Source organism: Physcomitrium patens, chromosome 4 (genome assembly GCF_059467195.1).
Source record: "Physcomitrium patens ecotype Gransden chromosome 4, ASM5946719v1, whole genome shotgun sequence".
Taxonomy (NCBI): domain Eukaryota; kingdom Viridiplantae; phylum Streptophyta; class Bryopsida; order Funariales; family Funariaceae; genus Physcomitrium; species Physcomitrium patens.
In genome coordinates, this window is record NC_143413.1 from 14,945,647 (window position 1) to 15,010,762 (window position 65,116).

Here is a 65,116-nt window from a genome sequence, read left to right on the forward strand (position 1 = left end):
ACGGCAGAAGCCCAAAACTCACTAGTTTCCGTACTCCCACCAATTTCATCATCTACTCTAGCACCATAACTTGCACTTTCTCGTACTATTGTTTCATGCTCTTTTAAGTAATCTTGAACCAATGCTCTCATTCCTCCCTTGCCAAAATTGGTTTGAAGAAGATCCTCCCTATCTTTCAATGCTATCTTCCCATCTTTCCAGCAAATAATTCCCTGCCGTATCATATTATTAAATTCATTGCAATCTTTTCTAGTGTGTGAAGCATCATCACACCAAATGCATCTTTGTACATATCCTTGTTTTGAAACATTCTTTGAATTATTTATAGAAGTATTCTCTTCAAGTCTTGCCAATTTGATTTGAAGATCTCGCATTCCTCGTATAATTTCTTCCATATCCATATCTGTTTTCTTTGACAAGGATGTCGAAGGTTGAACTGTAGGCATTGTCGGTGGTGTTGTACGTACTGGAGCTTTGGGTGCTTGTACTGTTTTCGGAATATTGCTCCTATCCTTCCTCCTTTCTTTTTTTGTAAGCAACCCCACCGCATCTTCAACGTTCTTCCACTTCGTTGTCAATCCTTCATCTTCTTCTTTGTCTTCAAGAAGGGGTTCTAATTTCTCTTGCAATTCTCCATCAGCAGCTTGAAGAAATAGATCAACTTTGTTCGGCTCCAATGTCAATTTTTCTACCTTCGATAATTGAGAGTACTGCCTCTCAAATTCCCTTAGTAGCTCTGTTGCTTGCAAATTCTTATTGGGCCGTTCAATCCATCCCAGAAACAGCTTCTTAGTAACGCGATCAGCATCTTCCAAGAAATATTCGTCTTTCAATGCATGTGAAAAATCCTCCCATGAATTCCCACAACGATCCATAATCGATGTAATGTGGTCTCTTATCTCCGGTATCGTGGCAAGTCCAAATAGTGCAACCATTTTCTTCTCAGAAACCCGATTTAATTCCATTTCACGAACATAACATCTTAAATACCTTGAAATATTCCTCCCATCAAATTGATCAATTTTATTGACCACAGCTTGCAATGCTTTGGTTGCCAAAGCTTCCTTTCGATCATTGCTTTGCTGTTGCTGCATTGACAATGAGAAGGCTTGAAACAAACTAGCAATAGACGGATCCATGTGCATACCTTGTCCTTTAGAAGACTCCCCACCAGAAACTTCTCCCAAAAATCCTTCAAAATTTTTATTTTTGTTTTCCATAAAAATAAAGATAAAATCAACCGAAATCCAATACCTTCTACCTTAAGCTTTCACGTCGGGTTCACCACTTATGTCGTATAACGTGCTTTCCTGCTCGAGAACGTGCCGGGCGTCTGGTTGTAGAAGGTAGTATGGAGATCCGCCAATAGTCAAGCAGTCTATCAGTTTTTACTACTGGAATATAAACGACTGCAAGAATACACCGTAAATCTTTACTGATGCCCTTCGACTGCTTGTCGAAGTCCTTTTTTTGCCCCAGCCGGTAGGTCTCTAGACATTACAGAGAACCCCGAACAACCCAAACTGTTAATCTTCAATACCCCTTTGTACTTACGATCTTGTATCCACTGACTATCCTGTTAGATTAACCCAATAAATTTCATTCACTCCGCATACTCAATCCTATAGACACCCCTTTCATCCTTCAATCACAGACGTAACTCGATTTTACAAAACAGTCAAGAGTATTCAAACCCACTTCATTTAAAAATCCCGATTCACCATTACAACACTGACTTCAGCAGCGATTGCCTCAGTCGTCCCAAAACTCTACAAAGAAGAAAAATCCAAATTCTATGTCTTTCCTTCCCCGACCCGAAGCATGAAGCTCCTCTCTCTAATTCCCTTGATCTTCCAAAAACCTCCAATGAAAAACCAAACTGGTAACCTTGCAAAAGCTTGAAAAACTCGCTCCCCCCGATTCCCCCCGAAAAAAAACCTTCCCACCTCAAAACTATATCCTCCCCTAACCTTATCCTCTGAATTTCTTCAATCTTCCGTCTTAGATCCGGAATTGGCTCCCACCTCAAGCTTGGATCCGAAATTGGCTCTCGCCGTCAAGCTTTCTCCTTCGTTTTTACCTTTAAGAAATCCATTTACCGAAAACAACGTTCCCTGAAACGGCACAGAGAACAGGATAGCCTGAAACAGAATCGAACCCCGTAATCGGGACCACATTGAGTCGCCCGACCAATTCAGGTCCTATATTGGGAAAGATGCCCGTAGTAACCTAGATTTCCCATAATTAGACCACATTGAGTCACCTGACCAATTCAGGTCTCATATTGGATAAGAGGACCCGGATTGGATTATCGAAATTGGATCCAATTGGCTCCTCGAACCCGTCGTGTGAATTGGTCCTTCTCTTCCTACTGACTACCGTTATTGGAATCGAATGGAGCATTTCAGTATGCCCCGGCTAACTGTAACGGAGTGACTGAACCTGACTACTCAGTATTTGTACTGAAGTTGGTCGATGCTCCCAATATTCGAGGTAACTGAATATTAATAAAATTCCCCTTTCTTTTTATTTTCACTGTATACTCGTGTTACAACACGACAATGGTACATAAGACTGCAGAATTAACAGTCTGTCCGGTTCTTGATATGTTCGGATACGTCGACAAGCTTGCAACCATGGTTTAATCCAATTTTGTCGATGCTTCTTTTTAAGATTACGTTCTTGCTCCTCTCTACGCAAGTTCCTTCCTTGCGCTCTTCCATGTCTTTCTCTCAACTAATTTATTTTCCTCAATGCAATGCTCTCGTTCTTATTAATCATAATCTTTCTTCAAACACTACTGAAATCGTCTTCCATTGCCCATTTTCTCACACGTTTGTAATTAATTCCTAACGCTCAAAGCTATTATCACTCCCCGGCAGCGGCGCCAAAATGTGATTTCTCATTTTACTTATTCTGGAAGAAACTTCCCAGAATAAACCCATATAGGGGAATTCGAACACGGGGAGTGACTAGTTGCTTGAGCGTTCACGTTAGGATCACACAATTAATTACCTCCAATGTATCGTCACTATTTCCATTGTCTAAGCACATAGGAAAACGATAATCTCTCCTTTCACCTTATCACTCTCTTCCTTGCAACAATTCAGTCATACCAATAACTGTTATTTCCACCAATATATCTTCACTCTTATAATCTCCAACTGTAATACCTCAACATCACAGCTTCAGCACACAATTACCCTCATTCCAATTACTGCAATTCTTCACACAGAACTACCATTCACATTACAATGTTTCACACAACCACAGATTCACTCTTTCTACTGAACTACATTCAGATTTCATCATTCAATCTCTCTTCTTCTCATTCAATAACATATAATTCCATTCACACTTTCATTCCATGATTCACTTCACAATATTCAGAAACTCTCAATACTCTTATTTCAAAGAACATAACAACAAAAGAAAAGAGGTAGCACCAAGCTTACCCCGGCTCACACTATCACAGTAATGGCGGTTTCTTCCTCTCTCTCATCTTCCTTATCCTACCACAAGATACCAACTGCTACATCTCTAATGAAAACTGCTTTTCCTAACTATTCATCCATTTTAACTACTGAACTACCTTTCTAACAGTCATCTATCCCTGTTTACACTATAAACTAAGTATCTACAAATCAGCAAATAACTACTTATTCTACAAGTATGAAATATTTAATTTTGGCAAGAGAAGAATTATCAAATTATGTTAAATGGAGGGCTTTGAGAACCAAGACTACAAAGACAATATGTAGATTTATATTAGAAGATATTTTTAGTAGATATGGTAGCATTGGGAGGATGAGAACTCATAGACGAGAATTGGATGTTGTTGAAGCAAGAAAATTTTTCAGTAGGTATGGAGTTCAATTGAAGCTGACTACTTCTTATAATCCTGAAGACAATGGAAAGAGTGAGAGAAGTCATCCTCCTATCATTTATGTATTGATTAAGGCATGTAAGGGTAAGTCAATTCAATGGCCTATATTGCTTCCATTTGTTTTATGGGCTGATAGAACTACTCACAATACTATCATTGATTTTATACTTATGGAGTTAATATTAGGACAAAAACCTATAATGCCAACTGAAGAAACCTATCCTACATAGATATTTTTATTTTAGAAAGATGATATAAATAGAGAAAGATTACTGGAGTTTCAAATCTAATAGTTGGGTAAGTTATCTGAAGACCTACAAATTACAGCTAAAAAGATAAAGGAAGCAAGATTGAAAAATAAAGAAAGATTTGATAAGTTCATAGGTTGAGGCATAAGTCTATAGAGATAGGAGACTGGATTCTAGTTTATGATAGCAACCTTCAGTATTAGCATAGTACTATAAAGAAATTTGCAAAAAAATGGTTTAGACCATATGAGGTGGTTACAGTCCATGATAATGCTATATATATCTTATGTGAGTTAGATGGAGCTATCATTAGGATTCCAATAGCATGGAAGAAGGTGAAGGCTTTCAAGAGAAGAGATGGATGGTTTCAAATAGAAGACCTTCAAGAAATCTTACTTCAATATTTGAACCAAGATGATGAAGAAGAAGATCCTATGAGTGATTCAAAGAAATCTCAAGGGCATGAAGAGGAGTAATACGTGGCACATACTGGAAGATGTACAGGTTTGGAGGGGATGGATGTCAAATTCTAATTGCTTATAGTATGTAAAAATTAATTAAGACATATAATATATTTATAAGTCTTGATATAGATAAGAGTGGTAAATAAATAAATTTGAAGAGAAATAATATAAGGAAATTTATTTGGAGATTTATCTATTTTGATTATAGTATTTATATTATGTAGGATTTAGATATTTAGTATAAAGCTTAAGAAAAGGTTGGAGTTTAAAGATGAAAGTCTAAACTATTAAGAAGCTTATTGGAAAAGATGAAAGCAAGGTATGATTGGATGAAGGCAAGGGGTGAAGACCTTCATCCCTATTGGTCAAATGTCATGCCCAATGGGCTTCAAGAAGGCTGCCCGAGGCCATATTAGAAATTAGGGTTTCACTTTCGGATTTATTTGAGCTTTGGAAGCTAGAATCAAAAATTTCAGGATTTTGGGTATAATTTGGGTGAAGAATTTGTGTGATTTTGAGTTTTTATGAAGGAGATATAGGTGTTCAAAGTTGAGGTGTCAAATTTGTACCTATTGTCACTTTTTGAAGCATAACATATGCATACAGAAAGCAATGAAAGATCGGCGACTAATGTTGAAGAGAACAATTTTTTGGCTATATTTTATATATACTATTTAATTAATTCTAAATATAGATGAAGGAGTTATAGGGCATTGAAGACAACACTTGTAATTCAAAGGTAGTAAGTAAGTCATTTTGTTGATAGTAATGGTTGGAGCCATATCTTGAGTTTTTAGATGAATTTTTTGCTCAAAAGTTTTATAAATGTGAATTATTAGGTTAAAAAGCTATAGATCAAAGTTTCATGGTATTTGAGTACTTATTTTGTGAGATATAAAGAAAATAGCACGCAGGTGTATATAAGCTCGGGTTTAAAGCTACTGTTAGGGTTTTGGTGATATCTCAAGATTCATAAGGAATTTGAGGTTGAATTTTTTTGTGGTAGTTTTTGAAAGTATACCAATACTTCATGTAAATTTAGGATTGTTTGGATAATCCGATCGTGAGATATGAGCTATTGAAGTTCAGAAAATATTTCTCATAAGGATATATATAAGGTTTTAAGATACTTTATCATACATTTGGATGTTTTCTATATACTTGGACTTATGTATTGATGTAATTGTCCTAAAAGAGAACATATATATATATATATATATATATATATTTATAAACTTGGTACTTTTATATCTTAAACTTGATTGAGTATTTAGTGGCAGCCAAAAGCCCAATGTTTTCTTGAATCAAACTCTCTCTACCTCGACATATTGATTTCATGAAGTTATTATTAATACAATAAAGAAAAAACAACAATCTATAGGAAACTCTATGACATCAAATGCATAAGGAACAAGAGTAATGGAAAGCAATAAAGATGAAGAAGATGAAATACAAAATTTTGGAGATGTCATACATATATGATTTGCAGAAAAGAAAGATGTCATTCAAGCTTCTAGCCATTATTCTAGAAGTCATTGGACAAGGGCTACTATGGAAACTTTGATAAAATTGGAAAATTTAAAAGAATCAGTTGTAGCATTGATTGATCATGGTTCTGAAATCAATCTGATGTCAAAAGAATTTTATAATAAGGAAAAATAGCCTAATGATACTGAACATGGGTAGATGATAAGAGCAGTAAAAGGAGATTTGTATAGAACATGTCCAAATATCAAGGTGACAATAGGAGATGTTATTCATGAACAGAATTTTTTTGTACAAGACATGTCGATATATCCTATTATATTCTGAAAACCATATATTATTGCCACAGAAATGGAAACAAAAGTAATGGATGATGATTCAGCTTATGCAAAAATAAGAAGCTAAGATGGGATGAAAGCAGTTTGATTTTTAACTGTTTGTACTAATCATGAGAGAAATTATAATTAGTTGAGATAAAAGCCATTATCAAATGAAAAATTTGAAGACCTTGAGGATTTTTACCGCACACCATTATAACGCAGGGTTGCAATGAATTAGAGAAAGAAATGCTCCTGCTTAGTTTAGAAGAAGAAATATTATCTACCAAACTTATTGGGATGACACAAGATTGTGTATTAACTTTTAAGACTATTTACAAGATAAAAATAATGGATAGATGTTATATTAAAAATATTGAGTGAAACTTGAAAAAAAATGGAGAATTGGTTGAAAATAAATTTATTTCAAGAGCATATGAAGAAGTAGATTTTACAAATACTATTGAAGAATTAAATTATCTATTACAATATAAGTTACAAATAAAGAATAGAGTTATTACTGTATGTTTTAAAGAATTTTATGATGAAATTTAAGGATTTATAGAAAATTTAAGTTGCCAAGAGATATGTGTTGAAATTAAGTATAAATCAGTAGCACATTTATCTAAATTAGTAGATTTATTCAATGAAAAGATTAAAATGGAAATTTTGGAACCATCTATAGCATCTTATTCTAATCAATGGTTTACAATGTCGAATAAAAATAGAACAATGAGATTTATACAAGATATGCAATCCATAAATAAAGTAATTATTAGAAATATGGATTCAAGTCCAATTGTGGATGAATTTGTAGAAGCATTTGCTGGAAGAGCTATCTATTCAATGGATGATCTTTATTCAAATTATGAACAATTTCAATTGAAAATACAAAGTAGAGATTTAACAACTATGAAGACACTATTAGGATTGGTTAGAATATGTACATTATCACAAGGGGCTACAAATTTTGTAGCACATATGATGAATGGGATGCATAAGGTATTAAGAGATTTTATTCCAAGAATAATAAAGGCTTTCTAAGATGATGTATCAATTAAGGGATGTGAAGAAGAAACAAAAGATAAAACTTTGGATTCAAAGAGATATAAGAAGTTTGTGAAAAATCATATTGAAGATTGTGAAAAGATTTTGAAAAGGTTAAAAGAAGTTCATTTAACCTTATCGGAGAAAAAATCAATGTTTGGAGTAAAAGAAGTTTTGGTAGTATGATACATATGTGATTCATATGGATGCAAGCTAAGTATAGAAAAGATTTATATTATTAAAAAGATGAAAGAATGTACAAATACAACGGAAGTGAAAAGATTTTTAGGAGCATGTATTTTCTATCATATATGGATACCTCACTTTACACATATAGCAGATCCATTGTATGAGTTGTTAAGAAAGAATCAAAAATTTCAATGGAAAGAAGAACAATGGACAGTCGTGAAAAAATTAAAAGAACTTCTTTCTTCATCTCCAACTTTGAAGAAAATAAATTATGAAGGTAGAAGGCCAATGGTATTAACAGTTGATATAAGTCCAATTGCAATAGGTTGGGCAGTTGGACAAGATGATGAACAAGGAAATAGATATGTAGTAAGGTTTGGAGCAAAGATATTGAATTTTAGACAAAAGGCATATGCGCAAATCAAAAGAGAATTATGGGGTGTAGTAATAGCTATGAAAAATAAAAAAGATTACTTGATTGGAGCATCAATAGTTATAGAAACAGATTATCTATCTTTATTAGCCATGATTATAAGTTATTCAACTCTTGATATTGCTATGTTGAGGTAGATAGCATATATCAAATCTATGAATTCAGAATTTAAACATATTGCAGGGAAAGAAAATTTAGTTGCAGATATGTTATCAAGAAGAAGGTATAATGATGAAGAAGAGATGATTGATTTGGAAGATGATGTGGATACAAAATTTTATACTAATGCATTATCAAAGGAAAAATGTATATGTTTGAATATACCATTAAAAATATATTTAAGAGATTTATATGAAAATGAAAAGAAAGATGTTAGAAAGTATTTGAGTACATTGAAGCGACAAAAAGGTTTGACAAATCAAGAATTTAAGAAAATCAATAAGAAAGCCTATGGATATTTTTACATGATGGATATTTATGAAAGCATCCAATAAAAAAAGAAGAAGTATCACAAAGGATGATATGTGGTTTAGAAGCTCAACAAAGGATTATTAAAGAATTTCATGAAAATTTATGGGCATGGCATCGAGGTATTTGGACAACATTTACTAAGTTAAGAGAAAAATATTGGTGGAAGGAAATCTACAAAGACGTAGCAAATTTTGTAGGATCTTGTGAAACTTGCCAAGTGTATTCAAATATTTGGCATCAAGATGGATTACATCCAACATATCCTTTGGCTTTAGCTTAGAAAATCAACATAGCACTACGAAGAAGTTTGCAAAGAGATGGTTTGGGCCTTATATTGTCAAAAGGGCATATAATAATAGAATATATTTATTATAAAAACTCCACGATAACTTCAAGGTTCTATTCTAGATCAAAGAGTGGCATTTGATAGCAAACTAGATAGGATTTCTATGAGAATTGGTTTTCAATGATTTGGATTTATTATGACTTTGTAAGAGCTTTGCAAAGTCAAGTTTGTTTTCAAATAACTTGGGTTTTGTGAAATAAAATAGGATTGACTTTTCTAGTAATTTCAAGAATTTTGTATTAGATCTACACGTGAAATTTTTTAATTCAATGGTCATAGTTGTGCTTAATATGTGTTGTGAATCTTAACTCGATTTAATAATTGAATTGAAGGTTATTGAGGTTTAAGTGGGTCAAGGTCTCAAAAAATAGAATTTTAGGTCTAGTGAGGGTTTTTAAGATTTCTTGCAATTTACAAGTTGGATTGGAGAGAAATTTATATGTAAGGATATTAGACTTGTTTTACTATGTATTAGAGAACTTTGAGATCAATAAAATAGTGAAAAAGAGAGATATTGGCTCTGGAAGATTGACATCAAGGTCAGAGAAGGAGGTTGACTAATATCCAAGCATGTTTTTGAAGCTATCGTCTATTTGGTATTTCCGATCTTTTTTAAAAAAAAAATTTGCTTTTTTTCAACTTAATTTTTAAAAAGCATGAAAATTTTGAATTAAGATCAATGGTTCATTCATTAATAATTTAGGTTTAAATTTGTTGTAGGAATTACTAGAATTTGATTTTGGATTTAGGATTTGGTGTAGGATTTGGTTAAGATTTGATTTAGGATTAGGATTTGGTTTAGGATTTATGATTTAGTTAAGATTTGATTTAAGATTAAGAATTGATTAGGATTTAGCTTATGATATAGGATTTGGTTTAGAATTAGTTAGGATTTGATTTAGGGTTAGGATTTGGTTTAGGATTTAGGATTTAGTTAGGATTTCATTTAGGATTAAGATTTGGTTAGGATTTGATTTAGAATTTAGGATTTGGTTAGGATTTGATTTAGGATCAAGATTTGATTAGGATTTGGTTCAGAGTTGGTTAGGATTTGATTTAGAGTTAGTTAAGATTTGATTTTAGATTTAAGGTTTAGTTTAGGATTTAGGATTTGGTTTAGGGTTTAAGGTTTAGTTAGGATTTAATCAAGATTTGATTTAGGATTTATAATTTTATTTGAGTTTCTTTAGGATTTAAGATTTAGTTAATTTTTGGTCTAAAGTTTGAATAAAATCCAGTAGGATTTCAACTAGGATTAAATTAAGATTGAATTGAGATGTATTTGAGATTAGTTTGTAATCATTCTAATATTTCTTTAAGATTTCTTATTGTTTCTTTATAATTCCTTTGAGGTTTCTCTGAATTTGATTAAAGTTTGTTTAATATTGTTAATATTCTATTAGAATTAAGATTTTGTTGTAGCAATTTCTATTCTACCTTCCACAGCCACGTGCCCAGAGCATTCTCAAGCAAGACTTCACGTGTTACAATAGTGGTATGGTGGTTCTTCTAATTAATGGAAGTCTTTATAATGCAATGGTGGCATTGGATTCACCTCGTGGAGTGAAGAAAACAAGATCAGCACCCTCTCCTTCAAAATACATGTGAAGCAATGAAATTTTTATTTTCAAGAATTTTACAAAAATTCCCAAGATCCTTGTAAATAAAAACTTCTATGAAAATTGCAATTGAATATGAATTGAAGCATGTGAGTAGTTGTCAAAGACAAGAACATGATAAAGACAAACAAATAAGTGAGACTTCTCTCAAAGAAAGATGATAAAATAGAAATAACTTGATATGTATATTAAGGAAGAAACTCGAATGGCTATTGCCAAAAGCCAAGAAAACTAGAGATCCTTGAAGCTAGACTAGAAGCAAAAAAAGAGTTGACAAGAGTGAAGAAGGCTTCACTCTTATTTCTATATATACTATCTTACTAGGGGCTACGTGACGAAATTCTATAAGACCTCCAATATGTATTGACTTTGTAGGACACATGCCTTGACTTACAAGGTAAGTTTTTCTACGTATGGGCCATATAGTTAGCTTGGTCTTTAAGCTAACAAAATGTGTGGCATATGGCCAATTTGTTGGCCACTTTGTCGTAGTATAAAAGCTTACAATATGTAAAAATTAGTTAAAATATATTATATGTTAATAAATCTAGATGTATGTTAAAATGGTTAATAGATTAATTTAAAGAGAGTGGATTTAAGAAACTTTATTTTGAGTTTATCTTTTTGATTATAGAATTTAAAAAAAAAAAAAAAAAAAAAAAAAAAAATCATAAGACCTAAATATTTAATATAAAGCCTTGAGAGGAAATTAGAGCCTAAAGAAGAAAATATTAACTAATATGAGGCTTATTCGAAGGGATGAAAGCAAGGCATGGTCGGATGAAGGCAAGGAATGGGAAACTTCATCCCTATTGATCGAATACCATGCCCAACGGGCTTTGAGGAGGCTGCCCACGACCTTAATAAGGATTTTGGTGACTACAAAGAGGGCATTTGGAGATTACAAGCTAAGGTTATAAAGTTTAGGATTTGGGGTACAAAATGTGTAGAAAAATTAGAGGATTTGAAGTTAGGATGAAGAAGTTATAGCCGTTTGAAGTTAAGGTGTTAATTTAAGATATACTGTTACTCTTTTGAGGATCTGAGGAGTTGTACAACAACTTTGGAAGATCGGAAGGGGCGAATGAAATGGAGATTTTAAGGCCTACATCTTTTATAAAAATATTATTGCTTTTGGAGTTCATGTGAAGGAGTTATAAGGAGTTGAAGGCGGTGCTTTCAAATCAAAGGCAGTAAGTGAGTAGTTTTATTCATAGTAATGGTTGGAACCATAACTTGAATTTTTGGACGAACTTTTGGCTCAAACTTTTTAGAGAATGTAAAATTTTGTGTTAAAAAGCTATATATATAAATTTAGTGTAATTTTAACTTATATTTTGTGAGATATGAAGAAAATTGTACGAGGGTGTATAAAGACAAGGGTTTGAAGTGACTGTTAGAGTTTTCAAGATATCTCAAGATTTGCAATGAATTTGTAGTTGAAATTTGTTGTAGAAGTTAATAAGAATATATGAGTACTTCATGTAAAATTTGATTTTTTTTGAACAGTCGGATTGGGAGATATGAGCTATTGAAGTTCGGAAAAATTTCCACATAAGGATATACAAGTTTTTAAAGGATTTATCATATTTTGGATGTTGTTGGTTACTTGAGGCTTGTGTATTTGGTGTAATTGCTCAAAAGGAAAATTTTATATATAAATTTAGGGCTTTTCTTATTTTGAAGCTTGATTGAACGATTAGTGATTGCCAAAAGCCTAGCATTTTCTTGAAGCAAATTCTTTCTACGCTGACAACGTTTCTAATCCCAAAAAGTCAATTAAAGACACCTATAAAGTCAAAGCATTATCTATAAAGCTTCTAAGAAGCTACCATACCAAATACTATAGAATTAACTTACTAATACCTACTTTTACTTACTTCTACCTATTTATACATATAATTACTGGCTTACATGCATATGTTTATGACAGTAGTCGATCTTAGCATAAAAAGGTGTTTAAAATATAATAGTGCAGTTAGATTCACCAAAAACTGCTTTCTTGACTACTTACAAGAGCCATCAATCTTGATAACGAGATTGGCTCTTGAATAAATGAGAGCCATAGATCTACATTAGGAATCTTAGAGATCAAGGGTGGAGATGTGGCCACCCTTCCATAATCCACCACTCAATTCTATAAGAGTGGCTTGGTCTTCCAAGCCCTCTCTCTCTCCTCTTTTAGCGAAGGGCAAAGCCATGCCAAATTTTGGCCCTAAACCTTGATCTTAAAAATAAATAAATAAATAAATAATTTTTAATCTCATTATAAACTTATGGTTGTGAATGCATGGATTTGTAGTAGTGAGTGATGGTCATTAGATTTTAAGACATAGGTCATTGTGGTAGATAGTCCCTCAGCCTCCCAAATATCCCAAGGGTTCAAGAGCCTTGTATTTTCCTCAATCAGTTGTTCAATTTTTTTAGTTTTGATGTGAATTCTTTTTTTGGTTGTAGCTTTTGTTGTTAGCTTTTCAGCAAGGTAAGGATTTCTTGATTTGGAATAAGGGCTGACTTTTGGTGGAATTTTGAGTGCGTGGAGGTCGGCTGCCTTGGCAGTTTAGATCAACCACCTTTAAAAAGGCATTTCTCAATGCCTCTTAATTGGATTATTATGAAATTTTGGAAGTAAATGCAACTTTAAGTTGAAATTCTAATGACATAAATTTCATCGAATTCGAAGAAAAATTGAAGTTTTGATTAATTTTCAAGTGGACAGAGGTTGCCTGCCATGGCAGTCTTAGTTAGTCAACTTGAAGGAGCATTTTTTGCGGCTTAGGTACTGGATTGAATTTAAATTTATTGGAGCACAAGCCCCTTCAAGTTATATTTTCGATAAAATAAAAATCATTCAATTTGGAATTAATCATGAATTTTTCAAATTTTGGAGTAGAAAAGAATTTGCTGCTCTCAATTCTTAGGCATTGTCAAGGTACCTTCGCTTTTATCTTTCTTTAGTCCCACTTTTACTTTTATCTTTATAGCAATTCATAACTTTCATATTTTAACTTTTAGATTTTAATTTTTTAACTTTTAATCTTTAAACTTCTTTCTTTTACTTTTAACTTCTTATTTTTGGCTTTATTTTTAACTTTTATTTTAACTTTTATTTTTAATTTTATTTTTACTTTTATTTTTAACTTACAACCTTTAAGATTTTTTTACTTTTATTATGAATTAATAATAATAATTTGATCAATTACTTTTACCAATAATTATTTAAGAGATAATAATTTATAAATTTCAACTAATTAGTTATTTATCTACTTTGATTAATTATACTTTTATAATCACATAAAAATTAATACTTACAGATTATATAAATGAACTTAAAGAATCCATTGAAATTTAAGTGAGGATCATAGAAATAACCTTAAAGATCATAGTAATCTCATTAAATCGTTTTTTTATTTTTGTAACTATTGCTTGGAAGGCTTAAAATTAATTGAATTGTTAATATAAAGATTTAAATAAATTTAATAATTACACAATTAGAAGATTTTTTATTCCAACTCTTAAACTTATTGTGTAGCATTAGTTTCATCGAGTGGTGAAATTGAGACTCACACCATGCACTAAACCTTTCTTTTCTTTAATGTAGGAATTGCGTAAGCTTATAGCACATTACTTATCCTTGCAATTAGTAACATTTGATATGACACCCACCTAAATACATCCACTTTCAAGGACATACATATTTATTCTAATATTTATCTATATGATTAAATAGAAGTAAATAAAAGTAGATTTATTTCATAATATTTTTTAGAAAAGCTTCCAAGAAGCTTTATAGATGCTCTTTTGACTTTATATGTAGTTTTAATTGATTAATTGGTTAGAAACTTGGTCAAAAAATTAATGACATGTTGATAGCTTGTGAAGTAAGCTAACTATATAGCGCACATATAGATAACTTGTCTTGCAAGTTAAAATACAAGTCTTGCAAAGTCAACATGTTTTAGAGGTCTTATAGGACACTACTAAGTATCTCCTAGTTAAGAATATATATAGAGACAAGAATAAAACCATCTTCACTCTTTTCAATGCCTTTCTAATCTTTAATCTTGTTTCAAGATTTTCTAGTCTTCTTATCTTTAAGAATAGTCATTCTAATTTAGTACTATATCATTTTTGAGTGATTTTTGAGTTTATTTTTAGTAATACAAGAATGTATTCAAGTTTTTTTTTTCAAGATTTATGTCTTTGAGAGTTTGACAAGAGTACTAATTGATTGTTCTTGTCTTGTTTAAAAGTGAGTGGATTGCCTCACTTCTACTATTGTATTTTAAAGGTTACAAATTATCCACCTTTAAAAAAATTATTTAGTTTTTTAACACTGATATCTTCTTTGAAGAGAGCGGATTATCCTTCTTTGTAGAAATTTTTATTTGATATTGAAGGTTGTGGATTACCTTCTTCTAATTTGACTTATAAATTTATTAAGTTATTTAAAAGGAAAGAAAACATCATGGATGCTATACTTGGTGGAAGTGAGAATAGATTTGTAACTATTATTAATCTTTAAGAACTTATCAATACTCTTAGGATAGAAATTTTACACATCACAAGTACCAATTATAGAAATATTAATCCTATGCCCATAAAAGAAATTCAGAGTCAATATCAAGAAGTTATACAATTGAAGGAAGAAATAAATCAACCTCACAACTAAATCCGGGAAGTTTTGCTTCTTCAATTATGACAAGAACAAGGATTAGTATGCCAAAAAAAAAATTATGGAATAAGATCAAAATTTTGAGGATTTTTATAACAAGTCAAGCTATTTCTAAGGTTACATCTCTTCCAACATCCTAATGAATTTATTCAAATTGAATTCATAAGTTCACTTCTATCTAGAAAATTTTTTTTTAATTTGCATTATTAATGAAAAAAGATTCACAAATCTCTCATAATTTGAATCCATTTTTAGAAGTATTTATGGCCATATTTTAAAAAAATGATTGAAAAAGAGTAGCAAAGATCAAGCTCTTATCTTTAAAATAAGGATTACAATCAACTACCATATATACTACTAAATACTAAAACCTTACTTGCAATATAGATAGAAATGACAAAGCCCTCATCAATCAATTTTGATATGGATTGAAAGATAATGTCAAAGATTTATCATTGATAATGCCAAAAGTAGAATCTTTAAAATAATTTATTGCTCAAGCCATTGTATATGATAATCAATTATTTGAAAGGCGTTAAGAACAAAGACTATATTAAAAATGAATAAGCTAAGTAATGACAACAACTCTCAAATTTTTAGAAACTTATTTATCAAGTCTAGAACTAATTCAAATTGATATGATATATTTTAAACTCTTCATTGAGGAAGAAAAGACTTGACATCATTAAAAAGGTTTATACTTATATTGTGGAGAAGCAAGCACAATACTTAACATTGTATAAAAAAGCAACGAAATCATAAAATGAAGAGCACAATTGGTAAAGAAGATAATATATCAAAAAACCAAGTTTTTTCAGCTATAATAAAGATAATGTGACTAGAATCATGTACAACACTTAGTAGAGGTCTTATTATTTCCTCAATTTCTTCACCCTATTTTATAATAGATGTCTGTTTAGGACCTAAAAATCACAAAATCTTTACATAATTAGATTTAGAAGCCTTAGCATCTTTTATAGATAAAGACTTTATCAAGAAACAAGAAATATTTTTAATCAAAAAAACTAAACCTATATATGTAGAAGTCATAGTTGGTCATTTATTATCTTTTGAAGAAATTACTTATAAAATTATTCTTTTAAATGTAGCAATTAAAGATCATAATAGTATAATAATATTTAATGTAATAAGATATCCTTCTTATTTAATTATGTTAGGATTATTGTGGTTAAAAAATATAATCCTCAAATAGACTGGATTTCTTGTAACCTTAACTTTTCTTATAATTTATTTCAAAATTTTGATAGTGAAGTAGAAATAGATAAGTCTAATATATCCAAATCCTTACTGATAGGTAAAAGAGCTTTCATACATGTGGCAAAAGAAGGGCCATCTTTTGCTATATATATTACACTCATTTTTAATGGTGAAAAGATACTAAGTAATATTCTTAATTAATATCAAGATTTCTATGATATTTTAAAATATATATATATATATATATATATATATATATATATATATAAATATTCTTTAAGAGCATCAATCCTATAATTGTTCAATTGATCTATAAGAAGAAGCTCAACTATCATCCAGAGCAATCTATAATTTATTGCAAAATGAATTGGCTCCATTAAAAGAGTATATTAATAAGAACTTAGCTAAGAACTTCATATGCCACTTAAAATCTCTAATAAGAATTCTTATCTTATTTGTGAAGAAAAAAGATGGATCTTTGTAGCTGTGCATAGACAATTAAGGACTTAATAAGATCACCATCAAGAATAGATATCTCCTATGTGTGATATCAAACTTCTTAATCAACTCAATCAAGTAAAGATCTACATAAAAATATAGATGTATGAGGAGCATTCAACCTAATTAATATTAGAGGAGGAGATGAGTGGAAGATTATTTTTTAAACTACGTATGGACATTTTGAATATAATGTCATACCTTTTGGACTCACAAATGTACCAATTACTTTTCAATATTTCATGAATGATATCTTTTGTGGATTTCTTAATGATTTTATTTTCTATTATTTATACAATATTCTAATCTACTCTAAGAATACAAAAGAATATAAACTTCATGTTTGTTGTGTATTACAAAAACTTAGATATGTTAGATTATATGCAAAGATTAAAAAAAGTGTATATTCTATACTACTCAAGTTAATTTTCTAGAATATATCATTTCTAACAAAAGATTAATGATGGATCTTAAGAAAGTCCAAATTATCATATATTAGAAGGTCTCAAAAACAATCAAAGATGTGCAATGGTTTTTGGAATTTATCAATTATTATCAAATCTTCATCAAAAAAAAATTTCAAGTTGTAGCCCCTCTTACACTTCTAATATATAAAGACAAACTTGAGTGCATCAAAGAAGTAGAAAAATCTTTTGAAGCCTTAAAGTTAGCATTTAATTTTGCACCAATTTTGAATTGTGTTGATTTTTTTAAGACATTTTTCATAAAATCAAATCTTTTGGACTTTGCTATAGATATTTTTTTATCATAAATAACAGAAAATAATAAGCTCTACTTACATGTTTTTTATTCTAAGAAATTTTTAGCAACTGAGGTTAATTACAAGATCCATGACAAAGAGCTTCTTATAATTGTGGATTTATTTTGAAAATGGCATCATTATCTAGAAGGTCCTTTTAGACCAATTATTGTATATATGGATCACAAGAACTTCAAGTACTTCATATTTGCATGTATTTCAAATCATTATCAAGCCCATTGGAGTATGTCTTTATCAAGATTTGATTTCAAAATTACCTATAGACTTAAAAAATAGCAAGGTTTATCAAATTTCCTTTCTACATATTCTTACCTTACATCAAAAGAAAGAAATGCAAGTTTTGATTAGCAAAAAATGATTTTCTTGAAGTTGGAGTATTTTTATCTTCAAGCAATTAAATCAATATATTTATTTGATTCAACCTTTATTAAATAAATTCAATCAAATATATTTTTTAATCTTTTTCTTTAAAATACCAAGAATAATTCTTCTAAGTCTCATGATACTTCCAATTTTAAGTTTAAGAATAATCTATTCTACTTTGAGGGATGATTATACATTCTAAAAGGCAAATCATAATTACATGTTCTTCAAGCTTCTCATGACTTTCTAATAGCCAAACATTTTGGATACAAAAAGACTTTGGAATTAGTATCTAAAGATTTTTAGTGGCCTCAAATGTGGAAGGAAATTAAAGACTTTGTACAATCATGTGATATTTGTTCAAGATCCAAAACTCCTCGTCATTAACTTTATGAATGTTTTTAGCCATTATCTATTCTAAAACAACCATGGTCTACTATTTCTATAGATTTTATCATAAAACTTCCAATTTTATATTTTTATGATTTTATATTTATAATAATAGATTATTTTACTAAGATGGCATATTTTATATTATGTATAAAATCTATCACAAGTAAAAAAACAGCTAAGCTTTTTCTTGATAATATCTATTGCTATCATGGATTGCCTAAAGATATTATATTAAACAAAGAGACTCAATTTATATCAAGATTTTAAATAATATTTTTTAAGATATTAAATGTGGATATAAAACTCTCTTTAGCTTTTCATCCTCAAATTGATGGATAAATAGAATGGATGAATCAAGTTTTGGAGCAATATTTGAGGTATATTATTAATTATCATCAAGATGATTGGACTATTTTTTTTCTATTAGAAGAATATATATATAATAATTTGAGACATTCTTCTATTCAATAAACACTTATTTTTGCCAATTATAATTATCATCCACAACTTGATACTTTAGACTTTTCAAAAGTTGATAATCCTACGACAAAATTTTTTGGCAAATTGTTTGATAGAACTATATGCAATAATGAAGACATAGTTAAAAAAAAAAGCTCAAAACATCAATGTGAATGCTTATTATGAGGAATAAGTATAATTCAACATAAGTAATAAAGTATGGCTACTTTGTTGCAATATAAAGACTATTTGTCCTCGTGGAAAGTTGGACTATTATAGACTTAGACCTTTTCCTATTAATAAACAAGTCAATCTTATTGCTTATGAATTATATCTATCGAAGTCTATGAAGATCAATCTCATATTTCATGTATCTCTTTTTGAGCCATATAAGATAATGAATATCTCAAGAAGAAGACAAATGCCACTTTTTCTTATAAAAGTAGATAATAATCAAGAATTCAAAGTGGAAGAAGTTTTAGAGTTAAAGTGGTACCAAAATAGATTAGAATATCTTATTCATCAATGCAGATATTATATTAGTGAATGCACATAGGAGCCAGCAAAGAATCTTATAAATGCATCAAAAAAGGTTGAGGTTTTTTATCAATGACATCCATCAAAATTAAGATAAAAAATAGCAAAACTTTGCTATAAAAAAAATAAGATCTAAAGAAGATAGCATTTTACCTTCTACTTTTGTTTAGTACTTTTGTGCATTTGTCATGCTAAAAAGATGGAGAACCAATAACTAGTAGATTTAACTCAAGAACTATCACTTGCTGACTTATTGGATGAAAAATTATAATTATCACAATTTTTAAGATGATGTAATTGAGATAAAAATCCTTAAGAATGAAACATCTTTCCTCAAATAAATGGCAAGATACAACTTGTTTGATATCACAACCTAAGAAGAGACTTTCAATGCTTGGAGATTTTATTAGATGTCAAAATGATTCTTGACAGTGTTCTAAATGTTTTATTTGAAGGGAGTTATAAAGACCTCAACAATGAACAAATAACAGGGTGGTCTTCTTGCCTTGATATAAGACACTATCAATAGCTAAGAGGACCTATCAACTATCTTCAAAGAGAATATAGATTAGAGTGTGGCAAATATAATTTGCCACAACTTGGATTTCTTCAACATATGATGACTGCTCCTTATGGAACTTATTTCTAGAAAAGGGGCAATATCATGGATATACATATTTATTCCAATATTTATTTATATAATTAAATAGAAGTAAATGAAAGTAGATTTATTTTATAATAATTTCTAGACAAGCTTTCTAAAAGCTTTATAGATACTACTTTGATTTTATATAAGTTTGTAGTTGATAAATAGGTTAGAAACTTGGTCAACAAATTAACCACGTGTTAATAGCTTGCAAAACAAGCTAACTATATGGTGCACATATAAAAAAATTATCTTACAAGTTAAGATATGTGTCTTACAAAGTCAACATATTTTGGAGGTTTTGTAGGATACTGCAATATAATTTCTAATTAAGAGTATATATAGAAGCAAGAATAAAGCCTTCTTTACTTTTTTCAATACCTTTTTAATCGTTAGTTTTGTTTCAAGACTTTTTAATCTTCTTGTATTTGATAGTAGCCATTCTCATTTAATACTATACCCTCTACAAGTGATTTTTTAGTCTTTTTAAATGACACAAGAGTGTATTGAGGTTTTCTTCTTTTAGAATTCATATTCTTGACATCCACCATCTTTGACATGTCTTAAAATCCAAGAATTCCAAGAGACTCCAAAAACTCTAAATATTTCAATTTTGCATGGTTGAAGAATCTAGAATCAATTACTACTTGGCATTCAAAAACACACTACCAATTCTTTTTTTTGATACTATCTACGTTAATACCAACCTTCTATTCTTATAGTATAACTTCTTCACTAAAATTGTCCATAGACTCCAACCAAAGAAATAACAAGATTCACTCTATAGTCTTAACTTTTCTTTCAATTCTATTCAAGCTTACATTTCTACACATGGCAATATTGCTGACTTGTGGCATTATCAACTATGCCACATCAATTTCTATCAATTCAAAAATTTTGAAAAATATAAAACCATAATTAAAATTCTAATTAAAATATATATATATATATATATATATATATATATATATCAAATTACTTATATTCTACATGCCTTTATAAAAAAAAATATTTATTACAAAGTTTTAAAAAAAGACCACATTTTGAGCTATCTATTCACTTAAATTTATTTACTGTAGTTTCAATAGTCAAGTTTTTATTCCTATATTCTCTAGATTTGAATATTTTTTTTACCTTCATTAATAAAAAAAATTACTACATAATCTTTTGTTTTCTTGGATATATATATATATATATATATATATATATATATCTTTTAAGTAGTTAAAATCTTCTATATGTAGGTTGAAAACAAAATGAAATACAAATTCAAAACTTTCAAATTTGATCAAGAAAAAGATCACCTTTATTTTAACTTTAATTAATATCTTATCACATATAGAATCTAATGACAATTCATAATAGTATATATACTAAAATAAAATATAATAGTTAAATAAAAATATTATAGTTTATTTAATGCAACCTAATCTGTGCTCTATGCAGCCAAACTTATCAAATCCTACCAAAAAGAAGCTATTATCTATGCCACTTATTTTTAGAATTGATGTTTCACTATTGCTATTCCATTGGATACAACTACCTTTGAATAATAGCATTAAAAAAGTCTAACACCTTATATTTTTAGTATTTGGCAACAAAGCATATGTAAAAATAATTGATGAGTTTTGGATGAATTTTAATGATTATTCATATGAATGCATTTTTATTGGCTATAGCTCTATGAGTAAGATATACAAGTGTGAGCATAATTAAAAGCTCCAATGGTTAGTTACAATTCTTTTGTAATTTTTAACATATTTTTACTAATTTTAATACTTATATAACCAATTAATAGATTCAAATTAGTTTTTTAGTTAATTATGACTTTGATCATATCTTTAGGTTGTTAATTAGATGGATACTTCTAATTAGTAGATTGATTGACTATTTTAAAATTCAAAAGAAAAAAAAGTAAATTTAAAAGGTCTATGATTTTTTTTTCTTGAATTACTTTAAATCTTTTTTTTAATAATAAAACTATAATTTTAGTATAATTTTTCTTCTAATTATTAGGAATTATAATTAAATTAATCCATAATCTTAATTTTCAATCCAAAAGCTAATTTCTAATTTGACTATGGTTAGAAAGTCCCTTAAACCTAATTGTTCTATCTTCTTAATTAATTTTGAAGATTTTTAAGCTTAAATTATATTTTTAAATTTAATTGGATTAAAAATATAAAGTATAATTTTTAAATTAATGATGATCTTAAAAAGATCGAGACAAGCTAAATTTTTGGTGGAGTTTCTTCTCATAGTTATTATAATCACTACTTGAAGTTGAAAAAAAAAAGAAAAAATTGGAAAAAATCACAAATTCAAGGCCAATTTGCAAATAGGTTTTAGATTTGCCAAGAGCTCATGCTTAAGAGAGTTTAAATTGAAGAATGGTGATTATGAAGGCTTTGATGGCAAGAACCCTTGCTGATTTCCAAATAGGCTAATTAGAATTAGAATTGTAGTTGAAATTTACAACTAAATTAGCAAATTAATTGATTCTTATGATTTAGAACTCAGATTTGGGCTTGTGAATAGTTGATCTTAGGATAAAAATATGTTTTAGAGACAGCAGTGGTGTTAGTTTTACCAAAAAGGTGTTAGTTTTTTAGTTCTAGGCATTTCCAACCTTGAAATCAGGTTTTGGGCTGAGAATTATTGAGGACCCTTGATCTTGGTTAGGGATTTTCCAATTTTGATGGTGGGGATGTGTCCACCACTTTTGGGCCTCCTCCCACCTGGTTAAGAAGGCATGGGTGATTGAGCTTCCACTCTCTCTCTCCATCTTCTTGTGGTGAACCCATGGCAAAATGTTCCTCCATCTTGTAAATGCAAATCTTCTTCTTTAAACTTGTATGACCTCAGTTTTAACTCGCTTCTTTTTATTTTCTTCATGTAAAACTTTGTACACAGATTCTACTCACTCTTAGCTTTGTAACGGCAAAAGACATGCTTGATTTGAAGTTGTGAAAAAATTTTGGCGAGTTTTCAAGGTGGTAGGGGTCTACTGCCTTAGCAATGTAAGAGCATCGGTTTAAAAAATTTATAACTCAGTGACCTTTGACTCAACTTTGATGTGGACTGTTGCAATGAATGCACTCGAAGTTTTAGTTTACTAAAAAATTTAAATCACTAATTCTTGATCTATATCAAATTTTTAATGAATTTTTAAATGCAAAAGGATCTGCTGCCTCAGCAGTGTTAAACAACCAGTTTTGAAAAATTGTAACTTAGTACTTACTTACATTTTTTAGCTGAAATTTATTGGAAAAGAAACTCTACTAAGTTTGGTTTTAGGAAAAATTATATTTGTTAATTTTAAACTATTAACTGATTTTTAGTGAATTTTTAAGTAGAAGGGGGTCTGCTGCTTAGGCAGCTCAAGTCGCCTTGCTTTGAAAACACACATCTCGGATGTCAAACCTCGGATCACCATGAAATTTGGTACATAGGAGAAACTCTACGTCAACCTCAACCAGAAAAAAATTCAAGAGCATAAGAGTTGTGTGGAATTGTTAGCAAATTTTTGAACAAAAAGGGATCTGTTTCTCTCAACTTGACATACTCTAAGTTTTTCTTCCCTAATCACCCTCTAATCACATCCCTTAGCACCTAAATTGCTATATTATCACTCATTAATCTTATTAATATTAATTAATTTTATTTAAAAATTTCAAAGAACTTTTATCTCATTTGGAAATTAATCTTAAATTCTTATCTTTCCATCCATTCTTATCTTTTAGGATGAAATAATAAATAAATAAATAAAAATTAATCTGATCTTTTTATTTTTTTCTATTTCTTTAAACCTTAACCTTTTAACTTTTACTTTTAACCTTCAAATTTAAACTTTTACTTTTAAACTTCAACTTTTATTTTTGTTACTTTAAAACTTTCACTTAACTTTTAATTATTAATTCTAACTTAAATTTTTAATTTTATTTTTATTTTTATTTTTTAATCTTTCAACTTCCATCTTTTATCTTAAAAACATCTTAACATCATGTTAGTGCTGAACTTAAATATTTAAGGCTGTTTATTACTGAATTTCTAATTCTAGATGAAGTTTTGTCATAAAAACTTCATCTATAGATAACTTCTTATATAGAACTCCAATTTACATGATTAATATTACCTTGAAAAGTCCTAGACTAGCACTCTAGTATGGTATTCATTGTTTTTATTTTATTTTATTCTAATTCATAATTTTCAGAGTTTAAATTTGATAAAATAAGTCTTGGAAGGCACTTTACTAAATGAACTACAAATGCTAAAAATTAAATCATAAAAAAGTTTAACAAACTTGTTGTGTTGTTGAATTAATCTTGATTATTACCTCATTTTATTTTTCCTATCTTATAGATGATTTGCATCTCCACATTAATTAGTATTGGGCTTTGATGTAAGTTATGATCTAATTAAATCAAATTTAAGTGAGGGGAGAAAAGTCCACTCACAACAAGCTTCAAAAATTATATAACAAGAAAATATTCATCCCTTATGATATTCAATTTCAAAAAGATTTTTTTCCACTACATCTTTTGCTCTTCACACCTCTAAATCTATTCTATCAATCTCTCTTATTGATAACAAATCTACCATTATTGGATGCCTTATCTCTTCTTATGCATCTCCTTGTAGAAGAGCTGATAATTGATTCACTGTACTCTGCAGCAAGTAATGCTATTCATCATAGTTTTAAACTATCTCCATAAACTAGCATGTCTATTCCATTGCTATCTGCACCTTTTTTATTAAATAAATCTAATTCTTCACAACATATTATTCTCTCTTCTTCACAACCTATTAACTTTACAATAAGTTATCCATACTTACTTTCTTGATAGCATCTACTATATGTGAATGAACATGCAATAGATTCATCACCTTACATACTCCCAATACTCATAAGCTCCACTATGGTGACTCCTCTCCATTTTCTATCGTAGTATATTTATATTCAATGTAATTTAGAGAACATGTAGCATATTGAATGTCATACATAACATTCTTGCATCTTCCAAGAGCAAACACTTTCAAGTGTTGAACTTGCAACATCTCTTCTATCAATAATAACACTTAATATCCATCATTCTATCGATTGTTGTTAATTACAAAAGATATTACTTCTCCCTTTTATAAAAAATTCCACCAAAAACTATAATGCAACAATACTTCAATTCCAAAAAAAAATCTCCCAATCCATCTAAAAAAAAATAAGTTCTTCTTATTCAACTCTTAAATGTATTTCTAAAATTTGCAATGTATTAAGAAGCCTTGCACTCTTTCAATATAGCTTATTGATAATAAGCAACTATAGAAGAACAAAACTTTCATATAGCAAATAAAAAAAGAATATTTATCAATTTACTACTCCACCATAGGCTTATCACATATGAGTGGTTCTTCAAAATCAAATTAAAGAGTACTAATTATATTGATTGGTTTAAAGCTTAGTTTATTACCTATAGCTTTAACCAAATTGTTGAGCTAGATTTCACCAAAACCTTCTCTTTAATAATATGCACCTAATTTATTTCTTAAAGGTATCTCACTTCTACAACTTGAGATGGTATGTCCCCTTCAAAAAACTTTATATGGCCTCAAATAGTCATCTTAAGAATAGTACAAAATTATCAACAAATTTTTTACTACCATCAACTTTGTAAATTCAATTGCCAACAACAATATGTATTATATAAATCATTGTCCAAACTTTGTCATTTTTACCTTCTACATTAATAACATATTGATTGCACATAATTATGTCAATTTGCCATGACATATTAAAATAATAACTTTAGTCATGGTTCCTTTCCTCCAATCTTAGCGATAGTCATCACTTGCTTAGTCTGAAATTACCCCCAACAAATAATAAGAGTAGCTTTAATCATATAATCTTTCTACTTTCAGTAAAAAATAGTAGAACTTGGATTTTATACCTTGCAGCCTATCTCCACTTTCTTTATCTTAAGTCTACAAGTATTTGTTGTCAATTAATCACCTGTACCTTAAGCCAAAAACTATGCACTAAATTTTCTTATGCCAATGTGCTCGGCACAATCAATTTGGCCAATTTCTACACCCATCATAACATCTCATTTGCAATCAGTCTTTTCATTCAATGAATATAATTTTGGCCATGCACATATCTAAGACTACAAATACATATTCTACTATCTTTACACACTTTGAGATACTTCCTTCAATACTACTGCACAAATCTTAATTCTTGCCTATTATATGGGTTTAATAATATTAAATGAATCAAAATAATTAATAAGCATAGATCCACATTAAGATATTGTTGTATGTTTTTCAATGGCATTGTAAGCCAAGGCTCCATCTGCCACAGTTCCTTCACATTTTCAAACAAACAAGCTAAATATATGACCATGGCAATCATGACCTTTCAAGTTGTGTGGTTCCTAAATAATCTGCAATAAAATCTTCCACAATTAACTGTTATCAATTATAATAATTAATATGCATATGTATTAATAAATTCTATAAAAAAATTTGTCTAAATGAAGCACATGAAGTAATATCTTTATAACAAATATCTCTAATAAATTTGCAAGTCAAATTAGAGGACGATAATCTATAACTTCTAATATCAAATAAAAATTTCTTCAAAGACAAGTACTCTACTTTCTTTAAAGAAACAATTATTGTTAGAAAATTTTTAAAAATATGCTAATTTAAAGGTGGATAGTTTACAAATTTAAAACATAAAAAATTTAAAAATAATTTAAAAATAATAATAATAATAATTTTAAAAAAAAAAAAAAAAAAAAAAAAAAAAATAGCACTCTTATCAAACTATCAAGGACATGAATCACAAGATCAATATGATTGAAAAATTCCTCCTTGCATTTCAAATTAGAAAAATCCTAAAGGTTACACATTTCTTCTCAATGAGCAATTAATTATTAATAGAAGAAGTCTTCAATAGGAGCAAATTAATCATAATTTTGTTAAGCTTTAAAAGTCTTCGTATGTTGCAAAGCAGAAGGCATTAGTGGTTATAGAAGCATGGTCTAAAATTCAGCATGATATCTTGATGAAGAAAAAGAGAAGAAAGAGAATGAACTATGAATGTTGAGTTAGAGAGCTCAAATAGAAAGGGCTAGAGTTGGTGCACCTCTTATAGAAATTGGCATAAATGCTACTATTATTGTATATAGAGGCACACCAACATATAATAGGAGAGTTAATGATGCAAGTCCAAATAGAAAAGAAACCATAATAGAATCCAAAGAAGAGAAGTAAGAGCATTTAAAATATACAATGTTTTGTAAGAAACTTGATTATTATTTTTATAAGTGGTTGTTAGTGTTTCTTTTTTCTTTTTTCCATAGCTTTTTGTTGTCTTTAGGTTTCAATTCAATCGGCATTCAATATTGCAAAGTAAACTACAATAGATGAAGATAAGGATGCACGTATATTTATATCTTATAGAATTGCTCAATTAGCCTAAATTAGGATTTGTATGAAACAATCTAGTAACTTTGATCCATATAGATCTTTGATTAGAAAATGATTTTGAAATGAATTATTGTATTGAATCCGCCTTGGTTTGAGTGTTTTAGAATGTGGTAATAACTAATAAACATCTTCTATTCATCAAACAATATATTTAACTTAGTTATCAAAGATCTATTACTTGTAATATATTATATTTTTATTAATATAATTGAATCTTCAACTTTGTATTGCATCCTTAAAATAATTCATAGAATGATATTCTTGGCTCTTGCATAATTTGTAGTATTGATTATTATTTAAATGTCATTAGGATGTAATAAGTTGTGCTAAGCTTGTTCAATGATCTTAGAATTTTTAAAGTTATTTATTTTACTCACAATTCTACTATCTACTATAAATTCATGCAAATACCTTCATATTCTTTATCATTACACTTAACATGTATGTTTCTTGTGATGTTAGTCAATCAAACTTGAAATGCTTTAAGTACAAAATTCTTACACAAGCAATGATTTGTGCATTCTATATTTTGTGTGGATAACCATAATACAAAAGACTTTTGTATAATGTACTTGTAAATATTTGTTTAATTCAAATTGATTTGACAAGACAACTCTATAACTTTCTTGTGTAGATGTCTTATAAGATGGATAGATATTTGTCTATTTTATTGTTGTTCAAAGTCCAAGAAATATAGATAGATAGATAGATAGATATATGTGTGTGTGTGTAAGTGAATCACCTATTATATTTAAAGTTTAGATTAAACAATAAAGATTCATAAGATCAATGATTAGGATTTAAAATTGGTGGTTAGATTTTTAAAAATGAATTTAAGAACTTATGTAATTGTTCAAAAAATTAGTTGAGTAGAAGAATTACCTACTCTTTGCCTCAAATGAAAGACTATTAGCAATTATTTAAAGACATTTCTTGCAACATAATTATAAAAGATATTTTGCTCCAATCTATAAACATTTTTTTTTACTTACAATAAGATGTAAATGCTACATTATAAATGTACATGACAAAGAATTCTAATGATTATGTTGTAATTTTTTTAATATAAAGTAAAACATCAACACATGCAAAATAATTTGTTAATTCTTTAATTTGTTATAATTTTTATGGATTTTTTTAAATAAATGAATTATAAAGAAATTTTACAATTTAGATCATCAAATATATATCAAATATATATGTATATGTATATATACATACATACTTACATAAGTATAGTAAGTAAATTAGAAATAAATAATACTTGCAATTATAAATAGAATAATATGTATGTTTATCTGAAACAAATATATTATTCAGCTCTTTAGACTCAATCTAATAAGAAATTGCAACTCATAATGTCATGGTTACACTTTGCAAATGAAATTTATAAACATCTGTGAAATATATATATATATATATATATATATACATACATATGCAACATTTTGAAATGTGAGGTTTTAGAGAACCATGAGAGTAGAAAAGTGAATTGGAAATTACACTTCATAAAACTCCCATCATAAAGAATACCTTCTATGTGGCTATTTTGTAAAGGAAGAAGTTAATTCTCAGGATCACAAATTTTTAAATTACATTGTAGGACATCTATGCTTTGTAGCACACATATGGAAAAACTTTTTAAGGATCGGAAGGAAACGTTTGTAGAGATACAATCAGCTTAAAAAGGGTTAATTTCTAGAAAACCTTCCCACAACAGATTAAATATTCGAAAACATAAGATTTGAGTAATCATGCCATGCTACAACAAGAGAAGAGTAAAGAATAAGAAAAAAAAAAAAAAAATTGCTTATGACAACCCAACTAAATTCATATAATTTGAAGTATTTTTAGTATCTTGATATTACACTTTCACACATTTACAATGTTAGATAATTGTATTTTCTAATATTCTAAGTACCAAACTTAAACAATTTTTGTTAACAATAAATATTTTATATATGGATATTGCGACAAATATTCAAAGTTCATAATTATTTCAACATATGTTTTGAGTTATCTAAAAAACCAATAAACATTTATTAATAGGGAATATTAAATCAACCCATCTAAATTTAAAATCAACGCAACATGTGACTTCGCAATTTGAAATTACCCCAAGGCTACGCTTAGCCAGCACCAATCCCTTTGCAAAAGAGGGTTTTCCAAACAACTTTAGACATCCTCTTTCCAGTGGGGCATATCTATGAGAGTTGGACATTCAAAAAGTTAAATTACAGTAACAACTAGATAGTCGTCTATATATCGAATTACACACTTCGAATAATTGACAAAATTGACCAGGTAACTCCGGTTTGTAAGACGGTGATGAGTAGATGAAATAACATTTAGCAAATTCAAGAATTGAGTCCCCCTGTCGATTAACTTACAAACTGGGCACATATTAAAGTATGTCAGCATTGACTCACATTTCAACTACGATTAAGAGAGCGGACACAAAAAACACAAAAACATAATATATAAAGGTAAGTTTAAAAAAAAAAAAAAAAAAAAAAAAAAAAAGTCACCTGATGCAAACCTGCTACGACTTTAACAAACCAATATACACCACTGTCGACTAATATTCGCTCAGGCAGCTAATCACTTTATAATCACGAGCCGCCACAAATTTTCAAGGCCTGCACAGCAATCCAGTACGATATCCAGATATTTTATCACAGAAGGCTGAAGAACCCCCTCAATCAATTTCTGGATAATGACAGGTTGCAATGGGATTTTCTAACTTAAAGCTCAACCACTTCACTACTGTACGGATGAGGGCGAACATGTCCAAGAATGAAACCAGATAACATAACCTCTGATAATCCACAAAGGTGACAGTGGCCCATAAAATTGAACTTTCTCATCTACATGATTTTAATATCAAATACAAGACCTGATTTTAATATCAAATACAAGGCCAGATTCACAAAGTACAGCTGATGCGAAGGCCAGATAACGCTGCAATATTTTCTAAATAAGATTCAGACCCAGCTTCAGCCAATGTGCTCACTCTTTTGAGATTCGAGAGGAACTAGTATTTCTTCCGAAGTTTCCAGCATATGAATCTCGACCCTGCACAACCGCCAGGCTGCCCAGACGTAAGCCATGCCCACATGCGCCAAGCCATGCAAACAAAGAATCGATTCAGCTAAATATCCTTACTTAGTACTCAACACGATACTGGTCAGTTGACTGACTGCCCTAATTACGGCATTACTCCGGAATAACCCCATTGTTGACAATTGACCAAATCACACATCCAATGTTCGCAGCAGAAAGACGTAAGAAAAAGGACGTAACGATTCGCGAACCCAAAGAGTAACAACTTCGTTACTCCACTTCATGGTGAAATCCGTCATAGGTCGGAAAAATAAATAATTAAATATATATAAAGCGGCAGAAGACTAGCAGATTAGTGAAGCACTAAGAGTGGCTAAAGGAACGTACTATCGGTTTCTGCAAAACTAAGTGAGCGTACTGTCACACCATTGACAATTCAGAGCTATCAAAAGTGGAACAAAAGGTTTCGTTATCGAAAAGAAAAGTCACTACAACCTCGAAATGAAATGTCACCCAAGTCATAGGTAAGGTTAAAAGAAAAAGATCAAATTTTAAGGCAAAAAAATTAAAATCTTCAATCAGAGCTATTCCTAAATTAAGAAACTCTCGACTACATAACAAAAGGGGGATTTGGGTTTAGGAGACAGGCGAACAGCTCTGCCCTCCAACCACAAACCTGGGGCCTACTTTACTGGCTTTGATCCACTTCAACAGAAAGAGACTCAACTCCCTTCAAGGCGGCGTCATAATTCCTCAAGTTAGGCGGCAAATGGCGGTTAGATACCGTCCGCTTGGGATCCGATGAAGCCACTGGAGAGCTCCTCTGCATTCCTCCTGATGTGCGCAAGCTGGTAGGGCCAATTTTGCTAGCCAATGATCGTGAACCATTTACAGCTTCTGTTGATCCTGCTGGCCTAGCGCTGCTTGAAAGCACAGCTCTCCTTGATGAAGAGCTTCCCCGCACAAATGGAGAAGAATGCACGCGCTCTGGTTCTGCTAAACCCCCAAGAGCCTGATACATCCACTTCACATCATAAGTAAAAGGCATGAATGGGAAAACAAAAACCTAAAGAGATCCAGACCATTACCACAACAGTCAACAACAAACCCTCCACACATACACACACACAAAAACAAAAACAAAACAAAAACAAAACAAAAACAACACAAAAAAAAAGAAAAAAGAAGGCGTGTCACCATGGACCCAAAAAACCAACAGTACAGATGAACCGAGATTCTTACAGTGTCCTTTGTGGCGCCGTCATCTGGACCAGGACTTTTATGTTTTGGTGCGTCTAATGAATTCATTCCACTAGAGCCACCCCCTAGTCGACGTCGAATGGAATCCGTAGGCTCGGAAGTCCGCTGTGGGTTCTGACTTCCCGCTGGCCGATCTCCTGCAGTTCCTGTTGCTGCTGCTGCAGCACTTGATCCGCCAGGTGCACCCTGAAAGGGACAGGGAAAATAGTCCAATCAACAAAGAACTGCTTAGATGATAATAGAATCCAACAAAGCATAGGGTCTAACATAAACACAAATGAGAAACGAAACCAACTTTGCAGCATTTCATACATGACTCAAGCTGACTGCATTAACAAATGCAGAGAAGTAAAACAACAAACTTTATTCGAGAATATCAAAAATATAACTCATAGGTGTACAGGAATCGGACATACAACAGCACGAGAAGGACCACCAGCGATTTGAGATTGCTGGTACTTCAGGATTGTCCAATCGAAGACATAATCAAACTGGAAACCTGAGGCAGGAATAAACAAAATAAATTTCAAAAATAAGAAACCATAAGCATTGAAAAAGAAAAAGTTTTGGTCAAATTCCTTCATTCAATGTAAACTCTTAAAAATCTCACACTAAGTCTTTAAAAAAAAACAAAATTTGAAATATGTCAATTGCAGTAGTCCGTGAAAACTCTAGTGACCCAAAATACACTACACCCACGAAAAATCGTAACGCTATAACAAATGATGTTATATACTTGATAACTCCTACCTTCACGAATGAAAAGGTCTCGAAAGATTCTCTTTAAGTACGCGTAATCAGGTTTATCGTCGAACCGAAGAGACCGACAGTAGTGGAAGTATGAAGCAAATTCAGATGGATAAGCTTTGCAAAGAACCTGCGTAGGTTCCAACAGGCAAACATGAGGAGAAACCATACATAACCTGCAATGCCATTACATGATCCTCACTGAAACTTTTCGTAGGGGTTGTTGGGAATCAAGAATTTATACCTCAATGGGAGTAGACATCTTCTTCTCACTGATCTTCTCATATTTCTGCTTTTTGGTTCCTGCTTTCAACCCCTGCCAAGGGAGACTGCAACCGCAAAACAAGAGAGTCAAAACCAGTAACTATGCTTTCTTGAAAATTATGAAATAACGGCATCTATACGTCGTTTTCTCGAGAAGTGCAGTGATAGGTTCTTCTCGTTTCCATCATTCCGAGAAATTATGACTATGGACGCAGCCACCTCATTCCAAAAACACAGAGTAATCCAAATTATAGACTATGACTGAACACCAAAAGATAACTTACCTCCCTCTCAAGAAATACATAAGGACATATCCAAGAGACTCAAGATCGTCCCTCCTGCTTTGCTCTGATAACAAGGAGAAATGACTTAAACACAAGCACAACATTAAGAAGTACACACCAAAGATGAATCGCATTATAGGAAAGCACTTGCCAAAGATGAAAATTAAAAATATCTACGATGCACTTACCAATACCAAGATGGGTGTTGATGCTGGCATATCGTGCAGTCCCAGTGAGGTTTTTATTTTCTCTAAAAGAAAATTTTTAAAATAAAAACATATGTCAGTCATTAGGCTTACAGCAAGGATCTATATAGACGATACAGCACGATAGGAATGCCATACATTTGTAGATACATGCATACATCATTATGTCCCAGAATAAAGCACACAATAATATAGGTGAAAAATCACCTGTAAGGTATGTGCTGGTGAGTGGAGGGATCGCGATACTTCTTTGCAAGACCGAAATCAATAATGTAAACCTGAACACAAAATCATAAATGACAAATGAGAACATGTGAACACATTTAGATTCTGGAATACGATACACACGAAAACAAAACAAAATAAAGCTGACTTCTGTAAAACATTGTTCACTGACACATCAACAAGCTACACTCAAGATAAGAACCGATATAGATATGACAGAAGATGCAGTTCATACACAATAGCATCTCCTAACCGAAATGTTTAAGCCAATCAACCCTATCATAACCTCATGACCAACACTCTGTTACTACTTTTTCAGGTGCTGCTGCTTCTAATAGAAATATTAATGGAAGTAGAGATATTACAACCTCAAGAGCGCAAGCTTCTCCTTAAAGTTACGAAGAACGAGATTAGTGTAGAAAAAGCAACTCTTCAAAAATCTGATTAAAAACAGTACAGACATTTCCGAGAATAATCAACCCTGAGAGTGTCAGTGAAAACCTGATTTGCTCGCCTGCCAAGTCCCATCAGGAAATTGTCGGGCTTAATGTCTCTGTGAAGAAAACTCTTCGCATGAACGTACTCTACTCTGTTGATCTGAGTTCATGCAGGAAAGGAACGGGCATCATTTCGTTAACAACCTGGTATCATTAAAGTGGAAGGAAGAAACGAAAACACTAAAATACAAAACGAACAATACACAGAAACAAAAAGCGGAAAACATATAAAATTCAGCATGGCACAGACAGATACATAACTGGATGGTACAGATTACTAAGGTTAAGAACCAGACAGACCTATCAACAATGAGGAGTACAATGCAATTCTAAAGCACCCGGTCGTCTAAAAAGACGCCATTTGTTCACTATTCCACGACAGCAACGACGGAAAATAGCAAATCGGTCGCCCAACAAGTATTTCCAAGATCTGTTATTGCTTGGGACGTATATCACTAGACTATTCAATAATTGATTCACAGGAACTAGAATAGGCAGGGAAAATTGAAATATGTCAAAAATTTTCATACCAGTTGATCTGCGAGCATGAGGACCGTCTTCAAGGAAAACTTCCGACTGCAAAAGTTGAAGAGATCTTCAAGACTTGGTCCCAGAAGATCAAGAACCAATACGTTGTAGTCTCCCTCGATTCCAAACCATCTTATATTCGGAATCCCGGCTATAAAGAGCACAAAACAGTTAATAACACAATCATTGAAATCGTGATGGACAATTATCGCAGAAAAATTTGAACAAGGCATGATTGCAAAACCATCCTAACAGAAAATATTATAAATATACATACAGGGCTCATAGAAAGTCACAACTATTGAAAAAAAAAAATCAAACAAATTAACTACCACAGTTCATGGAAAGTATGGACATAAACAAGAACCTAATATTATAGCAGGCAGTGACACTCATTTACTATTCCTCATTTGCACTCACTCAAAAAGATGACACGCTTATTCATTAGACAAATGACGCAATGAAATCAAAAAATCTAATCCTGTAGCTACAAGTACAAAAATGTGCAACTCTTACTTCCTCCCTGAAGGATTCGATACAACTTGGACTCGTAGAGCAACTGAGGATGCTTTGTCTTGATGCTCTCCTGCAAAGTATCAAGATAGATTTGTCAGCCTTGAAAACTTCATGAAAACGGAGTTTTTACTACAACGAGCGAGATCAAGACACTAGAGTAACAACTGCCCGAGATTCAAAACCTAATCCGCTATTCTTTAGAGAATGGCAGTAATTGGATTTCGAAACATCGTTCCATGATATGATATACCAGTCAAGACAACCTCGGCAATATCACAGTAACTAGGAACAACATATCTTTCTATTCCAAAGCAAAAATTATCAACCGGTACGATACGGTGAAGACTTCGACAGGAATGTAGACATAACACAGTGCTCGGTACATTCCGGCTTATAATTGGAAACGTACATGATTACAGAACGTAGAGCGTAGGCGCATTCATCAAGAAAGAAAAGAAAAGAAGAAAAAGAAGAAGAAGAAGAAAAAAAAAAAAAAAAAAAAAAAAAAAAAAAAAAAGGAGTCCGGTCAGACATGAAAACACATAGCGAGATTCTATGGTGATGACTAGTTTACGTACCAGCTTGATTCCGACCTCTTCATTGGTCTGGATGTTGGTTCCTGCAACCATGACATGTTAGTAACGATGAATGGCACTTGGCTGTCCAGAAAACTACCTGTCTAACCTTGACGTGAATACCAGAAGGCAACCGTACAGCTGAAAGCAAGAAATGAACACACTGCACTCGTAGAAAACGAGAACGTGCTGAGGCTTCTAAGAATATCGATACAACAAGGTGCACGGCTAATCAGATCTGGAAGAATGTGAAGAATCGCTGCAAAAAGGCATCGATTCGGACCAAAAAACACGGACGTGCAAATTGCTCTCCCCGACATCACTGCGACAAACTAAGTATTTGAAGCCATAGCTCAGGTTACACATGCTAATAGAGTATTGAGTAGGATATGGCACGCCTTTCATCGCTTGAACATCTCAGGGTGCTCTTAAAACTCACCTAAGTAGATCTCCCCAAAGGAACCACTTCCAATTTTCCGACCAAGACGATACTTGTTGCCAACGCGAGGTTCCATCGAAGACGACGCCGTTGTGTCTCTCTTATTCTGTACAAATTCTTTCTTTGGTAAGCACCCGGCGACGAGTCACATGCTGCGCCCTGAAGAATCTGCAAGTGACTCACAGTGAGTCACTGAAGCACCTGCCCTATTCGCCACTCCCCGTTCCGCAGTCACCTCCTGACTCCAAAAGCCTCCCCTACTTCGCACACAGCCGTTCCTGTCTTCGCTACCTGTCTTCAGGATATCTCCCCACCCTTGCTCTTTCCCACTTTCCTCCTCTCAAACCCTACAAAGATCAACCCTCTTTCCACTTGCCTCCTCCCAACCAAACCTTTACCCTTCGATCAACGTGACCATACGAAGCTCCTCAACATCCGGGTGTGACCTCCGACCTCACGCCACCCCCCGCAAGCTCCCGCCTCACGATCTCTACTCTCCCGCACGCTCCTCTACCCTCGCCAACCCTCTCTTCTCTTCCTCTCTCTCTCTCTCTCTCTCTCTCTCTCTATCTATCTATCTATCTCTCGCTCTCCCTCTCCCCCTCTCTCCCCCTCTTCCACTCTGCAACTCACGCAACCCCGACTCACAATTGCGTCCCTTCCCCGAATTCCACCAAATTTCGTCTGTAGCCTCCTCCCTCGGTGGCCGTTCCTCCGTACAACCGTGGAGATAGCACTTCCCCGATGTCCTCCGAATATGAGTCCTCACAGAAATGGCGATGTAAGCTAGGGTTGCAGAGGGGCCTGCAACCTTCTCGTCTCTCTCTCCCTCTCCCTCTCTCCCTCTCTCTCCCTCTCTCTCTCCTCCTCCTCGCTCGCTCGCTTCCCCTCTGGCTTTCGTTCCGGTCACCTCCCAAGCCCAATCCCTCTGTAATCTCATACCCTCCCCTTCCATCTTTCTTTTTCCTAGATAAAGCCGCCATTTCTTCCCATACCTTGGAATATCTACTCCGGATGCTGGATTTCCCAGGCCGGACAACCATTAGTTATGTTATTTCGCTCTCTTCTCTGAGTCGGCCTTCTCTTGCGGGGCATCCCCGATTCTTAGATTTCCCTGATCTTCTGAGTCGCGTCACTCGAAGATGCAACTTTTCCTTTTCGTAGATAGTAAGTATTTGTTGGTTGTACGTGTCTTGTTGTTAGATACAGACGTGTCCTCGGCTCAAGGGCACGTCAGATCTAACTTCGTATCTAAGAGAATCATAGAAGATATAGAAATCAGCGGGGATGCGAAGATCTGGTTCACATCATCTTCGATTTCGACTTTGCAACAGTTCTGGATTTTTTGGGTATTTAGTTCCTTTTTTCGTTGCTTTATCCAATTCATGCAAAAAAATATTATTTGCTATATATTTTTTTCCTTATTTAAACTTCGAAGCATCCCCGTTTCATGCTTCTTGCATATCGCACAAAAGCATGTTGCAAAAATCTTTTATTATATTCCATTTTGCAGGGAATGGATCATTACATGAAGCTCACAAAAACAATACAATGATTTTCAGACTTCGTTGCAAGATTTTGGAATTGGTAAGAAAATGTGTCATCCAATAGGTTCTAAAAATTAATCAATAAAATAAATAAATAAATCTTGTTGCATGGGGGGTATTTTGGAACATGCAATTATGCTCTTGCACAAAAACAAACAAACAAACAAATTGAGATTAAATTAGTTGAAATAAAATGCTACAAAACAAATGTTACAAAACAGTCCATGCACTCCAAATCCATTGAGTGACTTGTCTTGATTTGCTGAAAAGTTTGGATAGTTGTGTGTAAATGATTAACAGACAAATAGATAATGTTTGTATGTCTATGTTTTACAATATATATATATATATATATATATATATAATTCAAGAAATACAAGTTGATTTGTAACTATATTAAGAACATTAAAAAATATATAAAAAAAATATTTTGATGGCTTAGCACTCTGCTCAGGTATGTTTGCAAAACATGTTGATGGAATATGCACATGTAATTTGTTAATATCATGTTAATTTCAATGTTAAATTTGTATTATTATAATTTTTTAAAGCTTTAAAATCAAAAGTTGTGGAGTATTTAACAATTCAATTTTAAAAAATCATTTATTTTTGTGATTTGTATATTTCATACTTTATCTATTATATACTTAAAAATATGTTGTGTGTTCTATTATAATAAATGCACCTTTTTATCTATTATATACTTAAAAATCATATACTTAAAAATATGTTGTGTGTGTATATATGTGTATACACACATACACACACACACACACACACACAAACATCTATATATATATATATATATATATATAATTCAGATTGAATTAAAATGTTATTACACTTGAATCTACTTGAATTAGTGGATCTTATTTATTTTGTATTTTCTGCTACTAACATATAATTTAATCACCTAATTCAAAGTAAGTAAAATGTACAAACTTCATTTTAAATTTGATTTTCAAATTGCAAAGGTGATGCAGTTGAAACACATGGATTGACAATGAATTGTAAGTAAAACAGTCACAAACCTCCCATCATTTTTTTATTTTTTACTTCTATCTTTCCTTCCCCTGCAACAATTTCAGCATTAAAAAAAATCATACAGAAACAAAAGATGGTAGTAATCAAACAAATTGACAAATCATATCACACATGTATGTATGAATGAATGTATGTATGTACAGATCATACTCATTTTTTTGTACAATTTGAGGTATCCTCCCTGGTGGCTGTAGTGTACGTGATGCAATTATTTTGTAATCAGTCTATACATCTATGCATATAAATATATTCTTGCATGTGTTGGGTGATTGCTATGTGTAATGTTGTGGGATTGCATGCAGTGAGCCACTTTTCTTACAATTATGGATAAAATAATAGTTTCTATTTCATGTGCATGTTTTCATGAAAGTGTGAAAAAGCAACATGCTCTCACTAAATTGTAGCTGATGTTCCTTACAACTGGTGTTTTTTTCAAATACAAAGAGCTCTTGACATCAATATTCAATCAAATATCATGATTTATGGGTTCTTATTTGATACATTTTAAGATTTCTGGGTTTGATATTGCCAATAAGTTTGTTCAACATTAGAGGCAAACTAAGTTTCAATGCCACCTTTCTTTGATTTGTGACTTAGTTGTATTTGGTGGTGTGACCACCACACTATTTGACATCCATGTTGTCTACACACCATCATTTCATTATTTCATTGCCTCCCTTGGGATAGTAATAATAATCTAGAATAATAGAGAAGCCATGTTATTTTTTTTTTAGTTGGAATTTTAAAAACTCCATAATAAACACATTTGCCTCACGAATTCAAATCTTTGAATGGGTCACAAACAATAAAGTCATAATCCTAGTTACATCAATTTATGAATTCTTTGATGCTTCTATCATAGTTCATAAGATCTGAAAATGAACCAGAAGATATATATATATATATATATATATATATAATCCATCATTCAATAACATTCTGTTATATATGCCTAGGCATGTTATAAATCATTTATTTATAGTAGATTGTTTTTCAAATACTGTTATAAAAATACATGATGTATTATTTTGGTTGTCATGTATACAAACTAGTTTTTTAAATCATTCCCTAAATACTTCATACAAGTTGTAGTGTAATTATGCATATTAAATGTTTTGATAAATAGCACAGATTTGAGTTGTTGGTACACGAAAGGAGCTAAAATAAAATATAAAAACTGCTAATTGGCAATTGTGTTATTGATATGAGTCAAATATAGAGTTTATGTGTGTGTGGGGGGGGGGGGTTGAAAGAAAAAAATAAAAGACTGTAATACATGATATCAGATTAAATCCTCTATTTTATTTTATACTAATAAAAGATATATATGAATATATATATATATATATATATATTTCAAAGAATAAAGAAAATAACAAACAAACACATTGGAAGTAAGTAAATCTATGTATTCTCAATAGTCTCATATGTAATGGAATGAGAATCATATTGCTGTTGTTATGTTAACTAACTTAGTTTTAAAAAACACACACACAAGCAAGACCGCCTTTGGATTTAGACTTAGCTTCATTGAAAGAACTGCATTTTAAATTGTACTTGCCTTACGTTTTAGAATTATTAAATGATCTACACACATGAATTTAAGCTCTTGGATTAAGATACTTCAATCTAATATTTGATGAATTCAAAATTGAAATGAGAAAATTATTAATTGATTTTCTGTCATGTCTTCATTTTTTTTGAGCAATTTTTTTAAAAAAAAATTATCACCTTTTTAAAATGAAAAAGTTAAAATGATAATACAGAAAAAAAAAATTAACGTGTAATTTCATGCAAAAATATCCAAAAAAAATTAAAATTAAAATTACAATTACCTTTTGAACTGTAAATATTTTGATAATGACATAATAGTACAACTGGTTTTTAAAAATATTTTTTTTGTAGAAGATATAACTTCAATTTGATTTGAGAATTTACCTTATGAGAGATTTATGGCCCAATATGAAGAAAAGATAAATAAAATTTATTTGCATGTGTGTAAGACAATGCTCTTTGGATTGCATATTCAACAAAGACATTACATGAAATTTGGATATGAGACATGGAGAATAATTTGCATTGGTCATCTTTTGAAGTAGGCCCAAGAATTTCGTTTTATGTTTGAATTACACAACATTTATACTGGAGAGATAGTAGTGACCACAAGCCTCAGATAATCCATTTAATGTTTCCTAGTGGATTCTATATTGTATGCATTTAAATGAATCATTAACTGTTAGGATTCCAAATTGTTTAGTTGATCACTTGCAAAAACCAAAGAATTATTATCAATGTTTCTTGAGATGTGTTGCTAGAAAAAAATGTAAAGACTTGTTGTCTGAGCTACTAAAACTTACAATCCAATTAATTAAAGTATAAAATCAACACATCCTTATAATTATATTTCTAAAAAATATTTTAGTATAATACGCTTGGTTTTGAATAAATATTTGGAAGTCAATATTCAGAATACGTTGGACGATTTCGTTGCTCCACAAGACGATCGACGATGTCGTCGTTGGCCTCAGCTGCTGGGTCGTTGCAGCATGACCTGGAGGCGGTGGCGTTCCTCGGCGAATGCAACGAGCGTCTGCATTTTTTGACCACTCACTGCTTGCGATTATAACTTAGACCGGAGAGAGACAAGACCATCTTGCGTTTCATGTGATCAGTTGTTGCTTGCGTATGGTGATTTCCGACGCCATACAGAACGCCACGACAACGGTGTTGGTGCCATGAAGGTGGCGGTATCCCACCTCCGCGTCGAGCTCCGCTCTGCACGTTGCAGTCGAGGTCGATGCTCCCCACTTTGTCGTTGTCCCTCCTCTTCGTGTAATTGCTCTGGCGCATCGCTCAAGGGGGTTTGGGGCGGCCAGGAATGTCCAGCGTGTTTAGGCCTTGCGGTGGCATTGTGTGTTAATACCACGACCCTTTCGTTTGGAGCGGGGTCATTCAATTGGGTGTTTTATTCTGGGTGTAGCGAATCTTGTTTCTGTTAGTAGCAGAAGTAGTCATCTGGTTTCTGCGCAAGTGATACATTGATTAGCAGTTGTGGCAAATGTTAGGTGTCAGTTATTAATTCGTTGCTAACGTTCGACCTCATGAGTTGATTCAAAGGAGGAGCTGGCGAGGATTTGTGTTGTAGGCACCTTTAGGTTCAGGCTTTACGCACTTGTGGTTGTGCTAGTCTACTTGTTGTGAACAAAATGGGCTTCTCGTGAAGGTAAATGAGTCGCAATTCTGATTTTCTCCACAGTGTTCAATGAAAGAATTGATCAAGCTCACATTTTCGTTGCAATAGCATATTTCGGAATCGCGGGGGTGGCTTCACATCTTTGGTTTTAGAGATCGATTGTTTAACCGGTGTGTTCCGATGGAATTCGTTTGTTGCTCAGGTGCACATTCAGTTGTTGGAGGTGCTTAAGTAAACAACTCTATCATTTAAACTACAGTTTAGTATCGAGTTGTTGCCAAATTGGTATCTGGTGTAGGCGATGCTCATTGTCGGAGGTAATTACGTTTCAGATCAGATTTTAATCTAAAACCCTTTAGGTTTAGGAGACTAAAGCTAGATTCAATCTGGCGCACTTGGCGAAGGTAATGGTATATGCAATTCGATGGGCAATCACATTTTGAAAAAGATTTCTGTTGATGCTATTATCCAAAATTTGGATTCACATAACACATTTTCAGATATATCTGATTCCTTGCTGGGAAGAATGGAGCTTGCACCATTTTTTTTGCATTAAGACAGAAGATAATTGCGTGCGAGCTGTTTGTCAGGATGGATACGTCGACAGTCTGAGCAGGTCATGTAGCGTTTACGAGCTTTAGAAAATCCGTTAGAAAAACAGGGTTCTCACTTGAGAAACACCCACAACATCACCTCACTGTAGATGGTCCGCTGAAACGTCTAAACTAATTTTTCTTCGGGTATTGCAAATGGTCACTTCAGATTCCTAAACATCACAAGACCTATAATAGATACGTAGCTCTCTACACTTTACCGACTATCTTTCAGTCTGGGTCCCATGGATGAATGAATTCATGAATTTCATCCTAGTTCCAACTTTGGCATCCACTGCCCAGGCTGCCTACTTTGCTTGGATAGGCACGCCGCCAACTCTGCCCGACACCAGTCGGGCAGCCTGCCCAATCTCGGCAGGGCCCACCAGCCTAGCCCCATCAACCAAGCCCTAATCCCAATCTTTGGCAGCCCGGGTTAAGATTTTAAAAGCAACATTTCAAATAAGAATGTGTATTTAAACTTAATATTAACATTATTTCATTTGTAAATTATTATTCACACATATATATATATAATTTTTATTATTCATGTTTATGATATTTTTTGTTTAGCTATTTTCAATTTACTTTTTAATTATTATGTTTGAATTTGAAAGATGAGCTGCAACTTTTAACATGCCCATTTCTATATAATAAAAATCCACACTCATACACATATGTATGTATGTATGTATGTATATATATAGATAATTTTATAGAAAATAAAACTTTCTATGTTACCTTCAAACTATAAGGATTATGCATAATCATTAGATATTAGTAGCATTTATGATTAAGATTCTACTTCAAACGTTTTTCACATATGATTATTTATTCATTCTTATTTTTAATGGTGCATTTCAAGATTGAGTGAAATCATGCTTGAGATAAGACAAAGAAATTGTTCCTTTATTGTAGATTTTTGTGGAGTTTAATCCAAAAATGTTATAATATTTATTCAAGATAAGGCTTATATGTTTCTAACAATGTAAAATAGTCTGCACAACCAAAAAAAAGACTTCACATTATACAATGATGATTTATCTTAGTATTTTGTCCCTATTAGTATGATATTCTTTTATAAAGTATTTTTTTAATGGAATATAATAGTTTTGTACAAAATTCATTGGTAAAGAGTATTAGCCACGGCAATTTAACTTCAAAGGATTATTTTTGGACTTTTGGTGTTGTAGAAAATAATGACAATAAAATCAAAATATTATATGTAGATTTGTTTTTGAATTTACACAATAAATTTTATGCTACTTGAATTAGAAAGTTGTCTTATTGAACATTTGGTTGTAGCAATTTTTGTTTCTTCAAAAATAATACCAATGTACATACTAAAAAGTAAAAAAAAGACTTGTTTTAATAAAAATTATAAGATGAAGTACTTAAAAAAGTATTAATCAACGAATGAAGCAAAGAAGCAAGACCAACCCTAGAATAAGCACTTGTGAATCCTCTAAAATAAGAAGTTGTTATGTAGACACCTCTCTTTTACTATGTAGACACATTTTTTATTTTTTATTTTTTATTGCACGGATATTCCATTGTGCCATACTTTCAATACACCACTACTACAAAAGAATTAACAAACTAGACACTAATGAAACTAAAAAGGTATAAAAATAATTTAGAACACAAAACATCACCAATACAAAAAGCTAAACAATGCAAATAAATAAAGGGAGGTGTGCACATAGTAGTTTTGCTAGGTAGACACCTCCCTTTTGTTGTTTGTGTTGATTAGCTTCTATGTTGCTAATATTCATATGTAATAGAATGTTGTTGTTATTTTTGTACTTTTCAACCTCACTAATGTCAGACTTGTTGAAAAACTTGTAACATTGGTGTATTGTCATGATATAATATAGAATTTGAAATACTTGCAACTGCAAGTGGGTAGCCTCCTCAAGGCAGGGGGGTTCATCAGGCACAAATATTTGTCCAAAGCGATGAGAGTGGCTCGATACTCTAGAATGCAGCTTTTGCTTCAATCTTCCAGTTCACGCTTGCACAGTCTGTGGTTCATAACGTTTTGGCTTCCGTCTGTTATGATTGCCGCGCGGATTTCTTAATTGTTTTAGTGATTGTCATCTGAACTGTTGGTCAATTATCACTTCGATTTGTAGACTAATATTTTCGTGTTAGCTTCTTGAGCCTGGGAGATAGCAGTTAGCACAATAAAAAAAAAAAAAACAGCTGTGTGATACTGAAGTCGAGGCGGTGGTGACTGAATGAGCTCCGTTTTTCTGCTCCATCGTCATGTAATTTTGCCAGTTTCTGAAAGATTTGTGAAATGGTCAAAGCAAGTGCCGATTGAAAACATCTTCTGTCTTAGTTGTGAGAGTCTTTGTTTGTTTGTTTGTTTGTTTGTTTTTGTTTTGTTTTTTTTTTCGACATTCCCCTCTAGATTTTAAGTGATTATTCCGAGTCATGAAATAGACGTTGGAGCATTCTGAAACCCTCACCGGGAATTCCAGACAATCGCTTTAGTAGAGTGGAGACGTGAGTAGAGGGAGGGCTTCATTATCTAGGGGAATGTTCATTATCAAATTGAAAGGTGGGTCCTCTTCGGAAGGTGCTCAAGTACTAGAATGGATGAAATATTCTGCATGCTGGGCGACAAATCTGTGGTCACAACTGAATTGTACACCAGTGTGTTGATTTCAAACAATGGTAAATATATCTTTACAAAGGTGCCTCGTCATTCTTTGACTGAGCGATGAAATGTATATTCAAGTGGCTTTGCTTGTGGAAAGAAAGCAAATGCAAGTGCCAACGCCTAGTTGTCTGAATAGAGTAGTAGTTCCCTAGAGTCTCCGAGATTTTTTCTACCGATCTGCTTACTATTTTTTGAAATTAGAAAGGCTGACAAGACATCGGATCGCGATTTCTGTGATTTCACTCCATCGAATAAAACTATTGATGTCCCTTAGCTGAAATTGGTTTGACCGCAACTGGTTTGATGCATGCAACAACTGCTTGCGTGACTTGCAGCTCGATGCACTTTGGTGGTCCACTCTCAACAAACCACTATCATGGTAGGTACTCCAACTGTTGCACTGTTCCAGTCTGTTTCGGCGTCCGCTTTAATCCTGGAGAACGTGATTGCCATATTCAAAATAAATTTCAAATAGCTCTTTTATGAAAAACGAAAGCCTTCCTAGGTTGACGACCAGGTGAATTGCTTAACAAGTTGTGGTGCAGGAAATTTACAGATTCTGGTTACAAACTTTATCCATCAGCAGCGAACTTCGCAAAACCTGACTGAAAAACGAGTGCATGGATCCACCGAGTAGAAGAAAAACCTACCTTGAGGATTTTGAAGGTTTCCGCTCAGCGGGTCGAGATGTCGCGGGGGACCTTGCAGGCAACCTTGCACCAACAGAGGACTCCCGCTTGCACATGTATCCATGATGCTCGAGCTGTTTTAACGCGAGTTCCAGTTCCTCTTCCTCGCTCATGCCCCACAATCGCAGACGCCACAAGTGATTTCTCCTTGTTGGTCCTGACGAAATTGGCTTCACTTTACCTCTACCTGTGCTTTGCGCATTTGGTTCTGGCAGCACTTTCATTCTTGATCTACGTCTGGTCTGACGAAGCTGCAAGCCTAGCCTGCGAACTCTTATCAGACAGCTGGGTATCTTAAGCTGCAATTTACGAGGATTGAGGCTGTGCTCCTTCGAACTCGGTTGCGCTGACTTCTCGACATCTGCTGGCGCTGCGAAGCCAATATCGGTGCGATGTTGGCATTGCGATGCTGGCGATTGCGAACCATGATTAACTGATCTTGACAGTGGGAGGAGAAAATAGATGTTCCCGCTTTGAAGCTCAGCGTCGGACGGTAGCATTTGGTCGCTGAGACTATCGGAGCAACTGTTAAGATCAGGTTGACATATGAAATGGAGAGGGTAGGATTGGAGTACATCCTCCACTGCGGTCAGTGGCGGAAAGTGGAGCACCTCGCCATTCTCGTTAACAATTCTCACTGGCTGCACTCCACGCGAGAGTTTTAACAGCCCCCTCATTGTTGAGTGGTGGTGACAATAAGCTCGATCCGAAATCAGTCACTTCTAGAAACACAACAAACCTCTACTCTTTCACGAAGAATTCAAAGCTCACCAAATACATAAACCAGGGAGAACACAAACCGAGCCAAGCAACTGTAGAACCTCTATTTGGAGTTCACGCTATACGCCCAAACTAGGCCCTGAATTTCGCAAGGGTTCAGCATTTGTACTAAACTGGGATCGAATCTTCAGAGGCTCACAACCAGAACTATCGTCCCCATAGAGCAGTCATCAATCAGTTTCATAGTCATGACAAGACATCGAAGAATACAGCAACATCATTAAAAGGAAGCTAAATATACACGAACGAACGAGTTCACTTGAGAAGAAAACCGCAGGAATGGTACCAGGAAGTGGAAACCCACGAGAGCGCTTGTACTGCGACGAATGGATAGAATCTCAAAATACCTGGATGACAAACGAGGAAACTGTGGCCGGGAAAGAGGGAGGTAGCACAAGCGATGTCAGGCGAGTGGGAAAGCGCGACGGTGAAGTGGCCAGCACGAGTAACGGGAACAAAGGGAAGGGGGTTGGGTGCGTTGCCCATCCACTGGACCTGTGGAATTCGGAGGCTAAAGCGAGCGACGCGCGGAGGGGCTCCTGGATTTCACGGCCGCGTCTACGCTTTCCGACCCCCACGAGGTCCCCGCGGGGGACGCGATCCCAATGGGGAACATTCTTCACGCCACGTCTCGCCTCGCGTTCCCTCGTCACGCTTTTTCTTTGGCTCACTTCTTGTCCTTCGCATTCCCCCCTCTTGAAATATCCCTCCCCCCCCCCACTTTGGATTTTTCGTCCTCCAATATTTTTATGTCAAGATTTTTGTAGTTTGTTGATTGATTGGTTTGTTTTTTGTGTGGGAGGTTGAGGTTTATAGTTTTGATAGACAAGGAAGAGATTTTACATAAATGACATTTGAGATGTAGAAGCTAATGTTGATTGCATTTACACAAAACACATCAAATTGTTGCAACATCTTGTTTTGTGTAAAACAAGGTGTCTAACAATTTGATAAACATGGGAAAATATTTGCAAGTTGGAGAGATTGTTTGATTCAAGAAAATAATGAATGGATTAATTAAAAAATAATTTCAATCATATCTTTGATTATGCTTTTATTGGGGAAATTAGAATTTTGTCACCTTTGTATTAAAATAAGTTTAATATGATTTAAAAAAATCAAGAGAAGTTATGTATGTATGTATGTATGTATGTATATATATATATATATATATATATATATATTGTATTGAAGCTCTTAAGAATAAAAATAGTAAAGGGCTTAATTCAAAAATAATTGAGGCAAAGAATATTGATTATTATATATTTTAGTAGTAATTTTATGGATTAACAAACAATTTTGCAATTGTTTGTAGTCACGAGCCATTGTTTATATAGATATAATAAATGATGAGTTTTAAGTGCAAACATGGATTTAAAGATGTTGTCTGTAAAGAAAGAATTAAATAAAACCTAATGGTACATGTCATGTTTCCATCAATTTTAAATTATTTAAACATCATATTCATTTCATTCTCATTTACAGATATCTATATAATCTTAAAAAAAGGAGAATGAACAAACAAAATCTTAGCACAAGTTGAAAAAAGCTACATTGGTTAGCAACAAGCAAGTTGGCATCTTATCTTTGGTTGATATAATCTTATAATACATTTAAATTTATAGCATATATTTTTACTAAAAATCTTTAAAAGTTAAACTCAATAATCCAACTTTGCACAACTTGTTTTAGACCAATAAACAAGTCTAATAGAATATTCCATAAATTTATGATATATATATATATATATATATATATATATCAATTTCTATCTAAAATATAATTAAAAAGATAATTTTTTATTTAAATGGATTTATATATATATATATTTATATTCATTAAAATATTATCTGAATTTAATATATATATATATATATATATATACCAAAAACTTGTGCAATTAGGCACATCAATTTTTGACATTCTTATCCATTCATTCCCATGTTCCCTCGTATCCATGTTCATCCATGTTCACATGTTTGGCCAATGATAATGCTTATTTGTTTCTTTGTCTTATAACAAAGCTATTTTATAAGCATTATCATTGGCCATGTAATTATTGAAAAGTCTTGTCTCCTCTGCTGGAATCTTTTCATGTAATTTCTCATGATGGTTTCAATCAAAGATTTTATAAACGAGCAAACCCATATTTTACTTTATTTCATTACTTTGTTATTATCCTTTGAGAGTTCTATCATATTTGTTCACAAATTCCTAGTATCCTTCACAGCATAAAATATCGGTCTTTTAACCAACGGAATGTGCATACTTAAAATGCCACGCTCACTTCTTGTGTGTAATATTGGTGTTTATCCAAGTCACAGTGGATAAATGCCAACTCTCTAAAAATGTAATGTGGTGTCCAAACTTAACAATTAAGAATCTCACCATTAAGCTCCTTCATTACCACACTAAATTTTTATGCTGGAAACTGCGTTCAAATCACAAGTATTCTTGTTTACAATGCACAATTAGTCTATATATGTGTGTGTGTGTGTGTGTGTTAAAACTTACCCACAAATTGTAGATAAAGGGTGTTGTAAATGAGGAAGAAGTCAATTTGAGTTTGAACGCAATGACTGCAGCCGAGTCAAGCCTGGAAGGCTTTGCTTAGAGCTCAATGGTGGGATTTTGGATTTTTTAGGACTTCCTGTGGAGAGATTTAAGGGAGGGATGGGAACTATGGTTTTAATTCAGGAAATTGATTTCAGGCTGTGTGTTTGTTTATGTACAGTATTTCCTCAAGGCTTGTGGTTTACTTTGTCTCTCTCCCACAGGATTAGAACTATTTAGCTGAGGGCCATGCCAAGAGGAGGTGTGAGGCCAACAGAGATTTCAATAGACTAAGACACAGAAGACAACGCACAGGTATTGTTTATTACAATGCGAAGGACCTTACAAAGAAAGCAAAGGATGGAAAATTTCAGTGCTTCACCAGGAGAGGTCACTTGTGGGTACAAACACGAGTTCTTCAGTTGGTGGAAACAGAGGCGGCATTGAAAAAGTGAGGGAGAGTCAAATTGTCAATACCATCCCTGGACTGATTTTTCTACGTACAAGGAATTCAAACGTCGAAATGTTTCATGGTTTCAATACTTGTAGATACAAAGAGTGTCGAAAGAAAAAGAAAAAAGTGTACCTATGGTATGTTTATGGTTGATCATTTGTGAGCTTGTAGAATCTCCATTGGAGAAGAGGATTCTGTCCACTTTAGTAGAGAAGGAGAAATCCACATCTCCCCATGACGTGTTTTCAAATAGTATTCAAGGTGACCAGTTCAACTCAGATATCTCACAGTCGTCGGATATTTCAATGATTGTAGCAGGAAAAGTTCGATCCCGTCTCTCAACCTATTTTCCTTCATTAACTAACAACCAAGATGCTGTAGACTTGGTGCCCGGAGCTTCGAAACTGATGTGTTTTGACCTCCATCGTTCATCTGTTAATTGTGCCAATAATTATCACTTGACTGCATTCACTAGATTTGCAAAAAATGAAGAGTTCAGATAATTCAGTATAAGCTGTTGATCGCATATCGTCTTGGCCACGGCAATTATCGTTGTCGGGATGAAGGTTCCAGTCGTAAACACACCTTGGATCGTAAGTTTGATTACACGACGATCGCAAACCTTATTGTTCCAACAATTTCCACCAACAACCAAATTGGTCATTAGCCACTGATCTCAGTCTCGCAGCAAACCCGTGACCGAGCCAACCTCAGATATGCACTCCAAGCCTGGCCTCCACCGATTCCGTGTGCAGTATTGCACAGATTTCCCAACAACTGATGAGGATGAAGATGACTTCGAGTGTTCATTCTTCAGTTTGTGAAAAGATGATCGAAGCAGTAGTCTCTCAGGGAGTATTCTTTGGCTCATACGAATCAACGACCTAATGGGCTTCGAAATGGCTACTCGGTGCCTAAGATTCCGTACTTTGGTAGCGATCACCAGGAACTGGCCGTGACTCTTGACAATGGACCAATTCCTCCCTATCGAATGTTCTTCACTTAAAGTCTTGAGTTCTGCATGATTCCCCTCATGCATGTGAGCTGGATTTGAGCTTAAATACATGGCTTCTCGGTTAGAGAAGCATGGGCAAGGAAGAGGGTCAGGAAACGTGCTGGCGAGGTGGGGGAGTAACCGGGGGAGGGGAAGGAGAAGATATATATTGCCCTCCTCAAGCTCCATGTCCAAGGGTAACATGCCGCTGTGGTAAAGAGGTCCATCTGCCGTGGGCTTACAGACGAAGTGATGAGGATGGCGTTTTAAGAATTCTCCCACAGTGATAGGCCGATTTAAGCTTCGAACATGACCATCACCATGAACTACTCGTACAGGTTGCCACGAACAAATGCAGTTGCAAAACAGTATACCTTGTCCCTTCATACCCGAAATGATCAATTCCCACAGGCTTCATAGCATAGTTGTTGGTGCGGAGGTCATTATGCATCTGCTCCTTTTCAACATATTGGCGGTTTCTACATTAATGTTGAGAACACGTATTTGTCAACTCCTTAAAATGGGTGGTTTCTGCTCCATTTTGCCCTGGCATTCTTGGGTGCAACACTTGTTAAAAAACTCTTCTACCAAAAGTGCTGCATCGACAAAGAGAAATATATCCAAAACTAAAGCAGTAGTGTGGATTCTGATTACAGCTTGAGGACTACTATGGATCCGTATTCAAGAAACAGATTTTGTAAGCCATTCCCAAATGTACATACTCTACAACTGCCAAAATGGTGTTGCAGTGGGAATGAGTTAGGCTAACACCTAGAACAGTTGAGCTCAAAATGTAGAAAGGATGACGAAGTCTTGCAAGTATTGCTCTTGAAGATTCTAGATGTTGACCATGTTCATAGCCTTGATCCGGAAGCGTCACGAAAGGATTACTCAGCAACACTGTTAGCCTACCTTCAAGCGCAATATTGCACAAGGTCTGCTCTACCCAAAAATGATCACACTCAGTCTTTGCGCACGATGTAGTTGCGACACCCCCACGCTATAGGACAGTATGCAGCTCGGTTATGCCGGAAGATGACATTCAAAAATTCGGTTACTGTTTGAGGTTGGTTGGAAAGTTTAAAGGATGGTACATGCAAAGAATCCTTACAAAACTCTGATTGTAGTCAGCAAGAAATGTGCCAAAGGTGAACAACGTTTGTTCAACGCGTCCAAGACTAAGGAAAAATCCATGAACCTCAATCCTCCGCAAGGGCACTCGCATCAACCGAGGCCAATACCATTAGGTATCCAACTAACAATGAGTTCACATCCTCTCACTTGCGAGAATAGAAGTTTAGAGAGGAGACATACCCAGATGCGAGATCCGCTCGAATCCCCTCGCAACCAGTACCGACCGATGCAATGTCCTCCATCAAGATGCATCCGATCAGGGCCTTCACAAAAACCTCTAAAGCCCTGAGGAATCCAAATGCGTGCTAACATTAACTCCTGCGATAAAGAACTAAAGCTGCAACTCGTTGTGCATTCAGCACAGCTAAGGCCAACACAACACCAAAATGCTTTCTCAAAATGCCAGTACAGTAGGATTGTCACAATCTATGTTTAAAGTCCTGGCATCACCAAGCTTAAGTCCAAACGAGATTATCAGAGGTCGATTGAAGGATCGAAAGCGAAAGCAAGATCGAGAGAGAAAAAGAGAACTTTCAAAACAAAGAAAAGAACGACTGAAACTCAAGACACAGAGAGCCCGCAAAAAGGTTCCAGTCATCTGCACTGGTTTCTACCAACCCCGTTATTAATCAAAAACGCAACTGAATGCTACAGATGGTGAGTGAGGGCAGTACAGCGAAACCAGTCTCTCTCTCTCTCTCTCTCTCTCTCTCTCTCGCTCTCTCTCTCTTTTCTCACCTTCTCCTCTCCCTCTCTCTCACCTTCACACATACCATCCTCTTCACACCCACCTGGCTGCCACATGACAACCACCACCTCTGCGCCAGTGCAGAGGATCAGACGTCCATTGCCCAACCGCACTCACGATGGTGTTTTGCTTCCCATCAGTGAGTGGTCACGGATTAATGAGCTCCTCCTCGCACTCCTACTCACAGAGAATCAGTGAAAGGAGCTGCACAAGCAAACCAGCTGAGGCTTAGGCTTTCTTGCAAGTGCTCCTGGGCATCATGAGATGATATTGAGGGGCACCCTTTGGCAAGCAAGATCAGTGATGAAATGCTACAGAGACTGCTGCTGCTGCTGCAGAAGCTGAAAGAAAATGTCACCCAGTTCTCAGACACTCATCACATGACAGCTCAAGTGAAGATTGTGCCGATGCAGGGTGCTGCTGCTGTCTCTGCCATCTTCGCCATCTTCAACGTCTTCTTCTTCATCATCTCTTCCTCTTTGAAGCAGGGAAGCTGCAGAGCTGCAATTGGGTCTCTTTTCAGACTCTCACTGTCTTAACCCATGTCCTGTTTCCCGTCATTTCTATCTTGACTCTGAAGCTGAATTGATGGATGGTTGGATGAATGGGAAGCTCCTCAGTTTTGCGTGATCTGTGGACATTTTTATGATATGCATGGATCCTGTTAATCGCATCAAATTAGCCCAACCTGATCTCAACCGGAAAGTATCATTTTTATTTACGTAAAGATAAGCTGGTTGTTGTTGCTGCTGTTGTTTAAATTTTTTTTCTTTTTTCTTTTTTCTTCTTTCTGTTTTTGGGTGATTTTGTTTTGTGGGTAGAAAGGGGAGCTGCTTGTTGTACACAAGTTCAAAGGCGTTGTACCTGGAGTAGCTGCTGTCAACATAAATAGTGTGAGATGGATCTCAGATTATTCCACAACTGGTGGTCTACAAAGCAAGACAATGATCTTCCCTATCAAATCAATCCATTTTCCATACCTCTATTGTCCTCTGAAATTAACCCTCCACCTACTAATCAAGTAAACTTCCCACATGTGGTCCTGTGTTTTGGCTTTGTCCCTGACAAGCTTGACACACTTGTAAGTAAAAAGGGTCTTTTCACAAACCCTTGTGGATATTATAACCCCTTTAACACCCCCCCCTCCTCCAACCAATCCACAATTACCACTTATTGATTCACTCAAACCCATTCCAAGTACAGTAAATTTTATTTATTGCTCACAACTAAACATCGTTTTAACCAACCCATGACCTATTTCCAATCAATGGAAATAATTTTTTTTATTTTTATTATCAATGTTACACCCATTTGCTGGACTAACCAAAATAGGACACCCTATATGTTGGAAATGGGGGGGGGGGGGTGGTGACAATAGGTCGGCTACCTTAACTGAAAAGTGTGCTTGAATGGATCATAAACTACAGAACAAGTTTCCAAGTTTCCTAGTTAAACAAACTTATCTTTGAAGTGTTCCAACTCATGTGAATAACAAGTCACAATGCATACAACATAGTGCATCCTCACATCCCCCAAAAAATAATAAACTCAAAAACAAAAAATAAAAAGACAAAAGGAAGATGAAAGCAACATTGTTCTTCTACACCACTGAGAGATAAAAATGTTCATGGTTTTAAGGTTGATGGAGGTCAAGGTGCTCATCACCAGTGGTTGCAGTTTATTGGCTTCAAAGAGTTTTGCATTTTAAGAAAGAAATCCTGTGCTACGGTGAGAATGAGGTGGTTATATCCAGGATCATGTGCCATATATTTTGCTTGATTTAAGGCCCAACTTTACCTGGAATATTGCAAGAAATTAAGCAAATAAAATGCCATGTTCGGGTGAATACAATAGAATAATAAAGTGGCTTTCTTTTTGCAAACCAAGTTGGAAACCAATTTTTTTTAAGGTGGCATTACATTATTAAAAATGGAGAACCCTTACCCCTACCCCTCAAAAAAAGGAAAAAAAAGGGGGGGGGGAATTGATGAAGAAGACGAAAAAAAAAAAAAAAAAAAAAAAACACTGGAAAATCTAACTTACTTGTTATTGTTAAAAATGATTTTGTTTCCAACTGAACTGCATACATGTGATTTTATTTTCTAAATAATCCATTGTAGTGACAGAAATGATGCTGTACTTTCTTTTTTAAAACTTTTGAAGCATTTTTTTATTTTTATTTTTATTAATTAAATGGTGTTTTTCTTCTGATTAATATTTTGTGAAATCAATTATAAAGTGTTTAAAAAGAGTGGATATTGAAATCTTAAGAGTACAGAATACTGTTTACAAATACATCTCTTGAAGGATCTTGATAGTTGAGTGGAACTTTTCATAAACAAAATGTGGTTCTACTTTGATATTTTCATAAGGAAGTTAAAATTTTAATATTTTACAAATTGGATTTTATTGTTCATTTGTATCGGATCTTGTTTATTTAAATCTGAGTTATTTATTTGTGTTGATAAACCTTTTTTTGACTAAGACAACATTCACAACAAAGATGTCACATACTAATAAATCCACTTCACAACATTATACATTTGGTTGAAAATAGTTGTTATTGAGGTAGATTTTTTCATTGTATAATCTGAGATAAATACATAATAATAATAATAATAATAATAAATAATAATAAAAACTATTGAAAAAATTCATGTTAAAATGTTTTAGATTTTGTATGTATGTATATATATATATATATATATATAATTCTAAAATATACTATCAAGTACTGAATGGATTTTTTTAATATTTTAATTTAACCAAAGATATTTTAGAAAAATAATAAATCTCTTATTTTAATAAAAATGTAAAATTAATAATTGTTAGCTTCAAAATTTAAAATCTTTAAAATGTACAAAAGATGATATACATTTTTAATCAATGACATCTATCTGAATCAAGAACTACAAACAAGATGCAATAATGGATTGATATGAAAAGTTTATATTTTTATATTTTATATTTATATTCATATTTTCTAAATAATTATTACATAAAATTATAATTTTTTTATACATTTTCTTCACTATGATAAAGAATTAGGAACTAAAAAACTTATTTCTATGAACATCATTTGAAAATTGCTAAATAGAATAATTAGGTTGTTACAATTATTATGATGTCAAAATTGAAATGAAGATCTGAAAAGAAGACATTTTTTTGTATTTTATATTTTTATTATCAAACAATATGATATCTATTTTAACCTTGTAAAATAGTTTTGGTGCTTGGTGATATGATTGAATAATAATATTCCTATTTTAATATCAAATAATTTTTTAAATATTTTATCTGAAGAAATTATAAAGACCTCAATAATAATCAAGGAATTCTTTCATAAGATATTATTGATGGTTCATTAGACCTAATCAATAGTGTCTATATAGAATATATTTAAGAATTTGTGGTAGATATTATTCACAAAATCTTAGATTTTATTAGTTTTTAGAATGATTAAAACTAGATTATTTCTTGTACAACTTGTTCTTAAAAGAAAGAATAATGTTACAAAATCTAAATTATATAGATAAATATAAATGGATATAAATTAGTATATATATATATATATATATATAATTAAAAAATATTTATATGCAACAAAATTCATGAATATACTATGTGAGTACAAATCACAACTTTTCATATGAACTATGCAATAAGTTCCAAATTAAATATTTAGTCAAAGCCTTATTGCCCTCATGAAGCTTTTATATGCTTTTTTTGCAAGCTAGTATATAAATAAGGATTGAATTATTGCTATCTTCGGTCTTATCAATGTCAATTTTTATATTCTAATCTTGAGTCAAAACTTTTTTTATTCTTTATACTTAATAATAGCTATTTTTATTATTATTGTAATTATTTTTATAATAAAACTCTTCTTAATATTCTTTCTTCTTTCTTCTTTCTTAATAGTAAATAAATATATTACATTTTTACAATTTTTTTTGGATTTATATCTTTAATATGTAGATTCAAAAAAGATCAGGCAAACTTTCTTTGTTTATCATGAAAATTTTCATCTTTGAATTCTTTCTTCTTTAATTTTTTATATTTACTTCAGGCAAACTTTTTTTTTAATATAGTATAAAGTATAACTTTAAAATATCTATGTTTGTATGGAAGATGTTCAAATTGATTCTTTGAACTGTTTTCCTATAATTGGTTATTATTTATTTCACATAGTATAAGGTTTAAATAATAAAATTACAAAATACTGCTAGCAGATTATTTATTTATTTATTTATTTATTTATTCTGGTACAAGCTTGATTACTACATTAAAATTTACATTTATAGAATATCTTACAATAGATCATGCTACAAACCTTTGAACAAAAACTTAGCCAAACTTGTATAAAATAATATCAGAAAAAGACTTTAATGTGAAATTGTATCAACTAATTATTTATTTATTTTAAATAAATAAATATAATGAGAACATGTCATAAAAGCAATAAAAAAGGTTATAATGTTTAAAGATGATCTTAAACTAGAGAAAAATATAAAAAAAAATTACAACAATCTAAATAGTGAGTATGGAAGAGATGACTATATATTAATGGCACATAAGAAGAGAAATGAATATTGTAAACAAACTGATTGTCAATTTAGATCGTACCAAGCAAATGATTTCCTACTCTAATGTTTATGAGACCTATAAAACTATTCTATTCAAAAAAAGGTTATAAAAAACAATAGCATAAGTTTTGAACTAATAAAAAGAAAATCTAATGTACAAAAATAAGAAATAATATTTGAAGAATTTTTTAGAAAACTTCAATTAAAATCTTATTTCTTGTACTTAAATTATTTTAATGAAATAAAATATAGCATAACTCACAAAAAATAAGTAACTTATCCAAATCTTCAATACAAAATATTAATTTTAGAGGAAAGAAATCATATGTATGCACAAACACACACATATAGAAAAATGGTGTCATTTTTTCAATAGATATCGAACCTCGTAAATAATATTTAAAAAAAAGAAAGAAAAAATGATAAAAAAGCAATGCATGCTACTATGTTATAAAAATTTATGTCCTTTGAAGATAACAAATCAACAAAGACAAAATCTATAAATAAGAGTAAAAATATACAAAGAGATGAGATTCACAGCCAAAATAATTTTTTTTACAAATTTAAAGAATTTAAGCAGTTATTAAAAGACATCAGAAAATATGAAAGTCCAAGATAAAAGATTGAGTTAACTCTTTAATCGAATAGATTACTGATTATGTAAATGGTTTTTTAGTTTATATATTTATTTAACATAGTGATTGTATATTTAGATTGTATAAATAATCACTGTGTAAATTTGGTGCATGTATGTCATACTAACTTTTATGTAATCATCATACAATATACAATAAACACTTTATAAATATGATATTTATTTAATTATATAAAATATAAATATATTTTAATTTTTAATTAAAACCAAGTGTATATTTCCAAAGTAATACAAATTAATATAACTGTAGAAATTGATGAATAAGAGTTAATAATCGAAATGATTAAATTTATTTGATAAGTTTTGTATTATGGCCAAAGTTCATATTTATAAGAAATTGGAGTGACATGATGTGATTTTTCTGTAAATGTAGAACTTATTAAGACAGCATATTATGGAGACCAATTTTTAGATGATTTAAGTTAATTGTAAAAATTAATGAGACTTAAAGTACATAGCATTATACATAGCACGATTTTAAAAACCATAGTGTATCAAAGCTATATATGTGAAATTAAAAACTGCTATAATTAATCAGAAAATCTAAAATCCAACCTAATTTTAATAAACTCAAAAACAAAAGACTGATAATATTTCCAATTTCTACAAAACCAAATTATCATATAAATTAAAAAAATTATGAAAAAAATTTAAAAGAGAAAATTTTATTATCAACATTTTAAATTCTAGAAAAGATATCTAAATCAAAAAGTTACACATAGAAAATAAATTATTATAATTGATGCCTGTTATGAGTTTCTTTTAACATAGTAAATAGCTCTGTGTGGACTTTTAAAGGGAATTTTAAAGAACAGAATTCTAGACTTTTAAAGATATCTAGGCAATATATCATAAAGAAATTAGAAAAAGAATGATTGCATGTTGCTTCGACGAGATGACCAATCCAAAAATTCAATAAAATACTTCATAAATACTAAAGTGTTTGATCTCAACCAATATACATGTCAGGTAGATATGCTAGTCAAACTGCATTCTTTTTATAGTAAAATTCCAGATTCATCAGATAAGATACCAACTTTGAAATTGGTTTTTGGCCTTTATACATAAAAGACAATGGTTCTGGTTATAATTTGAATGGAAGATGAATTGACATTAGATTTTGTTTTTCTATATGTACAGCTACATTGATTTCAAAATAACTGTTAAATAAAAACAAAAAAAACAACCACCACAACATTGAGTTTAAAGTACATAATCTATTGTTCTTGATTAAATCTACCCTAAATATTCCAAAGAAGAAAAACTCTTACATTATTGTCAAGATTACTTGTAAAGATGAAAATAGCTTAAATATACCATCTCAATGGAAATCACATCCATTATATTACTTTTTTTTTTCTTCTTAAATAATTTGGTTGTTGTTTAAAACAATTGTTCAAAAAAAAAAAAAAAACAAACAAACAAAACAAACAAACAAAGTAACTATCATGCTTTAAGATTTAAATTAAGAATAAAGACATAATAAATAATAATATAAAGATGCTATTAAAATATTAGTAAAAAAGGATTTTAATATTGAATCATCTTTTGAAAAATTATTTAAAAAGATAAAATAAAACAAAGAAAAAAAATCAGATAAAAGGCATCCAAATCATATTATTTACTTAGAATATAAATTTAGTTATAATAAGAAAAGTTCTTACAACATGTTGTGATTTTTTAAAGATGTTATAATAAAAAATTGTAACATATTTGTATTCTAATTTTTTTTAATATAAAAATAAAAATATTTAAAAAATAATAATTTATTAATTTAAAAACATATACTCATTGACTTCCTATTAGATAATACATAGGGAAGCAAGACTAAATTAATCTTTAATCTTGTAAATTTATTTTTAAAATTTTGACCTCAATTTTATATCTTATGATTTATTTATATTTTATGAATGTTATTCTATTAAATTTCTATCTTATAATTATACATCTTTCATATTTTTTTCTTTCTTCTTATTAAAATATGAATCCATTATCTTTTTAAAATTTATAGTGCCACTAAAGCTATTTAGAAGATTTGACCAATATTACAATGTTTGCTAAGATTTTTTTTTTTTTTTTTTTTTTTTAACTTTATAATTTTTCCAATTTTTTTTTCTTGATTTAGGTATTTTTTAACATAAAAATTAGTAGCATTGATTAAATAGGACAAAATTTACAATTTCAAAATGATAAAATCTAAAAAGCTAGTATAAGAAAAGGGTTATATTAAATTTTAATAAATTTTATTTAAAAATCATAAAGCTCTATATAATATCCTTATAATGTAAATAAAAATCCACTAATATCTCAACATTAATCAATGTAGTGGTATAATTATCTTTTAATAAAGATAAAGAGAAATAGTGTTGATATATAATTTAATTAAATTTATATAATAGAAAAATTAAAAATTAATATTTATATAAAAAATATTCTAAAATATTAATTCAAAAAATGAATATATTTAATATTGTATACTTTAAAATATAAAATTCAAAAAAAATACATAGATATGGATACTTTTAAACAAGACATTAAAGACTACTTATGATTTCTTTTCTATGCTAAACTAAGATTGGTACATAGCTGTATACTTGATTTTATTATTTCAATATAATATGCTTTCAAATACATTCTAATTATTGTAAATTTCTACAAAAACAACTCTACATCCTTGTACTTAATAAATCAATCTATATTGAAGCTACTTACAATATTAATACTAATTTTCTTAAAGTTTAATTATAAATATAAATAAATATAAATATTCTATTTAATGTATATATATATATATATATTTAATAATATGAAATTATATATACACATACATAAAATTTAAAAATATAATGGATTATGCATGTATATTTTTTAAAAAAATTTAATTCAACGAATTATTTTAAAACAATGATATATTTTTAAAAAAGTATAAAACTTCAAGTTGCTTATTTATTTATTATTTCTATTTTTATTTTGATTTAAAAAATTATATAATATAATATTATTGTTGAATATCTCATATTCTTCTACAAAAAATATAAATTTATTATAAAAGATTTTTTTTCTATTCAACACTAATTTTATTGTTAAAATTATGAACAATAATAAAATTCTGAAAATAAAAATATACTCTTATATCATCAAAAGAGAAAAAAATAATAAATTAGAAGATAGATATAAAATCAAAAATAGGATGGCTAATGCCAAATACAAAAATATTAGAAAGAATTGAACCAAGATAAGACTCAAGAAAAACATTAATAAGAGTAAAGAAGGCCTTGCTCTTGCCTCTATATATACTATCCACATGAACTTAGCCTCAAATTTGGGCTCTTATAGTACAACTTCATAGTCTAATGATAAAGACTTTGTAGTACAAATATACTAATAATAGCTTCCCACTAAGGTCCATTTGACTTGATAATTATTTAATTAGGCTATTTATGACTATATGGTAGTATCAATAATTTATAGTGGCTATAAATTATCAATTAATAGTAATTTGATGTCAAATATAAAATATTTAATAGAAATTATATATTTATTTAAATAATATTTTAATAATCTCACTTATTAAAATATTAAATTATTTTAATTTGATGATTTTTATCATCTCCTTGAAATTATAATGCTTTGTAAAGATAAAATTTACTTCTTAAATTAAATTATAAGATTATATCTATTAACAATTGTTTGTAATTAGTAGTATAAAGTGGAAGAAGAAATTCACAAGAAAAAAGAAGAACAATACAAAACAAGTGATATAGGTGCAATAAAATAATTAGATACTACAAAACTAGTCACAATATGTTCACTTGATATTTATTTAATATAAAATAAAATTTAAAAATAAAAATATTTTTCTGTATAATTAATTTTTTAATCTTTCTAATGACATAAAAAACCTATAAATTCAAGTTATTATGAATAAATTATGATAATTTAAAGATAAAATATAAATAATAGAAAAATTAAGTAAATAAATTCTATGTCACAAGTAACTTACTAAAGAGATTAAGAATTAGAGTCTCATTAAGGCTCACATATAATGTATATAGGTGTCTTAAAGAGGCCACAAGATCTTAGTATTATCCTTCTAACTATATTCAGGGTGTAACAATCCATATGGAACTTTTAAACCTTCCTTCTAATAAAGACTAAACTAGTTTCTAGTCTACTTATTTTCTATTAATAAAACTAATAATTTTACATTATTGACTTCATTATAGTATTTAAAAAAAAAAAAAACTTAGAAATCCTATATGGTCTTCAAATATTCATCCATTTCTTCATAATAAACTTTTAAAGTGGAAAAATCAATTTTTCTGAAGTCTTCAAAAATTATTCTAAAAATTTCTTAAAAGTTTCTAAATAAAATTCAAATAAATTCTAAAAATCCTTAAAATATTTTTATAAGATCAATATAAGATTAAAGCTAATTATTTCTATAAATTTTATTTTTTTAATAATAAATTTAATTTAAATAAATTCAAAAATATTATTTTTTATATAAATATTTTAATTGATATGAAGTTCTTTTTTATGCTTCTTCTAACTACCAACTAAAATTTGTAAGTTTTTTATATATATCCTTATAATTTTTTCTTTAATAAATTTTTTGTAATTTATAAATTTATTTCTATTTTGATAAATATTAAAATAATAAAAAAGTTTCTCTAATCTTAATATTTTTATACTTAAATAATTTTAAAAATTACTTTTAATAGTTCAATTAATTAAAATCTATTAGTAAGACATACAAATAATCATCTTAGAATATTTATAAAAATGGAAAGAACTCTACTCATACTTTTGATATGATTTATAAAAAAAAGAATAGAAGAAATTACAAAGTTTGGCATTATAATCTATTAGTGTCATGGACATACATATCTATCTAAATAAGAAGTATAAGATAGAAATTAAATATGAGTAGATTTACTAATATCTTGTAGCAATGCTTCTTAGAAGCTTTATAGTCATGGATTTGACTTTAGATGTGTTTGTAGTTGATTGGTAGATTAGACATATGACCAACAAATTAGCCAGATGTTGCACGTATTGGTAGCTTGTGATATAAGATAATTATATAGTACACATGTAAAAAACTTATCTTGGAAGTTAAACGCACGTCTTACAATTTTAATACATATTGGAGGTCTTATAGAATATGGCCATATAGCTCCTAATTAGATAGTATATATAGAGGCAAAAGTGAAGCCTTCTTCATACTTGTCAATGCCTTTCTTATTCTTATTCCAGTTTCAAGAGTCTATACTCTTCTTATCTTTGGAAATAGCCATTATAGTCTTAATATTATATTACTTTTGAACTGAATATTTATTCTTCTTGAAATACACAAGAATGTTATAAGCTTCTTCTTATTTTGATTCATGTCCTTGATATTATATCATTTAGAGGATGAAGAATAATTAAGAGCTCTTTAAGCTCATTATAATTTTCCAACTATATAATATTTTGTATATAATAAGACCTTAGTATTTATCCAAAAGTATTTTTTAGTGGCTTCAAATATACAAAGTAGCTAAAGACTTTGTATAATCATATGATATTGGTTCAAAGTTAAAAAAAAATCCTTGTCATTAATTTCATAGACTTTTTTAACTATTATATATATATATATATATATTAAAACAACCACGTCCTTTTATTTCTATGGATTTTATTATGGATCTTTTAGTTTTAAGTACTTATGATAAGATTTGTCATAGTAGATTGTTTTACTAGGATGACACATTTTGTATCGTATGCAAAATCTATTAAAAGTGAAGAAAAATTTAAACTTTTCTTTGATAATATTTATTGCTATCATGGATTGCTAAAAGATATTACATCCAAAGAAGGAACTCAATTTGTATTAAGATTTTGAAGAATCATTTTTAAGATATTAAAAATATACATAAAATTTTCTTTGGTTTTTTATTTTTAAATTTATGGAAAAATAAAACATATAAATTAAGTATGAGAACAAAATTTGAATGCACAATCAACTACCATTGAGACAATTGGACAATTCTTTTTCATTAACAAAGTTTATTGTCACGAACAAACAAATGTAATCCAATAATTATCTATATGATTAAATAAAAGTAGGTTAATTCCATAATATCTTCTATAGAAGCATCCTAGAAGCTTTATAGACGTTGCTTTGATTTTATAGGTATCTATAATTTATTTTTTAGGTTAAAAATGTGGTCAATAAATTAGCCATGTGCCACACATGTTGGTAGCTTGAAGAATAAGCTAACTATGTGGCCCACATGTAGAAAACTTGCCTTGTAAGTTAAGGCATGTATCCTATAAAGTCAATACATATTAGAGGTCATGTAGAACATTGCGACATAGCTCTTAATTAGATAATATATATAGAAGAAAGAGTGAATTCCTCTTCACTCTTGTCAACTCTTTTCTTGCTTCTAGTTTAAATTCAAGAGTCTCTAGTTTTTGTATCTTTTAGAAATAGCCACTCTAGTTTTTTTTTAATATACATACTACTTTATTTCTATTTTTTCAATTTTCTTTTGACACATATTTTTGAAGTTTATGCATCTTTTTCTAATTCATGAATTTAAAATTTATTAAAAAAAATATAATATATTTTTTATTAAATAAATATAATATTATATTAACTATGCTTATTATTTATAATTTAATATTTTTGACTTCTCTAAAATTGATAATTCTTTGACGATAGATTTTTAAATTATTTTTATTAAAATTATATATAACAATGAAAGTACAATTGAAAAAATTCAATTACAACAAAAATTCAATATAAAGATCAATAACAATTCTACATCGGGGACAAGATATCATTACTTTTTTGTAATATTAAGAATATTTTCTCTTATAAAAAATTAGATTATTATAGACTTAGATTATTTTTTATTTTTTAAAAAAATAAATTTGATTATATATTAATTATATCTATTTATTTTGGTTAATAATACAATTATATGATATAAGATAAAAAAATAGATTTTATTATAGAAAATCTTAAGTAAAAAATATATTAGAATATATATATATATATATATATATATAGTATTAATACTATCTTTTTTAATAAATACTTCTATTTATTTTATATGGCCATATATAAGATAAAGTAAAGTAGATTAAAAAAAATTAATATGTGTATTTGTATGTGAAAGTTAAGAATAATTTTTAGCAAAAATTATCCTAAGAAACCAAGAATTGATTCTAAGAAAAGATCAATTGTATGTTAGGGCCAAAATCAAATCCTTACGCACAAAGCCATGCATCTACAACAAATTATAAGATTTTTTTGCT

General features: G+C 31.2%; 3 protein-coding genes and 1 long non-coding RNA gene across 32 annotated transcripts; 1 reads left to right on the forward strand and 3 right to left on the reverse strand.

The window, feature by feature from the left end:
- Positions 1–29,497: 29,497 nt before the first annotated feature.
- LOC112281310 (casein kinase 1-like protein 12) lies at positions 29,498–37,028 on the reverse strand. 5 transcript variants are annotated; one of them, XR_016502686.1, is made up of 16 exons: positions 36,168–37,026; positions 35,732–35,772; positions 35,154–35,223; positions 34,640–34,788; positions 34,114–34,209; positions 33,595–33,665; positions 33,370–33,431; positions 33,182–33,245; positions 32,878–32,962; positions 32,637–32,763; positions 32,303–32,385; positions 31,869–32,072; positions 31,303–31,638; positions 30,577–30,638; positions 30,092–30,202; positions 29,498–29,767 (listed from the first exon to the last, which is right to left on the reverse strand). XR_016502686.1 is itself a non-coding variant. In XM_090249928.1 (14 exons), exons 1-14 carry the CDS (start codon positions 36,241–36,243, stop codon positions 30,598–30,600), a joined length of 1,413 nt encoding a protein of 470 aa, XP_090106054.1. In that variant the 5' UTR covers positions 36,244–37,028; the 3' UTR covers positions 30,412–30,597. The 5 variants fall into 5 exon arrangements, 4 of the variants coding, with proteins under 4 accessions (XP_090106054.1, XP_090106053.1, XP_090106052.1 ...); XM_090249928.1 differs by lacking the exons at positions 29,498–29,767; positions 30,092–30,202 and having other exon boundaries at positions 30,412–30,654; positions 31,411–31,638; positions 36,168–37,028; XM_090249927.1 differs by lacking the exons at positions 29,498–29,767; positions 30,092–30,202 and having other exon boundaries at positions 30,412–30,638; positions 31,411–31,638; positions 36,168–37,027.
- Positions 37,029–37,551: 523 nt separating this feature from the next.
- On the forward strand, positions 37,552–39,422 carry LOC149989415 (uncharacterized). Its single transcript, XR_016502687.1, has 2 exons — positions 37,552–37,754; positions 38,689–39,422. It is a non-coding gene; the product is annotated as an uncharacterized LOC149989415 (long non-coding RNA).
- Positions 39,423–45,179: 5,757 nt separating this feature from the next.
- Positions 45,180–46,879, reverse strand: LOC112280954 (uncharacterized). The gene is made up of 2 exons (XM_024516940.3): positions 45,863–46,879; positions 45,180–45,645 (listed from the first exon to the last, which is right to left on the reverse strand). Exons 1-2 carry the CDS (start codon positions 46,576–46,578, stop codon positions 45,573–45,575), a joined length of 789 nt encoding a protein of 262 aa, XP_024372708.1. The 5' UTR covers positions 46,579–46,879; the 3' UTR covers positions 45,180–45,572.
- A 2,655-nt stretch (positions 46,880–49,534) lies between these two features.
- On the reverse strand, positions 49,535–54,581 carry LOC112281010 (uncharacterized). Of its 25 annotated transcripts, none has more exons than XM_024517113.3 (4): positions 52,555–53,182; positions 51,997–52,101; positions 51,595–51,682; positions 51,026–51,228 (listed from the first exon to the last, which is right to left on the reverse strand). In XM_024517113.3, the coding sequence occupies exons 1-4, from the start codon at positions 52,618–52,620 to the stop codon at positions 51,167–51,169; spliced, it is 321 nt and encodes a 106-aa protein (XP_024372881.1). In that variant the 5' UTR covers positions 52,621–53,182; the 3' UTR covers positions 51,026–51,166. The 25 variants fall into 25 exon arrangements, with proteins under 25 accessions (XP_024372866.1, XP_024372865.1, XP_073389304.1 ...); XM_024517107.3 differs by having other exon boundaries at positions 51,454–51,682; positions 52,555–53,159; XM_024517115.3 differs by having other exon boundaries at positions 51,042–51,228; positions 51,595–51,619; positions 52,555–54,573.
- Between the last annotated feature and the right edge of the window lie 10,535 nt (positions 54,582–65,116).

Excerpts from the sequence above, each read along its gene's own strand:
- LOC112281310 (XM_090249926.1), bottom strand. The coding sequence starts at position 36,243 with ATGGAACCTCGCGTTGGCAACAAGTATCGTCTTGGTCGGAAAATTGGA. Across the intron at positions 35,224-35,731 it reads AAGAGGTCGGAATCAAGCTG|GAGAGCATCAAGACAAAGCA; the intron begins GTACGTAAACTA and ends GATACTTTGCAG. Across the intron at positions 34,210-34,639 it reads TCATGCTCGCAGATCAACTG|ATCAACAGAGTAGAGTACGT; the intron begins GTATGAAAATTT and ends GCATGAACTCAG.
- LOC112280954 (XM_024516940.3), bottom strand. The coding sequence starts at position 46,578 with ATGAGGGGGCTGTTAAAACTCTCGCGTGGAGTGCAGCCAGTGAGAATT. Across the intron at positions 45,646-45,862 it reads AAACCTTCAAAATCCTCAAG|GATTAAAGCGGACGCCGAAA; the intron begins GTAGGTTTTTCT and ends CACGTTCTCCAG.
- LOC112281010 (XM_024517098.3), bottom strand. The coding sequence starts at position 51,069 with ATGAAGGGACAAGGTATACTGTTTTGCAACTGCATTTGTTCGTGGCAA.